The sequence below is a fragment of the Lottia gigantea genome, assembly GCF_000327385.1.
Source record: "Lottia gigantea unplaced genomic scaffold LOTGIsca_13, whole genome shotgun sequence".
NCBI classification, from domain to species: Eukaryota; Metazoa; Mollusca; class Gastropoda; family Lottiidae; genus Lottia; species Lottia gigantea.
In genome coordinates, this window is record NW_008707425.1 from 545831 (window position 1) to 617919 (window position 72089).

Consider the following 72089-nt stretch of genomic DNA (forward strand, 5'->3'; position numbering starts at 1 on the left):
AAGTGAAAGTAGATTTAAAATATCGTAAATATTGATACGCACAGATCGTTACCGATATCTAGTTCTGAATCTCCCATATCGGAATATATAGGTATATCGATTATTTCCGACAGCCCTAAAAAAAAAAAGGTTAAATTCGTATGTTGCACCTTTCTCCTAGAAACTTAAATAAAACATCTTATATATTAGCAGAAAATTGCACTGAAAAAATAGATGCATTTTTTTTAAAAATGTTTGTGTCTTGAGTGACACGCTGAGATTTCTAATGATTTTAAACTCTGAAACAAGCAGTTATTTTCTTGAGAGTTTTGTACTCAATCTTTCCATTTTGTCGTAGTAAATATTATTCTGTTGCCATCACAGTTTAGAATTGAATTGTGCTAGCTAATCAATGTTATAGCATACGAACAAAGAAAAATGTCCTAAATATATACTAGAAAAGCAACTTGAAGTGGAACTGCTTCCATCAGTCGACTCATAATTCTTTTTTATTCATTTTGTACAAGTGAAATTCTTGCTATTTTGCAATGTTTATGATAAAAATAATTTTATTGTAGCTATCATCGAGTAAAAGATGCACAAATCGAGTAAAAGATGCACGAATTAAAATTCAAACAGATTAAAAAAGGCACTAAGTTGAATCAACTGGTCAACGAAAATCTTGTTAATCTTCCTTTGCCAAATTATATGGAGTTAACTCTCACAAGAGGTCCCATATAGGAAAAGTTGCAACAGATTATGTAAAGATTGATCATGGGACGCCGAGAATCTGTCACTGTAAAGTGCTTTGGTACCCAGAGGGTCAACCGACGATCGGCCTTTACTATGTCCTGTCAGGCAATATTTTCCAGTATGGTTGCTGTTGAAGAACTTCTCGCTGGTCATTAACGATGCTCATTCAGGTTGGCTGGATTTCTACTGCCCACTTGGTATCATTGACAGCATGTTGGAGTAAGCGCTTTCAGTTATAGGTGCTTGATCTGTGACGGTAACCTTTCGGCTGATGGTAGTAACCATAAACGTCGCTATCGAGATAGATAGGTTAACGAAAAGACTACCATTCCCAATTAAAAACCAATCTTTCATAAGGCAATGGATAGATACGATACCAATGCATGATACAGAGTTAAACAAGGCCAAGGGCACGAAGCAATACATGAACCTATCGATATGTACACGTGCTTACTACATACGCATTAGCCGATTGTTGGTAGCCATGAACCCCTTCATTACTTGCGCATGAAAACGCGAGAAAGATAAGTTAACCCCCGTAATGTTTTAAAATAACCATGATAAAATATGCTTAATGATGATAATTTTCATAATTTTCAATAATGACATTAATTATAAGATATACCCGTTTGAACTCTTGACAGTTACATCAATATAATGTTAATTAATGATTGAAAATAGACAGTGGGAAATGATCCACTCGTTAATTGGTATATAATTAACCCAAATATAAAAGCTGTTGGTGTACTTTATCCTACCCTACATAATCATATATCGAGTTATTTCCTGGAATAAGGAAGCATGCATATTTTAACAGTATTTTTTAGGATATACTCTATTAGATTCCATTGTGCAAGAACACATTTGAGTTATACTGTGGCTCACATACGACATATTATTTCACTTTTAATTTTTAATTACAAACTTTAATTTTGACCTAGATGAAAATGATTTCAACCTAGGTGAAAATAATGTCCACTTAGATGATAATTCAACGAATCTTGTAAAAAATGTTTTTAATTAAAAATAAAAAGTGGAAAATGTCGTATGTGAGCCACCGTAGTACGTAGAGTTATGTTTTCGCGCGGTAAAATATTCCTGTTGTTGATTAAGTCAATTTGTTGGCTTACTTGGCTCCAACGGCAACACATACCTATATTGGAAATTTTATACCCATACTATCAGTCCCAACCCTTTAATTCCGCAGCTCGTGTTCACAGCTGAGATAAGCTCTTCTCAAATAATTACTATATACGCTTATGTGTGGAAGCAATTAAAGCTACAGTGTATTCCACATAGCTGCTGTAAATGTTCAAAATCTACGAATGCGATGCGATTTAGATTATGTAGATGCTTATTATATTGGCAACCACAGATTCAAACCTCATTATTGTTTATTGTGAAATCAAACGAACAAATGATTCATGTCTTTATATTAGCCTCGGGTTTCGTCATATGATTTTGACAGTATGTCCAGTGCAGTTGAACGTTGATCATACGCTTTAGGGTTCAATATGAGAATCTTTCAGAAAATCTGATATAGCAAATTAAGTGAGCTATTTCCAATAAGTAAGTTTCTTCCTGTAAAACTTCAGATAGACGAGATGATGTCTATGATATGAATAAGTCACGGTTGTGAGCAGAGCTTTAGATAGTTTAAATTTGTAATTTAAATTTTCATGGTTGCTGATGATTGAGGTTTTTTTTAAGTGTTAGTATGCTAGAAAATTTACCTGTGAATGAAAAATTGACGATTTTGTGGTCAGTTCACAATTCACAGCTTCGCCTTCATGGTGAAATGGGATAGCAAGGATTGACTTTTCACCTTTTTTCGTGCAGCTTCTCTAAATTAGCAGATATGATACCTTTTCATCTTATGTTTTATCTAACATTTTGTGCTATGCAATGTATGTGGAAGACAAGATAACTTCCAGGTTTCGCCTCATCTGAACTATTACATGCATCCCGATGCTAGCCACTCCGATAGACAATACTGAGAAAGATAAAATATAAAAATTAAACATGCCCTTAGAGCATGTACAATCAGTGAAAGCTAAATAGTGTTGTGTCATCAAGAATTATTGGGTGTTAATGTTAATGTTATTTCCCTGGTGAAAAAGGTGTCATCAAGAATTATTTGGTGTTAATGTTAATGTTATTTCCCTGGTGAAAAAGGAACTAATCCTAGTTTCATGTGTTTAAACACCTTTGACCCGCTAACCTAAAACAGTCTTTGTTAGTATTTCTTATAAATTGTTACCTATGCTGAATGTCGTCCCCCAATTTGTCATACGTCTATTTGTAATATAGGATATGAATGAGGTACTTATCATGATCGTTACATGTTATTAAGAACACCTGAGACAAGGAAAAAAATTTAAAGACCAAACATTTCGTTGAATATTTCATACAGTAATTGTTACTACTGCCAAATATTTTTTTATTTAAAATAATCAGGGGGCGTATATTACCTTGCCTGGCAAGCTATCTTTGACAATGTTCATTGTAAGAAACTTAAATTGATAAAAGATGTAATTAATAGTTTCATTCTACAATCTTTTGCTATCAACGAATAATGAATAATAGAAATACGAACTGCAGATGTATCACTGTGTTATCATTGTCTTTGCAACTGAAAGGGCACACTCTGAAAGACTATTTTGACGAACAAATATATCATGCCGACAATTCTACTTATCTACTTCAAATTTCCGAATCATAAAACTAGCATACCCCATAATTATAAACACCCACAGAAAAGATTTCGACAAAAGCATGCTGTGGCCAGTTGTATTTTAAGGATGCAGCTTCTACAGAAAGATGATACTTTGTATATAATTCATAGTTGTCTGGGAGATATATTGTGATTATGAAGAAATGATAAATTAATTATATTCGTGTGTGTTTAATGCTATTATTTCTGATATGGAATGGTATTTATGGAATATAATTTGTGCATTATTAGTAACATAATGACATGGTATAATTAAAATTGTGATATCTGGTATTAAAGATTCCAAAGAGAGTTTCCTATCCTCAGGCGTATGTATTACTGGAAATCTGAACTATAGAAATATTGTAACAGAACCTGAAACATGTTGTTATACTGAGTTTCACGCAGTGCGATCTTCATAGAACTGGATAACTGGAAATCTGGTGTAGAAGCTGCAAGTATCCAGTATACAAAATGGACTAGGAATCTTCTAAAACCCAATTACCTACACAAAATCGGACAGTCTTTTTTTATATAAACAATATTTATTAACATAATAGGATAGGAAAACAGGCTTTCGCCTATAGTACCCTCTGCTAAAGATTGGATAGTCTGAACTAAAAGAAGAAAGAAAGCTAGCTCAGTGACATTCCACTATTCCTGTACCCAAATATAACCTTTGCGACAGCAAATGGTAGCTGTTGTCTTAACCCATATTTAACCAACTTTTTTTTAATCAACAAAACACAATTATTTATGTTTATCTAGTATACTCAAGATATGAAATAGGTTTAGAAAGTTAATTGTTGAATAATTCTAAGAATAGGAGAGGATCTTTATTTCGTCCCACAAATCAGACTGTTGAAACTGAGTAATGTTTACGTTCAAATAACAATACTCATTATTCAAAATTTATTAATCAACTTTAATAATATTTAATTCCATTATAATATTACATCATTTTCATCAAAATTCATCAAAATATTTTAGTATTATCATTCATGTTTTCTGAAAGTCATGAATCAGTATGTTCAGTTCAGTTTCCTTGTCGATGCAAAGCTTAAAAATGTAAATGAATGGGAACGTTGCATTTTCCACACATCATCATGGTCTTTTTTCCACATTCTGCACATCTTCTCTGAGTACCACCAGAAGCGATGTAGTGGTTGCGGCCGTCTGTCCTCACATCAAGGGGAACCTTTTTGTCACATCGCCTAGCATGTGTTGAAGGTGGTCGACCAATATGGCGAGCTGCTGTTTATCTCCTTAAATATACATCAACGATTTCTCTCTTGAATTTCAATTGATCTATATTATGACATTTTCGGTACAGAAGCCAAGCATTTTGGGCCATGGTATCTAAAAGGAATGCAAATAGTGGCCACCACCACTTTTTAGTTCTCATGTCCATTCGGTCAACTCCACCCATGGTATTGTTGTAAACTTTGACAAGCGCGGGCTGATCAACAAGAATGTGAGCTTTTTCTTTAGCACAAAAACGCCTAGCTTTTTCTGTTGGAAAGACATGGTCGGTATTTGATGCCAAGGTTACAACATTATTATCGTTCCAGTTGACCAATAAAACACCATTTTTGTCGTCGTACCTGTAGTCAAAACTTCCCCTACGTTGTTTTCCAAGATCTTGGGTAGGTGTAATAGGACACTTTTGAAGACGATTAGATCGTATGGTACCAGTAGCACCTATTCCAGCATCAGCCAAATCAGACAATAACTTTACGGTTGTAAAGAAGTTATCAAATGTAACTTGGCAAGCCATTTGGCAAACAACTCAGGAGATTAGTGACTACGGAATAACCCAACCCATTTGTTTTGTCATAGCCTGCACTTGCGCCCTGGTAGGGATCTAATTGAATCATGTAACCATCAGTAGTGGATAGAACCCAAGATTTATAGCCAAAACGAATTGGTTTGTTTCGAATGCATTGCTTGGCTCCATGTCTGCCAAAATAAGATATCATGCTCTCATCTATTGACATGTGCTGCTTCAGGGGGTAATATTTGACACATCTTTCATTAACAAGATCAATGAGCGGTCTAACTTTGGCAAACTTATCGTTCTGTTTTAAATTATTATTATCGGCAAGATGTAGATATTTCATGATATTATTGAACCGGTTTCTGGACATTGCTTCTGATACAGCCTCATTTTGCACATCAGCTTTAAGCTCCCAGTACATATTGCGACGTGGTAATGGAGCATACCCAGAAATATACAAAATTGCAATAAACAGATGAATTTCATCGTATGATGTTTTGAAATGGTGATCGCTTTTCTCCTTAGCATACTTGTTTGTTTCATTTACAAGCAATTCAACAACTTGGTCATCTAAAAACCATTCAAAAATAGTTGTTGGAGAAACAGATGCTGATAGGAATTCAGGTGGAGCTTGGTCCCAGATTCGTTGAGTTGTCAAATTCTGTTGAATGTCCCTTTTTCTCCATTGTGATGGTGGTCCTTCATCGAGATTCTGAAATTAAATTATTGTAAGACTAGTAGGTTTAAAAATTATAAGCATAGCACCGGAAAGTGATATAATATGTTTGGTACGAGGGCAATAGTGTTTTCCCAAACCAGTAACTTTAGGTCGCATTGTGTGGGATTTTAATACTCATCGAGATCTGTTAGAAGAGTTGTGTGAACAGAGACTGTTGGAACACGACAACATGGTGCGTTTTCCGGAAAGACAATCAGGATATTTGCTTTGAATTCGTATTCAATGTGGACGTGGTATCATTTGGCCCATGACATAACTCTATTGACTACTTACCGGTACATGTACATGATTGGGCGTATCATCGTCAACTGCGCTTAATGAGACTTCTTCACCAGACATAAGCTGAACGACGACATCTGCTTGGGCGAGAAGTTGCTGTTTAGATAGATTGTTGATTCCAGCACCATTGTCCTCGTCACCACTATCCTCGTCTGAAAGTGACCTTCACCCGGAGGCTGCAAAAAGATATCGGCTGCCTGATATATATTAATTAAGGAAATGGCCTCATGGACGTTGAAAACCCTAAAATTTTAATATAATAATATTAAATACCATACAAAATGCCAACGAATCAAGCATGCGAGAACGCGTTGCCAATTGTGGCCGTTGTCCCACTACTGGGACGTTTCGTTATTTACCAGGGATTTTCGCAATTTTCATTGTAATTAATAGAACTATTGTTTAAAACACTCTCATATAACTTTTTTTTCGACATGTATGTGCAATTTACATAAAAAACAATTATAAATACAAAGAATACAAACCTTTTTCTACTTGATGTGTTTGTTGACATTTTCAAGGCAAGGTCAAATTCAAGGGAGATAACTCTGCGAAATATGAACTTTAGACTATAACACTTAGGTCACTCCAAAGAGATAGTGTGTCCACTAATGTTTTATTGTGATGATATTAAATTCTACATCTTATATTAGTTGCTTGATTACGATTATTGGGGTGTCCCATAAATGGGACAATGGCTTAAAATAATTCCAAGCCACATATTTAGAATTGTGCATTTGGGTGTCTATCTAAGCATGTTCCTACAATCTTTTATTAGTATTTTCATAATGCTTGTAATAATTATCTAGTTTTTAAATTCTTTTTGTTGACCGAAGTAGCTGGGTCTTAAATGATTGATGCCTCAGAAGCATGTACACACACAGCAGCAATTTTCAAATCTTATTCATTTCAATTATCCAACATCCAAATATATCTTCTCAGTGAAGTATTTATAGAAAGAAATCAAATCCGAATTTTTCAAAATTTCAAAAGTACAGATGATCCGAGACATTTTAATACAAAAAAAAAGTGTCATCAATATTTAAGGCTATATCTCAAAAGCTGTTCCTCAGAAAATGAGCATCAAATGTCGGATACGCTCAAAACCCATGAGCATACCAAGTTTCATCAATACTAATGATCATACCAAGTTTCATCAATACTAATGGGCATACCAAGTTTCATCAATACTAATGAGCATACCAAGTTCCATCCAAACACATGAGCATACTAAGTTTCTTCAAAAGACGTGAGCATACCATGTTTCATCAATACACGTGAGCGTACTAAGTTTCTAAAAAAAAACACGTGAGCATACCAAGTTTAAAAAAAAACACATGAGCATACCAAGTTTCTAAAAAAAACACGTGAGTATACCAAGTTTCTAAAAAAACACGTGAGCATACCAAGTTTCATCAATACACATGAGCATACTAAGTTTCATCAATACACATGTGTATACCAAGTTTCATCAAAACAGATGAGCATACTAGGTTTCTAAAAATAAAACACGTGAGCATACCAAGTTTCATCAATACACATGAGCATACTAAAATTCATCAATACACACGAGCAAACCAAGTTTCTTCAAATCACGTGAGCATACCAAGTTTCATCAATACACATGAGCATACCAAGATTCATCAATACACCAGCTGAGCAAACCAAGTTTCTTCAAAACACGCGAACATACCAAGTTTTATCAATGCACATGAATGAATATGCCAAGTTTCATCAAAACACATGAGCATAGTAAGTTTCACCAAAACACATGAGCCAACCAAGTTTCTAAAAAACCGTGACCATACCATGTTTCATCAATACACATGAACATACTAAGTTTCTTCAAAACACGTGAGCATACTAAGTTTCACCAATACACATGTGTATACCAAGTTTTGATCCAAAACGTATGCTTATTTACCTTTACCATACTTAAAACTCAGTAGCTACCGGGTAATTCTGAAGACAATTATCATACCTCTTTGACATGATGCTACAATGTCTACTGGAATAAAAATAAGGAACATTTATTGTCAGTTAATTCTTAAGCTAGATTGACAGCTTCTAGAATTATTTATTGAAGATACATCATTTTTCTTGACTAAATATTATTTTTCATCCAAGCTGAAAGTTTATTACCCAGTTGTGGCATGCAATTATTATCATGTATAACTATAGGATATAACAGTAGTATATCACGTATGTTCGCAATAAATAATGAAGTTGATAGTGGGCAGATTTTTGGCAATAAAACATGAAAACAAGTATGAGATTCTTCTACGTCAAATTATGGTAATTAAATGAATGGAGTTTTACGTTCTCCTCTTTAACACTTAATTGGGCTAATGAAGACGGACAACGCCGTGACGACGAACTGTCGAGAGATCTTCAAGTGCACAGTCTGTAGCACATGGGTTTTTGGTCCCACCCAAAAGATTAGAAGGTTTCATGTCAGCCCCTCTGACAGGGAATCCGGGTTGAAAAATCCGGAAAATGGTTGAAGGTTTAAGGTGTACAACTGATATAGCACTAATTTTCGAATGGAATCAATTCGACCTCCATCATCATTTTATGATTACAATGTTTGTCTAAGTCAAAATTGGTTATAAAAAAATTAGTTGGGTTGAGCCCTCTCAGTTGCATGTTCTTGATGACTGTCTTATGGTCAGTTTTGTCCATTGTCCAGTGTCCAATAATAACACTATAGTAGTTGTTCTTATGTCTATTATTCATTAAATGATCGTACTTGTTGGTGGCAGTTGTTTGAAACAATCCGATTGACATATTTTAAGAATTTTTCAGCCAACCCTCGTAGTTCACAGAATCAGAAATTCAAAAAGAGAAAAATCCATCACCCCCCGCCCCACCCCCTCCAAAAAAAACAAAATAATGGAGCACAATTTAAAATGATAGTAAATTCGAGTCACATTCAATAAATATATAACGCTATTATCCTGCTTATAAATCATATCAACACTTCAATTTTACTTATTATTCCAATTATTAATATTTAAAATAATTTTCAGGTTTGATCTGAGATATTCGATAGATCATGATCAGTCACATCAAAGCAATTAATTAATGAAAATTCTAATGTCTGTGTATGATTTCAATGAATCAATTCTTGTTCAATTAAAACTGATTAAAATCGATGTTCAGTCGATAAAGAACAATGGAATCAAAAGGCATGACAATATCAAATGCTAGAAATTCATGTTATTTTCTCCGATCGATCTTTTATTAACTTGAAACTGTCAAATGACACAAAAATGTCAGGGCATCCAGAAAAAAGTCAAGAACAAGTTTGGCTTGTCACCATAATTACAAGAATATAAGACCAAAAATAGTTATCACATCGTACGATAAGGTAATTTGAAATGGTAAAGTTTTTAAATTTGGTCATAAATATTTCATTTTTTTTACTAGTTCCTAGGTCTTCGGAGCATGAATAAATGCCGCAATTACGCATGCATGAGCTTTCCTTGATGCGCCAGTAACAGGACTGACCGATGGACCACAGAAGCATAAGTTTAAGTTGCGATGTTATATTCTGATTTCTGAAAATAGACACAATGTCAGGCTGCGGTGCATTCAGATTTTCAGATGGCGTGCTCGTTGTATATTTTACCAATACCAATAACTTCGTCGTAGTAACATCGAAAGTGGCTATAGTTCATGGAAGTTATCTTGCCCGGCAGATACTATTGAATTTAAGAATAAAAATGTTTACAAACTCAAATAAATACGATTTAAGGATCAAAGGATCGATAGTATTTAAAGATTGAAAGACAAGTAAGGTTTTAAATGCATTTATTAAATATCATAATCTTTCAGATTGACGTAATCTTTGAATTTCTCGGGAAGAGGTAATTTGGTCACAGCTTTCTTGATATTTCTAGAGTAAGCAAGTTGTTTTCTGATGACGTTTCGACACTGTCGCATCAGCCTATTTTGCTCTGAAAATGCACTGGAGGAACTAACTATTTCCACAAATTCAGTTTCTCCTGCTTGGGATAGGCAAGTTAGAGCCTCTGGATGTAACCTGGTTCCACAGGCCAAAAGGTATATCACAATCTCGGGAACTTTAGCGCTGTGGACTGGATTAGCGCCTGCTTCATTTAAAGCTGATACATCAGCGCCTGCATTAACTAAAATCTGTACAGTTTTACGGCACCCGATCTGTTCTAAAATAAATAAGGACTGTAATTCTGGTGTTGGTATACGACGCGTTCGTTTATAGTAATCCATAGAAGTACTGGACACAATTCTTATGTATTCCTTTCCCAAAGGGTTGCATGCGGCATGTAAAGGCGTGTTGCCATTCTTGTCTCTAATGTTCACTTGAGCATTACGATTGAGTAAATATTTCACGCTACTTGTATCGTTGAAGATAATACTTTGGAATAATGGTGTCCAACCATTGATATCGGGCATATTAATATCAGCTCCATTTTGGTAAAGCAATTCTGCCAAGCCGTAATGTTTGCTTTCGATAGCTCGATGTATAGCCGTTCTTCCAGTAATATCACCAATATGAATCAAGTGTTTGGGGTCACGAGCTAGTAATTCAGATGTTATGTCTTGAAAGCCATAATAAGAGGCGTAATGTAGTGCTGTCATATTTGACCCATCAAGACCATCAATTCGAGCATGAAATCGCAATAAATGTTTAACCAATGTCAAAGATCCAGTCATAACGGCAACATGGATTGGCCTCCGGCTTCTTGCTACTACTTCTGGATGCTCCACATCCGCTCCGGCATATAATAACATCACGGGTATTTCTGGGTTCAGAGATCGGCGTTCAATTGCATATATTAAGGGTGTTTTATGAATCAGGATGATACAGTTAACGTCAACCCCTTTATGGACGAGTTTTGCAACTTCAACGGCATTGTTCGACTCGATGGCACCAACAAGCTTGAACTGAAGTTCCTTCAAGTATCGTTTTCCTGAAACATTTGAATAAATTCTTCTGTAAATCGATATAAAAATATCGCAATATGAAATAGTATTAACATTCACAAAATTTCCCCTAAAATAGTATCACTTTTTCGTGCGTATAACTTCCAAAATGAAATTCAAATTTTGAGACCACCTATCCAAATTTCTAAATACTCCTTCCAAAGATTTTACATTTTGGAGAAACAAACCAAATCTTCCCAGAAATCCAAATCCAAAACCTAATAAACCTTCTGTGCATTGCGATAGGCCTATTTAAAGTAAGAAAATGACCATATGGAATATGTTCATGCAATTGTCAATAGGCAAATACATATTTATGTTGAAGACGCCTTACCAATAGCAAATATACTTGACTGCAATATTCATGTAGGGCCTAATGGTGAAATCAATAGGCTAATGTGAAAATTACCTTTTGGGTTTTGACTAAATTTGATGAAGGAAAATTTAGAAGCATCTGGAACTGGTGGTGGATTGGGTACTTCTGAAGGGTTACTATTATCACCATCGTTTGACATTATTACAGACGATTTTAACCGTTTGTTGAAATAATCCAATTCAATTCCATAATTGCTTAAAATACAAACGTAACATAACAAAACCCATAAGACTAAGAAAAGACCTGTAGGTCCCTTATAAATGCTTTTTGTCCTATCCAAACCACAATCTTTATATATCCAAGTAGCAATCCTTAAAAGGATAAAATCCTGAAAATTCAAATCATATACGTTTTCCTTCGGTAGGCTATATTAGTTCCTGTTTAATAAATAAATATGCTAATTCGGCAGCTTTACTGGATAACATAAGGCCGCCACACACAAATTATGCTTTCCTTAGTGAAAAGACGTCATTTCCTGGAACATGTTTGACGTCACATGGTGACGCAAAAATCATGTAAGGGCCAAGTATATGGCTTTGGAAAGGATTATTTATTCTGTATTCATAGTGTGTCCGATCACCATTACCTATGGTTTCCGTCACGCATCTATCGTACATAACAGTCATGAACCGTTTTCAAAGATACCTCACTGGGAAAAGATTTACGAAGAGAAAAGTTTGAATTGTTGTGTTAACAAATTTATGAGTTAGACGCATCTTCACAAATTCGCCAACCTGGGCTTAACATGCTTAATACCCTGCATCTCAATTTTTTGTGTGAAGCAAATGATGTTTATAATCCGACGATTCTTAGTTGGTTCTGTATATTAACCCAAAATCTTTACTATGCTTATTGTACAGAAGATAATTTTCAATGGAACTCAGTAATGAATTTGAAATACGAGGGCAGACGAAATAACGGTATGATGTTAAATTTTATATACACTGGTAGTGATGGGCCTCCGTACTCATTAAATGCGATGTTTTCATACATCGATCAAGGAAGAGACCCTCGAGTAGGCCTAATGCGAGTTTACATTAGAACAATCAACTGAACGCTGTTAAAGAGTCTAACTTTGATATTAATTACGCAACAGTAGACCTCGTGGTTTTGTAGGCCTATAAAAATGTGAAAGAATATCGAAATTATTCAACATACCCGTCCTTCACCGATACAGAAGTCCAGAATAGGTCATGTCTATTAATAGTAACATAAATAGTACGGAACACGCGAAGTGTCTGTACAAATCATCTATGTACTTCTCATACATAGTCATATTTCAAAGCGTTTAGTTCTGAGACAATGACAAAAATTTTGTAATCAAAAGGGGTTGTGGATTTATGTGATCTTGTGCTTTTAACACAGAAATGCAAAATTATAGTGCAAGTTTGTATGATGACACACAATATCTGATGTAAAATCAAGGGAAGTAACTCAGCACAGAAAACCTGACGTTATATGAAATTAATGAAGACAGGACACCTCCGGTAATTCATTTGCAATCTGTTTCCATGTTAAATCACGAAATTCAACCTTCTATAACTTTCTAAGAAATCTCGTTGAAAACTTTCCAATATGTCACATGAAAGCCTGGCTAATGTTTAGTTTCTGGACGAAAACTAAAGATGATGACCATGAAAATCATGAGCTAGCCAAACTGAAAGTAGACCACTACATTTTATCAACATCCGCTTGACTCACTGCATACAAAACGACAATTTTTAGAATTATCCTTCTGTAAGGATAACTCGCTGGGGGTTGGCTCAGAAAAAAATTATCTCTGAATCTTATAAACTTTATTACATCATCAACAAACACTCTGTAATAATAATATACACAATTAAAAACAAATATAATACAATTAAAACATAAAACACCGAATATTATTATCACAGTAAGCTAAATAATAATATACACATAATTAAATATAGAACCTTATGATAAATTAATAAGGATGATATATGCAGAGAAAATATATGTAAAAATGTAAACCCCAAAGGTGGGGGGTTTATCTAACAACTGCTATTCTCTTAACTTATATTATTTTCTACAACTGTAGAAATCCTGTAAATAAAGGATTATTATTATAAAAAGTAAAATGGTGTCTTAAATGGTGAAACAGAAATATTAAACATGGCTGCCAGATGCTATAAATAGCTAGAACATTACTACAACCACTCTTCTTTCCATCAAAAATATAGTTACCCAAATACTACAAATTACCCTAGATAATAACCCAAACACGCATACCTGAAGAAAAGTTGTTTTAAAGATGGTAGAATTTGGTAGAGAAATTGAGGCTCCAAACAGATATATATTATGTTCAAAAGATTGAAAAGAAACGACTCTGTTTGGTATCCAAGGTCCAAGTGAGACTACAGAGTTCTAAAGTGATGAAAACTTACCAGCAACTCACTGGACTGACTATACTAAAAACAGTTCAGCCATTGTCCAGTGAGACCAGTGTAAGTTAAAAGATTAGAAAGGGCAATAGTTAATGTTAGTAAGGCCAATATTTAGTAATTATGTGGTCTTTATAAATCAGCTATAAAACATCCATTACTTAAACCCTGTAAATGCAGACGGAAGAATATAAAACCGATTTCGGAAGAAAGACTTAAAGAAATTCGTGGTTAATTGTGGGGTTTATCATCAGCGGCGGATCTTTATTCATGCAAATGTCAAGCCTTTTCTTTATAAGCGTTAAAGAAGTGGCACTTCAGAAGAATGTGAACGTTCATATTAGTTTTATGATTACAATGCACAAGTCCAGTTTATGAGTAAGCATTTTTTTCTACAGCTCTGATAAGATCCTTACTGTTGCATTGTCATCTGCTGTCTTCAACGATCTTTTACCACCTCAAGATAAGAGTGGGAAACATACTCCTGCACTAGAAAAATGTGTGATGATATCCAAAAGCCTCATTACACATCTCCTTCCATCCTGCCATCAGCCATTACAGACGCGAACATGCCCTTCGTATTAATTATTTATCACCTATGAAATGGATGAATCCAGCAATTGCCTAATATGAGACCCATCGAAAGTTTGTCAACAATGAAGATTAGCTTTGCTAAGTTCGGAGACGAATGTCAACTCTGTATCCTCTTCAGTCAACACATTCATGATGATCCTACAGCAGTAGCACGATGTAGTGTGTGCCACGCTGTTCTTCTTATTTAGAGCCACAACTAGTCGAGATAAGTATCGCGAAGATGTCGATAAGGGGCATGATAATGGTAGCTTCTTCTCCAGTGACATGCAAAAGATTATCGTGTTACGAAGATTTTCTGGAGTAAAATCTTGTTGTTTCACCAAACGTCCTTCCTTTTAGGAGGGTAAACAGAAAACCGGTTGGCATTGTGCTCGAAACGCCGAAGATTTTAGGGCTATGCAAGAACCATTATATCGTGACTGTAAAAACTTTACATTTGATGCCAATAATTGCTGTGTCCAAAATAAGAACTGGACATTCTGCCCATACCTTTTCCGGTATAATTAAGTCACAAGTTTTACGATTTCACCGAATTTGTATAAGATCTTCTAATTTCAACCAAGTCTGTACGATTGTCTTCTCAAAACTGAAAGAGCGTGTGTACTCTAAACGATTTTTACGAAACATAAAATATTCCACTTTAGCAGAAATAGCAGCTAAAAACAGGCTTTATGCCGAAGGCGAAGTACCTCCAGGTTTAAGGAGTGCTCCATGTTTGTCCAGTAAATGCAAACCATGTCCCTTTATATCAGAAACGCATTATTTTGTAAGCAACTCTACGAATAAAAGGTACCCGATCCAGGAACATCTAACATGTGAACATTCGAATGTAATAGATTTAATTTCATATAAGAAATGCCCCAAACAATAGTAGGAGAAACTAAGAATAATTTACGAACTCGCTTTAATGCGACAATAAGCCTGTTTCTAATCATTTCAACCTCGACGACCATTTAATAGACGATCTCACCCTAATCCGAAATGAGCGTATAGAAATTGACTTGTCCGAAGATGAAACTACCAAATTCAGGGAGGCCCATTTGATTGAGACATTGAATACAGCAAGACCTATAGGACTAAATATTCACCAGAATGAAGGCATAGCACCCTTTTTGTTCCGTTCAATACAACCAGCAATCGAGCAAGCTAGTTCATGCCCACTATAAGAGCCTTCAAGAGAAATCCCCCCATGTCTATAAGCAGAAAATGATAGTTGCATATTCAAAAAATAAGAACATGATAATATTGTTCATAGTAAAATAAAAACAGATACTATACTTCTCGCCCAGATCAAAATCAGAACAGAAGAAAACCCAATATCAAGACCCTCAATCCAATTTCTAAATAAGGTGTCTGCTCCACCCTAGGCTTGTACATTTGAGAGAATCAAACCCTCCTTTCCCCGAAATCTAAACCAATTTTGTCAACTATATGCGAATGTAGAGGGGTTCTTCTATGATCTTCTGGAAGAATTCTTCGGGTAAACTTTTTTCAAAAAAGGGTATCCTCAAAAATTCTTAGAGGTAGCAGATAGGGGGATAACAGTTTGCAAAAAGTGGATGATCGGCATACAACACAGATAAAAGTGCTTATTTTGTTTGTAAAGCATTTCATTAAACAATTCGTAAATTAAGCATATTATTGCAGTGATTCTTAAAACTATTCAGAACGTATTTACACAATATCAAATATATTGAATTTATAAAGTTATTTGTAACCTTGTTATATCAAAATATCAATATCAAATATCAAATATCAAAAACATATAATTTGCAAAGTAATTAAATGCCTTACGGTAGTATTTTGGATTTTTAAATATTTGTTCTTAATTTAAATATGACTCATGGGCTAGAAACCATATGAAATCAAAAGAGAAATTATTGCGTGAAAATTTATGGGTTTTTTTTTTACATGATTTACAAGAGGCCTTATTATAAACTAATTCCAAACTATTAGGTTGGCTTAACTTGCCATGAGTAAACTGAATATTAGTAATAAAGAGACTTACTCTTGAGAATGTTAAATCAATAAGAAAAAAAAACTTAATTAAATTCATGAAAATACCAAGTGAAGTTAATTTATGTAACAGTATTTTAACATTATCATATGATATTTAGCATTAAATGAGACGAAGTTGTAGAATTCCTTTTACTTCAGTGCTCAAGTCGACATTTACAATTTTAATATCATTTTTACCAATGAACATTACATTGTTCAACATCGTTTATCAGAAAATTGCCCCTCTATCTCAACCTCGAACAAACGGTGGATTTTAATCTCGGTCGGCGAGTGAAAGTACGAAGATATTGAATAATTCACTCATAATTCTAGTCGAACCAGCTTTAAAATGATTATACATAATCCAGGAAAGATCAAAAATGTAAAATATATTTGTTTCTTACTTTCTTTCGTTCAACCACAGGTTTATACCTTACCATCTGAGTTATCTACTGAATCTTCGCATGGTGGGATTCGTTCAATCGTGTGGTTCTCTTGGAAGCAAATACAAATTGTTTGTTGCAACAACCCTCTCAATAATGTTTAACATTTAAAATTGTTTTGTTTTGTTCATGCAAATGATACGAATTTCGTTCCCAGATAAGACTAAAAACTTTAACGAACCAGCTGTTCACTAACCACAACAAAACAAAAATATCACCATCAATAAACAATACCATTGCTGTGTATAATACACAACTCTGGTATCCAAAATAAGAACGTGTAAAATTGTGGTTATGTCGTCGATACTTCTTTTTATCTGTCTTTCTATTTCTGTATCAGCATCTTTTTCTGAAACAAGATACATTTTATCAGGTTTCTTTCTCCTGGGCACCATTTCAAAAACTGTATTTCAATAACCAATGAAATAAAACTAAATAGTCTTTTTGTAACTTCTTCCCCGGGACAGCAAATACATTCCTTCTTCGTCAATACGTCGAATTTCACAGAAAAGCATGATCAGGAATTTCCTTCAAATGTTTCCTTGATGTGTTTGAGGTCATGACGTATCACTTTTCATAAAATTCCAAATGATAATGAATTAGTTCCATTTTAAACAGAACATGACTGTTCATTTATTAAAGGAAAGAGATCTTTAATTGTCCAATGTGAATAATGTTTGGTTTTGTATACTTTTTTACCATCTGAACCCTTATCACGTTACAATCAATTTTTTCTAACCGAGCATGTGTCTTCCACCATTTGCTTTAGTCGGCTGTTTAAATACCAATGCCCTACTGTAAGGACGCCATACCAATTTTGTAATAATATTATTTCCTTTCGCAGGCTATGAATGATTACAAACAGACAACGCTCAGTACTTTAACTAAATGATTGTTTGCCTGATTATTTCGTTCTGGTGTCTTTTTTCTCTAATTGTGCTAATGTCTGGGGATGGTCCAATTACACTTGCTACTGATGAGGAAGGTTCCGCTATACAGTTGAAGACAGTTTTGATGAGGATGATGCAGGTGTTAAAGATGATATCAGTACGGGTAATGAATATAGGTTTGACACTGTCTAACTTACTCACTGACTTTTTTTCTGTGTACTTCCTCACATCCGCTGTTTCTCTTTTTCCTTTTTTTGTGATAACTTCCCCATTATTATTGTCCTGCTTTACTCTCCGCTTTCTCTGTCTCTGCATTACTGTAAGACTTTTGGTCCTGGGAATGAACTTTAAGGGAGAGACAAATCACTCTAATGCTAGCCTCGGATACCCTTATTCAGTGGTTAAGTCTGTAAAAAGTGATTCCGCCTATACATTTAAAAAACGTATACGCCAGTAAAGGTAAAGTAAATTCATATTTGTCACATGTTTCCTAATATCAGCCTTCTACCATTCTAACAAATAAGAGGTTATTACAGTTTTAACCTTCGAGTTATTATTAATATACAATAAATGTAAATTTGGGTTCGCTAACGGCCGGAAATTAAATGTTCAATATTTTTGTGTAAAAGAATTGTTAAATCGCACCAACCCTCAGTGAGGTATATAATTTCCAACATGAGATTTAGGCCGAAGTAAAAAAAAAAGAAACTTTTGTTCATATAAGTAAGGGGTAATGATGAGAACTCGTGGAAAGAATCAAAATACAGAAGTTGCTGAAACTAATATATACGTTGAAAGAACAAAGTATTGTTCATCCGTTACGGACATCTGTTTGTTACAATTTTTGGGGGAAAATAATTTTAAAAAAAAGATAAATGTGTTATAAAAGGTTGAAGCGATCAAGAAAATGTTGTTAATTGTAATGAGAATTTGTTAATTACTGTCTTTACTGACCAATCGACATATAACAGTTCTAAGTAATAAATGGGGTGTTAACAGTTTTCAAATTAATACCTCTTTATGGCTCTGTTATAAGAAATTGGTATACCAAGAAGTACTAATGTTAAAAGGTCATTTCATTTTAGCCTCGACCATCTTTAGAATTCGGATTGAACAATATCTAACTGCTGCTGTATATATTAACAAAAATACTGCATCAATGTATAAAAAACTCACCATCACTTAAAGTGTACAATTGGTTCGATGCACATAATTATGATGATCCATTGTGCTGCGTAGCGTCTTGGCGATACTATATCAGTATAAATAAACCAAGTACTGACGATCCGAACCGCAAAACGAAATCCGTAGCAAGTTATTGACAAAATATTGGTAGCAGCTAATGAACTTTCCACATGAGGAAGTATATCAATCATGAATGAGTCAGTAAGTAACGGGTTCTGTAGCAAACTCGGTAAGAGTATTGAAAACCTTAAAGGACATCATTTACGCCGAACAAATGGTGGTTGTAAATTCTTATCTCGGTCGGCGTGTGAAAATCTGGTGACCTTGAATAAGACATCCTTCCTATTCCAGTCGATCCGGGAAATTTGTTTGATCCTTGCAGGGACAGGTTAGCCCTTTCGAGGGTTGATGTGGGTCTTAAATATGTGTAAATATGGTCTTCAGGAGTACTAGAAATGTCCAAAAATAAGAACTTAAATAATAATATTGTTCATAGTAAACTAAAAACAATTAGTACAGATACTATACTTATATAGTTATTTTTTCTAATTTAGAATCAGAACAGAAGAAAACCCAATATCAAGACCCTCATCCTAATTTCTAAATAAAGTGTCTGCTCCACCCTAGGCCTTACATTTAAGACATTTAAGAGAATCAAACCTTCCCTTCCCCGAAATCGAACTTACTATTTCTATATATGTCCCTATAACTTGTAGCAAAGGATCCTCTTGAATTTTCATTTTTATCCTTGTAAAATATTATTGGTTTTTTTCTTTTTTTTTAAACCAGCTATCACGTAAGTATTTTACCTTAGACACCATTCTCAAGGCTAGACGAGTGAAATACTGTGACATAAAATTACCGAATATAACATTCATTAATCAAGGTATCAACACTAACCAATATTTGGACTTTATCAATATTTAATTCACACCCCAAATGATGGATAATTTTGACCCAGACTCCATCAATTATTGGGGTCAGAAATAAGACACTAATATCCTGAAAATGTTGGCACTAACCATTGATTTGATTAAACGAACTGTATCCTGTTTCTAGGAAGGGAATGAAATCTTTAAACCGGCTTGATTTTAAAATTTTCATTAAGAGTTGTACGGTTTATACACATCTGATAGAAACAAGACAGCAAATGAGATAACACTATCTTAACGACATGTGGGTTTAAAATTTATATTGAATAAATTAAATAAATGGAGTTTTACGTCCTACTTTTTCGGCAGCTGATTGGGTGAATGAAGACGAAAACGCCATGCAGCGTGCAATGAGGGAAATTTTTCCAGGACAGAGGCATTTGCCAACTGTTGAGCAATCTTCAAAGTGTCCAGCCTGTAGCACATGATGCCTCGGTTTATTGTCCCATCCGAACGTTTTCCTTCCTAGACGCCTTTTCCATGTCAGATTGACAAGGGGATTCCGATCTATGCTGGAACTGTAGCCTGGATCTTAAATTCAGCTTACATGCGTTTAACTCACTGAGCCACTTGGAGTCTCTAGGTGGTGTAAACATAACCTTTATTAACGAGAAATCGATAGGATTCATTAATTGGACAGATTCCTTCTCGCTTGCAACTTTCTCATGAAGTAAAAGGACGATTTTCTGCTCCAAGTAATTTGATGAAGAATAATGATACGAAGTTATCAGGATAGTCGTTTAACCCATGTACCATCATTGAGACAAGTAGCTCACTGCAATTAATGGATGGGATTTAATCATGATCTGAATTAATGTCCAGCCAAGTTAAATTTACACTACATGAAAAACACTCCAACTATTTGTAATGTGAAACATATTTTACATGGTTTGAGACTTCGGCTATTAAGCATAGCAGTTGTTTACATGAATCAAAAATGAACGAAGGATGATGGCTCACTCAATAATAGAATAAATGTAACTTCACATTTCATATATTTAAGATGTTTCAATTCAGTGAGTTTGCTTACTCAAAAGACTCCTCTCAGAAGAACACGAAGGTAAAGTCCCCATTTACATAGCAAGGCGTCCTGCTAAGGATGGTGATTCTGAAACAATTAAAAGGCGGTATAAGATGAGCTCAAATCAATTTAGTATATATATCATGTCATATAAAGTTATTATGGCAACTTGCTTTAAACTTTACTAAAACATAAATGTAAGTCGTAAAGCAACTGCTACAGATGGGCATAGTCATCACTCATGACGACGTCCCTAAGCAAAACATCTTCATTGCGTTTGAAAAATAGTAAAAACACGTCAAATTTGGTTTGTAGGCACTATAGAGGCTACAGTTTTTATCCGATCTTGATGAAACTTGGTATGCATGTATATATTGATGAGATTTCAGCTTAGTGACAAACGGATGACGGATTAAGGAGTAATTTGATGTTTGTCGGAATTGGTAATAATTGGATGAACGAATTCAGATTTATTGTCATTGTGTGTATGTCGATGAATGTTCATGTTTGAATTAGATGAAAATTTGATAAACTGTTTAAGGTTTTGCCTTGAGTGATAAATATTTTAAAGACCATTTGAAAATTTATCATTAAGCCACTAAAAGACTGTTATCATTTCTGACGGCTGATAGTGGGCGAATATTACCTTTCCTGGCAAGCTATCTTTCGTGTCGCAATTGATCGATGTGATGTTTGCCAGAAATATGTCAAGTCGGACTTTTATCTATCTATCTATCTATCAAAATTTGTCTACTTTGTCTTCGAATTGATTTGTTCATTATTTAAAGACATAGTTGAAATTCTATTAATTGACTTTTTCAATTTATTCATGTAGTTTTCAGTTTAAAACTGTTAACCAGTTTTGTCTGAGACATATAATGTTATTAGTTGAATTGATAAAGATTACCAATAAAATAACATTCTATAGCCGCTGTGTATTAAAAATTCATTAACATCAAGAAAATGAGACACCACATAGTATATTTTACCAATAGGACTTTTTAATATATATTGATGATTCTATTGAAAATCTATACAGTCGACTCCGTTGAGAATCTTAACCTACTCAAAAAAATGCTACTTTACATTAAGATTCAATATTGCATGGCGTTTACTTTTAAAAGGGCTGTATGTGAAATTTTTATTATGAAAAACACTGTAAATTTTTACATGTAAATATTTCTAAAATAACCTATTTACTACAATGAATACCAGGGGTTTAAAGTACCCTTTTCAGGATAAATGATCAATTGCATTACCTCCTTCCCTATAATACCCTGACTGAAGCTCTCACTTCCCCTACCCCCAAAAGAAAATCACCCAAGTTTGAAAACCCCAGATGTATACACTTGATCAAACTGAATTCTTCGCAATGATATACGCAGAATGCTTACAGTGCTTCTGCGATGATCATAGGCATCAAAGCCTTCTCACTGAATCGCGACAGCTTTGCAAGGGCGGGAAAAGTTTGCATTGAAATATGTGGAGATGGATTCACGATGTTGTGACGCCTAGAGTGCACGCAAAAGCATGTACGAGGAGTAAAGTAGTCTATAAGCCGATGAAACAGGTCCAGGGAGATGGGGATGCTGCAACAGCCAGAAAGAAAATGAGCCCCTCAAACACAACTTGAGTTAATATACCCCTCTCCCTCCTATATACCTACACACACGTCGCTAAAACATCAGGGGATATTTTCCTACTTTAGACCTCGTCTCTGTAATGATAGCTGATGATCGCCAAATAGTTAAGAACATTCTGCGAACCTTCGTCAAACGTCGTCTATGCAATGTTGAATATTTTCGATACATCGGCAACAGTCGCCGACCAATCTTGACCATGGTCAGCAGATCCTACGCAGATTATCGGCGAACATCACAGAACTGTCGCCTAATATTAATATTTGCAAAATCATCTCGGTTACAATTTTTTCACTTTTTCTACAATTTTGTCGCTATCTATCACAAAGCATCGCAAAACTTGTCCACATTTCACAATCGCAGATTCCTAAATTCCCAATGGGACTCAGGCTTAACGGAGCGAAACCTTTGCCATATGAAAGAATGCGAAACATTAAAATTATCAAGATATTAATATTATTTATATTCATCAAAGACATATATTTATGACAAGGTAAATGCCTTGTCAAGTGTCTTTTTTTTATCCGTTATCCGTGCGTTATAATAAGTAATGGTTTTCTCCAAATTCCACAAGTTCTTCCAATTACAATACTTGACTCTGTCTTCCTGCAACAGTTTCAAGGAACTGATATTAATAATAAAGATATATATTAAAATTGCTTCTTAATGATAAAAAGAAAAGGAATCAGTAGACATATAATTTCTTGACTTGATCCTCTTGTAAGACGGCAATCATGCCTAATGGAAAATAAATAAGAATCATATGGATATACCGGATACAGCCTGTAAGCTATGTTTTATGTAATAACTATATGTAATTATTGCTCAAACGGCGTGTAATAGACTAAATGGATAAGAAGGAAACCAACAAAATTTATGACATGTAAATGATAGCCTATACAAATGACAGTTAAAAAATGAATTTATGGAAGACGCCGGACATCGTGTGATCTGTTGTGGAACGTGTTGAGAATGCTGTGGAATTGAGAAGGTCGTTAGACAATCGTGGTAAAATCTCTTAAACGCAAAATGCAGTACAGAAATGAAAAGGCCTTTCAACAATAACAACATTGGCAACGTCGACTTCATATCGTCCTTACCACGTCCATCGAGTTTCTGACACGAACATTTACGCTTATTGGAGTTTTTATGTCGCTCTGATAGACTTTATGTATATCTGACTCCAATTGGGTTTCTACTCCATTTATACCAGGATTGCACCTCGATCCTATGATAATAATGATTAAGTGACGGGTAGTTGGCCAAACATTACCTTTCCTATCAATTTAAGGCTGTAAAAGTGCCCTGAGTCTTATTACCTTCTAAGTGCAGTAAACAGGAAACCTACTAAACTCTATGAAAGCCACAATAATACATCCTGATTAACATATTATTACTATATTGTTATATTGGTAAATTTAATGCCAAGATATTTGTGAAGGGAAAATAGAACCTTAATAGCTCTACGATGTGTCTTGTGGTCCATTAACATAGAATGTGGTTTTGCACTCTACACCGGATTTCTATTGAAAAGAATGCCTTTTAAAAGATTTGGTCTCGTGAACAATAATAATAAGAATTGCTTATAACCTGTTGAAATCTTTGTTTATTTCCCTAAGAACTGTACAAATCCTAAATGATTTTTCAAGATCCTTACTGAAAGCTTCAAGGACTGTCCTTAACCACAGGAAACTTTTTGAAGTGTTAATAATGTAATAAGCTTTTGTTTTGTTATTAAAAATCTCATTGTAAGTTCTCCAGATCTTGTTCATCAGCAAATATATATTTAGACGGAGAGGATAGAGTTTAAGTATGCTGAAAATAAGCGTCTTAAAATCACGCATCAATTCGTTTCATACCTACGACATGATTTTTTTTCCTTCAGCTTTAGCGGGATTCCGCTATTATGTTAATATAATTCAGATGTTTTTTCACGCTCCACTACTTCGATAACATCTAAAATGCACGTCAAATTCCTCAAAATAAGACATATTATTGATAGATAAATAATAATAGGCAAGGAATTCGAAAACATGATCGGGTTCGTTCAGTGTATTTAAGTTTGCGAAATATTTACATAAAACCATAATCTTAAAGCTTAATTGTGATTCGCTGAATGAGTATGCCTGATATTTAAAGACATCCTTCGCACAGTCGCAATTTGCTCAAATCAAGATCAAGTGTCATGCCATGCCTGTGAATATCGAAATCGTCCCTGTTTGCCAAATTCTTACTGGATTTGCCAGTTTTAATATTGGGGGAGAAAACTATGTGTGTAATTGTCGTTAAATCTGAACTTTTGAACTACCTTCCTTATTGCCTTTGTTGTAGCAACTCTGGATACTCCCATAGAATTAGCAGAATACAGATAAATACTTCAAAATAAATCGGCGCATACTCATAGATACCGAAATACCTTGACATTTGGAAATCGAAAATAGAATTACAGGCTAATTTAACTGCTCTGGCAAATTCTGCCCGTTCATTTTTTGGGACAACAGGGACTCGAGCACAGAACCTCAAAATTGCACGGCTATAGCTAAAAACCATTTGGTAAGCGAGACATAGTTCAAATATTAACCAAACCAGGTGCAGAACAGTAGGGCGTGAAACTTCAGTTTATATCAATTATTCTGTAATGTTGTTTATAATATTAATCAGTATTCAGTACAATGTAATATATATAAACACATTTGTGATCATTTAATGTGATTAACGACACTATAATCTCAATAATAAATGTCAGCATGTCGTCAGCTGTGTGCAACACGTTAACTCGTTATGCTTTTTTCCGGTTTTGATTTCCAAATTTAAAGGGATTGTACAGATGTTTTCTAATATGTATGTACATCAGGGACACTGATAGCATCAATTTGTACCATTCCAATTTTCATATAGACGTATGTTGGACTTTTTTTGAATACTATCGCAAAGATCCTTATATATCAAATAGCAGCTTAGCAGATAGTGAGTCATGAAATGATTACTTTTAGTAGAATTTCAAGAATAACAGACGTCTACATGAAAATAGAACTGGTGCATATCGATATCAGTGTTCCCGATACACATATTTTTTTAGAAAACATCTAACATGTGAACATTCGAATGTAATATATTTAATTTCATGCAAGAAATGCCCCAAACAATATGTAGGAGAAACTAAGAATAATTTACGAACTTGCTTTAATGCTCATAGGTCAGACATCAAATTAAAGAAAGACAAGCCTGTTTTTAATCATTTCAACCTCGACGACCATTCAATAGACGATCTCGCCCTAATCCCAACTGAGCGTATAGAAATTGACTTGCCCGAAGATGAAACTACAAAATTCCGTCAATCTAGGGAGGCCCATTGGATTGAGACATTGAATACAGCAAGACCTATAGGACTAAATATTCATCATAATATAGGCATAGCACCCTTTGTTGTCCCGTTTAATACAACCAGCAATCGAGCAAGCAAGATAGTTCATGCCCACTATAAGAGCCTTCAAGAGAAATTCCCCCACATAAGCAGAAAATGATAGTTGCATATTCAAAAAATAAGAACTTAAATGATAATATTGTTCATAGTAAACTAAAAACAATCAGTACATAACAGAAACCATACTTCTCGCCCATCGGGCGAGTTATTTTTTCTAATTTCAGATCAGAATAAGAACAGAAGAAAACCCAATATCAAGACCCTTAATCCTAATTTCTAAATAGTGTCTGCTCCACCCTAGGCCTGTACATTTGGGAGAATCAAACCCTCCCTTCCCCGAAACTTAATATCAATTGTATTAATATTGATGCCTGTAGTCTGACCTTTACTAAAAGGCGCTAACATCACTAAAAATGATTAAAACTGAAAAAGGCAAAGACTTTGACCTGTAATTATGATCGACTTTTCTACCAAGTAATTGAAACAGCATAAGTTAGAACTATATAAGCAATATACAGACCTCAAAAACAATACGACTATAACTTGTATGTGGTCAAATGAACAAATATTATATATTGGTCAACTATGACTAGCTCATTGTACAAAGCCTTTGAATATAATATGCATGTGATATAACATTGAGGTAGCGCTGGTGCGACACCTTTATTAAGACTGAATATGAATTGAGACTAGATCATCATTTCTCAATATTTTCATTCAAATGTGTACATTTTATGTTGTTTCATTCGCCTTGATAATCAAAAAGCTGAAAGCACAGACATTACTTACTTTCGATTTGTCTGCAGATGATATCACAAATATATATTAAATCACATAAGAATAGATAAATCGAGACAAGTCGTGACACTAATAATTTTAAATTGATATTGCAGGCTGGTGGGGTATTAAATATTGTCAATAGCGCGATGGTGCTTACCAGATAATCCTAGATTTCGCTGACTATACAAAACCACCTCCTGGCGAGATAATGGTAAGACAACAAAAGAAAAATTGTGTATATGAACGTTATTTTTTGAGAAAAAAAGATAAGCTGTCAAGGCTTACTACGATTATTTTCAAAACATGTCACTGCAACCATGGCAGTCAGAATGAGCAAATCGCCCGCTCGACAAGATCAAGATCTACTTGCAAAAAGTTGAACATCATTCTTTCACTGATGGCAACGGTAGTGATTTCAGATGGCAATGGTACATCGTATCACGAATACAGGTTTTAACATGATCTTATTAACTCATAGGAAGTATGATGGATAGGGGGTGTGGTTTGGACACGATGGCAATGCTATGGAGTTGGCAAAATCCAAAGGTTATCAAATTCTCCGAAATGCGTCAGATGGTCGCAGTCCGTTGCTATACTATTCTGCCTATCACTAAGGCGACCTGAGCCCACTGCTAAAAATCAGGTCATCTGGTGACCAACAGAGAAGAAACTCTTAAACTAAATTACAAGATACCATATGTAGATTAAATCTATATCACATTGAAAAGGAAGTGAAGGATAAAAATGTTCATGATGGATTGAACAGGGTAATTTAAATCGATGTCAGTATGACATGAAAATGGCGTGGAAACGTCGGAAGAACTGTTGATAAATATATAGGTAGTATGATCTTTCCAAATAGGGTTTTACATTTATCTAACCTTTTTCATATATTATATTGTAATGACCTTATCGAAAGTTTCAAAAGTTCAATAGAATATTCATATTGGCATTTTTTTTTCGTCTTGATGGTATGGTATTATAATTCGAAAACGATACACGTCGCTCTTTCGTGACAACTGTATAATATTCAAATATACCATTTATTTATTTTGTTCTTTTGACTTGTGATACCGATAGGCAGATGAAAAGGTCCCGACCACCTCAAAATTAACTTGAACTCACTTATTTTGATAAGCAAGAAGTATTAAAAGCTATTTTTAATCTGCCAAACTTTTAAACTTAACGGAACTTATGAAGACGTCGATATTCATGTGGGAAATATTGCAATGTTAGCGCCATTTGGAATCTTTCGAAAGGGAACAGTACGTTACACACAGATACTCGGAATTGTACTTTGAAATGAATATCACCCTACAATGATATTTAATGTACTACTTAATTCCTCATATAGGGCCTGTTAGGAAACCGTCTGGTAATCTTCAAACGGAGTGGGAAAAAGGCTAATAATGAGTGAATAGAGTAATATACTACACAATTCCATCCGGCATTGCAATTGCCAACTTGTTATTCATCTTACACAAAAAGCAAGAAGTCAATAAATGTTCATTTGAGCGGAATATTGCAATCAAAATCAATTGGTCCATTAAGTAATTTTAATATGTCTCTGAGACTTTGTGACAACAGAACAATAAAACTATTATTGATCAAACAGTTTTTAAACAAGGGAATTGTGTGTGACTTCCTAAAATACTATCGTGTTCATAATTAGTAAATTACTTAACAGTGCTTTGAAAGTGAAATCTATTGTGTCATTGCATGCCAGGGTTCGTTATAGATAATGCTAAATGAATGATCATGAAACTTTTTGATGTGAGAGGCAATTAGACATGAATCGAAATGAATGGAGTTTTACGTCCTACTTTTTTTTACAGCATATGACGAAATAAATACGGGCAACGCCATCTATCGTGCAATGAGGGAATCTTTGCCAGGACAGCGGCATCAGCCTGATCTTGTTCGATTTCCATCTGTCGAGGGAACTTTAACGTGCACAGCCCGTGGTACACGGGGCCTCGGTATATTGTCCCATCCGAACGACTAGACGTTTTTTCCATGTAAACTCCCCTTATCTGCATCACTGACAAGCGGAAACCAGGTTAAAAAAGAGCTTAGACTTCATCATTTCAAAATAAAATATACCCTTGTTGATTCTTATCCATTTACCAGTTCGCTTGGTACAATGATATGCCTTAAAAAGCCACTTGATCCGGAAACCACTACTTACCATCCTTATTCTATTCGAAACACCTGATGGTACTTCTCTATAAAAGAGTCCACTACTATGCATCTGTTAGTCTCGATTTAGTCATACTTTGGGCGATATTTTAATGAACAACATTATCTTGCTTGTACGGATCTTGTTTTCAATATATTTTCTGTAGCCATCATAAATTAATGGAACCCATTTTTTAGTAAACATTTTTAAGATCTGTTGGGAAGGATTTAAGCCGCCCAAGTAGCAATAATAAAGTAATCATCGGTATTTAAAGACGTGTTGGTTTATCACGATGAACGATCTGATCAAAATGACAACTATCGCAATACAATGTTATATTGTAAATCTTATAGAGGTATACCATATGTTCCAGCCAAAATAATCGATACTCTTATCATTTTTCTGAAATAGTTTTTTTTTTTCAAAATTCGAATATTTTACTGCTGTGAAATGTTTATTTTCCTGTCTACGAGTTAAATAGAAAAAAGTATTGAATTATAATAGAAGTCGTACGTTTAAATTGAATGTGTGATAAAAAAAAAAGAATAATAGTGTTCGTTAAAAGTAAGTTCGTGTCAAATGCAACTGGAAATTATATCACTCATAAAATAAAGATCTATCACAATTTTGATGTTTAACGCCTGAAAAAATGCTATTCAGATAGTGCGAACGTGATTTTAAAATTTTACGTAAAACATAAACTGAATGGTCACAGATTCTCAACAACAAAATCTAATTTTTGCTTGCTTGGTCGTTGAGCAGGTTGACTCGTTTCTGCCAGATGACCCCAGTTAGAAGCAGTTGTTGCTATCCTAATTGTCACCAGTAGTCCAAGTGATTTCATTTCAGTTTCTCTTTGCTTATCGCAAAGTCAATCCGAACACCCCTTGATGTCCATGAATTCGAAATTCTAATAACTTGATGTGATATAGGAGTTCGAACAAATTCCGAAATTCTTACAACTTGATGTGATATGGTGGTACTGGACGAATTCTGAATTTTTTCTAACTTGATGTATTATGGTAGTACTGTACAAATTCGGGAATTCTTATAACTTGGTGTGATATAGGAGTTTCGAACGAATTCCGCCCAAGTTGATATGAAAGTTGATATGGAAATTTAATGCACTCACTGTAAATAATCGATATTCAACATAAAACATTATATATGTAACTATGTCATATAAAAAACAATTCACTCATCAGGCTATGAAGTGATCAGTATCTGGCCATATGGAGTCCTTTTTAACAATTTTGGTTTCAAAACATAGAAAAATATATTTACTAAGTAGGCCAAATTTTAATATCAAAATCATTGATAATTAAGCATGAAAAGATTTCTAAAGTGGCTGTTGACTACAATGTATATACTTGATAATCCTGAATATATTTCAAAAGGTTCTTAAGAACGGTACGTATTTAATGAATGAAGCAGTTTGATCATTTTTGAAGTTTGGTCTGAAAATGCTTCGGTCTTTTTCGTTGAAACCTTCATAAAAAGAAGGAGAGATTTTTCTCTACAATATGGTTTCTATTTTGCTAAAATACATTACTTTTCCAACAACCAAAAACCTAGCGACGTTAAAAGTTTATTTGCCTTATCGGCGAGATACTTTAAAGGGGCAGATGCACAATTTTGTTTTTCAAAAACGGTAACTTTTTAGCTAAGCCAATCACAGCTCACCGTCGAAGTTTGAGCCTTTAAATCCTTCTGTGTCCAGAATTACCTGCGTTTGAAAGTTTAAAAGAGGAGTCGCCTTTTCTTGAAGGTCTGTCATATATAGAAAAGAGATCTATAGAAATAGAAAAAGTATTTCTTAGTTTGAGATATTTTTAAAGGAATTATGGGATTTTCGACATTTCCAGCACTTCTGAAGACTATTTACGTAATTATATTCAAATCAACACCCCAAAATGACGATTATGTTCTTTAAGGAACACATTTCTGTAGATTTGGAAGTTTTCGTAAGTCGTAAAATATCATAAAAAAAGTCCCAACTTAATTAAAAAAAATCAGTCTGTCCCTTTAAGTTTAGTGTGAATTGATAAAAAGTATTCAGATGTGCTACATAATTATTCATTGTGTTCATTATTTTTTCGAGTGAATGTTTTATTCACGGAGATTCCATTCAACACGAAAAGCTATTATCAAGAACAAGACTGTATCATGTGAAAATCATTCTCGCGAAGAAAAGGTATGGTTTATCATATTCTTATCCGTGTAGCAGTTCAACGATTATGATTGACTCGGCTACAGTATTCCAATAATTACCACGTCTGAATGAAACATTGTGACTGTGGTATAAGGTGTAGTACCAGCGCTCGAACATTGAACACGTATGGAATGAAGCTAATATTGGCGTGAATATTACGTTTTCTGCATACTTAGGAATATATCAAACTTAATTTTCAACTACATATTTGGAGGAAGAAGCGAGGCGAGAAGGTGATTAAAAACTTTGAAGAAGAACACTTATATAAACTTTTGTGTGTTATGGAGAGCCAACATATAACAGATATTCAAATTATAATGGTAACGAATAAGTAGTTAGAATTCGTGCTAAAGTTCGATGAGAACTAATTCATATTGGATTACCCCTATGTTGTAGAAATATTGTATTTTAGATGACTCTAACTGTGCGTAGGTTATCAAAATCCTTAATAATAGACGTATCAATTTGATCAAAAATATTCGTGGTCAAGTTTTTGTTAGTGTACAACATTTCGTACGATAAACAGAATTTAACTATAAGCCAGGGTTTAATAGAAACTAGAAAACAATTCAACTGAGTGGCATTTTGGAAGGAAAATCTTTACTATGATTTGAGACGTAACTCAAGTGATTATTATACTGCGTTTTGATCATTAGAGAATAAGAGGCGTTACAAAGGTTGACGTTTAAAGTTGTAAAATCACCAACAGCACTAGGAACGTGCATAGAGACTGAAAAATAAAAATCGATTAGGCAAGTTGGAAAGTGGCCTAATAGATAAGGACAAATCAACTGGGGACAAATCGACTGGATGAATTAGAGACGTCAATGGTATAGGACAAATAAACTGGTTGGATTAGAGACAAATCAACTTGCTGTGATAGAAACAAGTATGACAGATCAGCTGACTGCATTAAAGACGTGTAATGGTGTAGGACAAATCAATTGATTGAATAGTGTAGGGCAAATGAACTGATGGACTTACTGTATAAGAAACAAGTAGGACAGATCAGCTGACTGGATTAGAGAGGTTTAATAGTGTGGGACAAATCAGCTGGGTGAATTAAAGACGTGCAATAGCGTAGGACAAATGAATGGGCTGGATAATAGACGAGTGGGGACAAAGTAGCTTATATGATTAAAGACGTGTAACAGTGTGGTACAAATCAACTGGGTGACTAAGCAACTAGTAATACTGGTGGTGGACAAATCAACGGACTGTATTAGAGATGCATAGTAGTTTTGATGGACAAATCAACTTGCTGGATTAGAGACGTGTATCAGTGTCTTATAGGACAGTTTTATTATTAAACACTAACCTTGTTTCCGATCGATCTGATTTAACTATAATAAAACCTTACAGCTATGTGATAATTATTATGAGAACTATCCCAGATGCTTTCTTAAAACATCATTTAAAGTACTCGCAAAAGTAGTTGAGAAACTAAGATGGCAGTTGGTGATATGAATTGTACAGACTGTGTTTCAAATACCTTTGAGGACTGTGAAAACTTGTCGGATATTTTGGAATTATTACGTTTTCAAGCGGACAATGAAACTTTGATTAAACGATTAAATGATTGCAACTATTTGGAATATCCCAAACCGCTACATTTAGCAATAAGTATACCATATGCTGCAGTCTTTCTTCTGTCTGTCCTGGGCAATTTTCTCGTCATTTTGACTTTGGTGCGGCACAAGAAAATGAGAACGATCACTAATGTGTATTTGTTAAATTTGGCTGTCAGCGATCTATTATTAGCAGTTTTCTGCATGCCTTTTACATTAATACCATTATTATTACAAGATTTTATATTTGGTGATGTTATCTGTGTTCTCATCAGATATTTACAAAGTAAGTACAATTATGTTTACCTTTTAAAGCTCTTAATACATCAAATGCATTGCAGAAGACATGCACGAAGTTAGGTACCCACAAAAATAACTGATTTCGCAGTTGTTTGTGGTTTGCAAAAGTGTTTAATCCTATGCTCGAAGAAAAAATAAACCAAGTACCAAGATCAGAACCGCAAACCAAAACAACACACTGGCAAAATAAATTTTCAAATGAGGTAGTATATCAGTGAAAAATCTGTAGACATTCGTGCTGCATAAAATCAGCTTATAAAAGTGCACCTACGTTTCTAACAGTTTACCAATCAATGGATGGTTTTCCAGTGTAGGTGACCGTTCTTAGATGTTATTTGTGTCTTAACATTTAAGTAGTAGGCCTAACAATCCTACATTAGATAGTATCGTTATTATCAGACGTAAAATACTCATACGTAAGATAATTCTTAAAATTACTTTTATACGTAAATTGCAGTCTTATCCTCTAATCTTCAAAAATTACAAATATTCAATGATACTTCTTGTTTAGACACGTTGAAATGGTCAATAATACAAGTTTGAAATAAATCCGTGTTTTAAGCCTTAAATATAGCATCATTATTATGAAACTAAAATGAAAAACTATAACTCGGAAGAATAGGTATTTTGATGACTATCAGCTTCAATTCACTGACCTAAATAAAATACGAGGTAAGCTAAAGTGTCTTACTATTGAATGAATAGGTCTGTTTTCTGTTATACTTTTCCTGAGAGAAGAATATATATAAAAATATTGATTTAGTTTTAAAATTAAAGTCCCTAAGACAGCATTTTCAGGACCTTGAATATATGCAAATAAGTCTTCAGAAGTATCAGAAATGTACGAAAATCGAATAATTCTTTCAATACCTCAAACAAATTTTTTTTTTCTCTCTGAAAATTTAGGTATCCTAAAGTTGTACACTGAGGTGCAATGACGAGAAGTGGGGCTGGAAAATTGGGTGTAATATTATCCAGTCCTTAAAACTATTATTTCATATGATTCCCTATCGAGAATCGTTTAGCTGTTGTTGCTAAGATTATGTTTTACTATGTCTTGTCTTATGGTCAAAGCGTGCACCTATACAAATTAAAAATATTTTAACCTTAAAAAATGTTTTTTTATTTCTGATAATTTGATCGATACTTTTTAAATGTTGCATGTATTTGTTTTGTTTTTTAAATTACCAATGTTTTCTAGATAGAAATTTGTGGACTATCGTCCTTTGTTGACGACTGCATTAAGATACTTCTCCATCGTGTCCATTCTGTATTCACAGAATTGATCTTGTGGTATATGTTTAACAATATAACAAGTTTGTCTACAACTCGTTTGGAGTGTGAAATGTCTCAGATGACAAATTTCTTATTTACCAAGTTACAGATTACAGCAAATTGTTACAAATGAGTCCAACCGTTCTGGAATCATTTATTATACAAACAGTATTCCTGGGATTGATTGAGTAAAACTGATGTCTCGCTATATTTCAATTTAACTCAAGTCTCAATAATGTTAAGACCACATCAGTCATTACTCAAGGGAATTGTCGCAACTAAGCATGAAACACATGTATAAAAACCATCAATTTCATATATTGCTTTAATTTAAATGGTCTCTTTACCAAAGAAAGCAAGAGATATAGGAAGTAAAATTCTCATTTCATTTCTCTAAGAAGACTGAAATAGCCAAATGATATGAGCTTCTATAAGTTCTTGCTAAGGTCGTGAAATAGGACTTTCCAATGCGATTGCACCCTGTCAACGATGAAGAACTGGCGTGGAAAAACATCTACCCGTTCGAATAGGTCAGGTGTTGATATAGTCATCTGTCTTAAAGAAGCATGACATATGACGTTGTCTGAGAATTAACATATTTCATTGATCAGTATATATATTATTTCTCGATCAGAGTATTTTTGGTATGTACTAGTGAATATCTGACAACAACAAACGAAGAAAGTTCTGATTTTTTTTACGATTTTTTTTTCAGGAATAGACAATAGAGCACAGGGAAAATAATTGACTTAAGCCACCCTGACATTTGAGCGATTTTTATCCCTGGAATACCGCCCAATTTGTCGTGCTTAGACGTCCCATTTTTGTTACTTTCAGCAGAGCTGTCTGTTCATAAAGAGCTGGTTTCTTGACGAATTTTGTCGAAACTGTGTGTGTTTGTAATCATCCAAGAATAAACCTTATCAAAATTCGAAAAATATTTAAAATAGTTTTTGTCCTTGTTCTTGAAAATGCGTCAATTTTTTTAGCTCATAAACACTCTTAGAAGGTACAATTCTTTACGGATTTTGACGAAACTTGCTGAAATTGTTTATTATTACCCAAGGATGAACCCCATTGAAAATAAAAATAATCGAAAAATATTCAATATGAGTTATAGCCCTTGAGCGCGTTCAATTTTTACGCTCGGAAACAAATTTCTTGGCTGATTTAGACAAAATATGGTGAAATTGTTTATTATCACCTTTTATGAACCTTGATCAAACTAAAAAAAAAAAGAAAAAGTCTGCAAATAAAGCTTTTGTATGAAAGTGTTTCTCTTGGAATATTTCATTTACTGATAGCTCTTGTCAATCTTCCGGACGACTTGGCTGACATTGTGGGCATACATGTATTACGAGGGTCATCGCTATATTCCTTTCATATAACAGTTTTTACGAGTTTTTCAAATCGGCAGTATAGATGTTTCCACCATTTTGAGGAATCCGTGTCACATCCAAAGACAAAGGCAAGATGATTTTAGAAAGTTATTTTATATAGGGTTGCAGCTGACTACTGGGCCCGATTTAACCTTTCAATTATAGCGATTTGTATCAAGAACAGCTGAGATTATTACCAACTAAGAATAAGCTTTGAACATGTATATTATTAGGATAAAGGTATGGAAAACAGGGATTACCAACTGTTATGAGATTTATCATCCATTAGCACATAAGTAACAATCCTATTATTTTTGTAATGCGTCATCACAAATAACGGTAAATTAAAGCTCAGATTCAGATCCACTATCACATGAGACATACAATAATGACCAAAGTTTATCAGCCCTGAATTCCGGTAATGGTGATCTCCGAAATTTCCCATACGACCATACACTAGGGGAGTTTGTGACTTGAGGCTCACAAGAAGCAGAATAGTTAGATGGGTCCTTGTATGGCGGGGTTTAGTCACATGAAACGTGCTTCTCAAATATGACACAAATGTGGCACACGAATCGTGTTGTAGTCGAATGAAAGGCGATTAACCAATCGTAACTATTAAGTATGCACTCTAATACTACCCTTACGATGACTCTGCCTCCACGATGCCGTCTGAGAACAAGTGCCTGAATAATTTAAAAAAAAAAGTGATATGCGCTTGGGGTTCAGAGCACATATAGAAAGTTATCGCTACCACGTTGAGCCATATCTTAAGATCAATAGCATGGAGCATCATATGGCTATGTCTACTTATAGCCCCATCACAATAGTTTGGGGTCAACTAGAGAAAACCACAGAGTTCTGTCCTTGGTCTTCTCCTGATTTTAATATATAAACGACATTTTCAAAAATATAAAATCAACTGCGACTCTCCCGAATAACGACTTAGAGATAATTATCAACTGGGCAAAGACCTTCAACCCACTGAAAACTGAAACACTGGCACTTTGTACTTAGAAAACCCCACTTTCGCGATCTCTTACTTTAGATAATATATCTATTAAGGAAGTAATCTCTCACAAACACCTAGGTTTTTACGAAAACTGGTAAATCTTTTGAATCATAATATTGGTGTAGGCATCTCTTCAAGTGGTCTAGTTGAATCCTCGACTACCCTTAATTCGTTCAGAGCCTTCAGCAAGGAGGGAGTCGAAAAACTAATTAGATCTTCAAAACTGACAAGTTGTGAATTAGATCCTGTTCCCACCAAATTTATTAATGAAATCTTAGATGACCTTCTCCCTGTTATTACTGATATAATAAATAGAAGTCCTCAATCTGGAGTCGTACCAAAAGCATTCAAGCACGCAGTCGTGAAACCACTCCTTAAAAAGCCGGGACAGTCCTAAGCAGTTTCCGACCCGTGTCAAATCTACCATTCTTATTTGAAGATACTAGAGAAAGCCGTTAAAGCATGTATTATAGATCATCTCGACGAGAACAGTCTCATGGACAAATTTCAATCGGCCTATCTACCATCACATAGCACTGAAACGACACTTTGTGGTGTATGAGTGGTGTATGATCTGCGGTGCTCAGTAGGCAGGGGTAATTTGTCTCTTTTAGTACTCCTAGACCTCTCCTCGGCATTCGACACTATAGACCATGATAAACTTCTTCACACTCTTCAAAATCAATTTGGGCTACAAGAATCAGTATTAGGATGGCTATCTTCCTACCTTACAGATAGGTTCCAATCAAGATGTCCGCTCAGAAAATGTTACTCTGTCTTGTGGAGTTCCGCAGGGTTCAGTTTTGGGTCCAGTTCTGTTTGTATTATATATAAAACAGCTGGGTCAGCAGATCAATAAGCATGGCATTTCCAGACACTCGTATGCCGATGACACACAACTTTACACTAGTTACCTTCCTGATCCTGTTGATTTTACTAATATGCAACTATGCTTTGAGGACATTAAATCATGGATGACACACAATATGCTGAAACTTAATGATTCTAAAACAGAGTGTATGCTCATTGGACCTTCATCGCGTATCAAAAAGCTACAAGCAGATCATTTACAAATAGGCAATAACATCTTGCCATTCCAAGAGTGTCAAAAATATGGGTGTGATACTTGATTGCACATTAATCATGGAGAAGCACGTGAACGACGTCTGTAAGAAATCTTATTTTCACCTCAGAAACATTGGAAGCATCATACAGTTAATTACTGAGTCTGCGGCAGCAACACTTGTTTGTTCCTTGGTGTTAACTCGTATCGACTACTGTGATAGTCTCCTTTCCGAAACATCTTCCTCCAATATAACAAGACTGCAATCAATCCAAAATAACGCCGCCCGCATAGTAACAAAATCGCCAAAATAAGCCCATATTACACCAATTCTGAAAAAGCTCCATTGGTTGCCAGTATCGAAGCGGATCGATTACAAATTCGCCTCTTTGACTTACCAATGTACCTCAAACATGGCTCCAGAATACCTGACTGATCTTATTGCAAAGAAAGTCCCTGAACGAAAAAAATCTACCATTTTACAGATTTGACCATCTCAAACGAGAAATTTACATTGCCTCTTATACGGAACGGAATCATTAATGTCTAATTTTCCATCGTATTAGCAGCTGAGTAAGAAGGTGTGACGGAGCCATATATATGAAATGATAATTTCAGACAACGTGAACATCTATTGATAAATCAATCTGCAAAATAAGAGAAATATAAACAAACATTAATTGGACTATCGTTTGATGTTCCCGTAGTTGATACGAAATTGGATCGGGATTTGGAATAACGCATGAAAACGGTAATTCATTATAATATTTTTTACGAGTAGTAGTAAAAATCATATTGCCAACCAAAATTTCAAGGATGGTTGATTCCATATTCGTTACAGTTTTGTATTAATGCCTCTGTGACATTTAACACTTTCTCTTACAGAAAAACGTTATACAAATTCCTAAAGCAACACGGGTTAATATGCATTCTTTTCAAGCAAAAGTTGTTTTCTATTAAATAATTACACCGTATTTGTTAGTTTCAGCAACTTCTTTATTTTGGTTCTTGGTACATTATATATTTATGTTATCTCCTCCGCCTCTGCTTTCGTTTTTATACGCCCACATGAATATGTGGTACTTAGTATATATTGATGGGATTTTGGTAAAGTTTGATGTTGGTAATAATTGGAAGAACGATTTCAGGGTTACTGCCCTTGATTTAGTAAAAACCCAACAAATTTGACTTGTAGTCATGAAATAGGGTGCTGTTTTTATCTGATCTCAATGAAACTTGGTATGCATGTATATATGGACAAGATCTCAGTCAAGTTGAAGTTGGTAACAATCGGGTGAACGCAATGCAATTTGGTTGTAGGCCTGATAGAGCCTACATTTTTTACAGTAAAGCTTGAAATTAGTAACAATCAGATGATTGACTTCACATATTAAACCACTACAGACTTTATCATTACTGATGCCAGTGGGCGTATGTTACCTTGCCTGGCAAGATGTTTTTTAAGGATAACCTGTCTCAACCTATCTGTTATCACGATGACCAAATTTTACAAGTAGGAAAAAAAAGCTTAATTAAAAACTTGATGTCATTATTTGTTCTTGCACAGAATTTGATCTAGTTGAATCGCAAGATCTTAACCAGTTCAAATATTGGAAGAATGTTGTGTAGGATAATCTACTTAAAGATTTATGTAAGCTTGTTTTAGTAAGATTTGATAAACCCAAAATCGATATGTTCGGATCATGTCAGCAGATAGGTCTCGAGAGATGAGCTCATTTATCTTACACATGTAAAGTGTACAAAATGGGGTCTACCAAGGTCATAGATAACAAAGTGTCACTGAGCCTTTATGTTTAGCTTCGCTTTCATGGATCAGCAGCTGGGACATATAAGTTGAGGTACGGAACTTTTCGGATAAAAAACATTTGGTGAAATGTTGCTTAAATTAATAGAGTTTTATCCAATCAGAAATTGGCTAGATATCACATGATGTACTGAAGTCATGTGATGTAGTCAAAGAAGGCAGTCATCAGCAGGAAATGGTAACAATTTGCAATAATGATTTCGAATTTTTTTTCCAATTTTCCAATGATGCCATTATGCTGCACGACGTGTTATAGAAATTGTTGTCTATATGTAAACAACTTTACTAGAAATTAAATTAGACTGAACCGTATTCAAATAAAAGTAAAAAGCAACATAACTCTGGTAGTATATATGGACACAGCTTTATGGAACAACAATCACTGGTTAAAGTTTTATGCAACGTTTCGAGGTGTTTCCCCCGTCGTCCTCAGGCACATAATGAGAAGAAGTGATGGGCAAACTATATATACATTAATGCTTATTATTAAGAACACACAAGAGATAAATGGTTTATTGATACATTACATTAAATTTTGACAGGTACAATAAGAGGTACATAATTCTTAAAATAACATACAGGCTGATTAATTCAAATAATAGAAATAAAGTAAATGAATTAAAAAAGATTAATTGAAGATTAAATAAACAACTATTGCTGGTATTGAAGTCTTTTATTAATAGAAATTACATTGTTCATATAACTAACTATGCTTAAAGTTGGAAATTGTTTGAATATGAATAATTACAAGTTGATAAGTTTATCATATGCATGCGATAAACGAACACCTTCATCTCTGTTAAGGTCAGGCTGATATCTTCTGATGTGGATAGCTTCATGAAGTCTCCTGGTTTTATCTATGTGCTTATTGATTGTCAGTATGTTGGTGTTGTCAAAGTTGACTTTATGTCCTGTTTTCCTTCCCATAGCAAGATGTTCAGCCACAGCAGATGTTCCTTCATTGCCGGGCTTGTCTTGATGGTCTTTGAGTCGAACATCAAGGGGTCTCTTTGTTTCCCCTATATAAGAGCTTCCACAGGAGCACTCAACTTGGTAGACACATCCCTTAGGTTTTTGGTTGTTGGAAGGATTCAATTTACCACTGGCTCTGAGCAAATCTTTAAGCGTTGAGTTGCCAGAGAACACTGTTTCAATGCCGACTGACTTTTTCAGGATCTTCTTGATTTGGTATGATGCCTTTCCGATGAATGGGATAGCTAAGCGGGTTGATGGTCTGTTGGGATAAGGCTGTTGGTTGGTTGGTTTTGCCATTAATACGGATCGAAAAGCTTGATGTACAAAGGCTGGAGGGTAGTTGTTGTGCAAGCAGAATATTTCTTGATGTGTTGTAATTCTTGTTGAAAGTATTCTGGATCACAAATCCTTTTTGCTCTTCTGACCAGCGCTGTGATGGCCGCCCTTTTGACATGTTGAGGGGTGTTGGAATGGTAGTTCACATACTGATCTGTATGTGTAGGTTTCCTATACACGCATGTCTTCAACTGACCGCCTAACCGCTTAATTCTCACATCCAGAAAGGGTATAGAGTCATCTTCTTCTGCTTCCATGGTGAAATTGATCCTCCTATGCTGAGCATTAAGATGCTGAAGTAGAGCTGATGGGTCATCTTCAGCTCTAAGCATGACAAAGGTGTCATCAACTTTCCGGAACCAGCAGATTGGTGAGATCGGAGAGGTTTCCATGGTCTTTTCCTCAAAGGCTGTCATATAGATTTCAGTAAGCAAGAGAAGACCAACAACCTTCTTGGCCAAAAAATCAAAAGCTCACAACAAACCAAATTTGACAACTTAAGAAGACAGAAAAATCATTCAGAGAATTTATTAAAACCAGACCACAACCAAAAAAATGAATTCCTAACCAAAACTGTTATCAACCTAAGCCAGAAAAATCTTACAGACGAACAGATAAACCTCCTCTCCCGAGGTCTTAAGTTTTCACCCGTTACAAAACTCAAAAACCATGATGACTTCATCGTCAACATAGAACGTGGCTTACACCAATGCGAAAACTTACAGAAGACTCCGCAAAAACCCAACGAGCATATACAAAGACAGGTTGGACAAGAAGTTAAACGAACTTGAATCCAGTAACCAAATTACCAATCAACTTAAATTTAAACTGAGATCAAGCCGCCACCCACGTTCACCATATGCCAGAGCAACAATTGAAATCCACAAAAAACCCCATCAAGGCTCGGCTACTCATATGCTCTCGGGATTATGTCTTCTATAACATCGCCCAACATCTTAGCAGAATCTTGGCACCTTTGAGGAAAACAGCTAACTCATTCATTAAAGACTCAGAAGAATTTGTCACCAAACTGAAAGAAATGCAGATCACAGGGAAGATGTACTCATATGATGTTGTCGACTTATTCACCAATGTCCCATGTTAAGATGTGTTGAGTATCATAAGAGATAAGATATCTAAATTAGAGACCCCACTAGATACTACACTTACTACAGACAGCATCGTCGATCTCATTCAGATGTGTATGTCCTCTACCTACTTCACATGGGGAGATGAGATCTATGAACAAATCCACGGTCTACCTATGGGAAGCCCCTTGTCACCATTGATTACTGAAATCTATATGACAGCCTTTGAGGAAAAGACCATGGAAACCTCTCCGATCTCACCAATCTGCTGGTTCCGGAAAGTTGATGACACCTTTGTCATGCTTAGAGCTGAAGATGACCCATCAGCTCTACTTCAGCATCTTAATGCTCAGCATAGGAGGATCAATTTCACCATGGAAGCAGAAGAAGATGACTCTATACCCTTTCTGGATGTGAGAATTATTCGGTTAGGCGGTCAGTTGAAGACATGCGTGTATAGGAAACCTACACATACAGATCAGTATGTGAACTACCATTCCAACACCCCTCAACATGTCAAAAGGGCAGCCATCACAGCGCTGGTCAGAAGAGCAAAAAGGATTTGTGACCCAAAATACTTTCAACAAGAATTACAACACATCAAGAAAATATTCTGCTTGCACAACAACTACCCTCCAGCCTTTGTACATCAAGCTTTTCGATCCGTATTAATGGCAAAACCAACCAACCAACAGCCTAATCCCAACAGACCATCAACCCGCTTAGCTATCCCATTCATCGGAAAGGCATCATACCAAATCAAGAAGATCCTGAAAAAGTCAGTCGGCATTGGAATAGTGTTCTCTGGCAACTCAACGCTTAAAGATTTGCTCAGAGCCAGTGGTAAATTGAATCCCTCCAACAACCAAAAACCTAAGGGATGTGTCTACCAAGTTGAGTGCTCCTGTGGAAGCTCTTATATAGGGGAAACAAACCCTGAGTTCGACTCAAAGACCATCAATACAAGCCCGGCAATGAAGGAACATCTGCTGTGGCTGAACATCTTGCTATGGGAAGGAAAACAGGACATAAAGTCAACTTTGACAACACCAACATACTGACAATCAATAAGCACATAGATAAAACCAGGAGACTTCATGAAGCTATCTACATCAGAAGATATCAGCCTGACCTTAACAGAGATGAAGGTGTTCGTTTAGCGCATGCATATGATAAACTTATCAACTTGTAATTATTCATATTCAAACAATTTCCAACTTTAAGCATAGTTAGTTATATGAACAATGTAATTTCTATTAATAAAAGACTTCAATACCAGCAATAGTTGTTTATTTAATCTTCAATTAATCTTTTTTAATTCATTTACTTTACTTCAATTATTTTACTTAATCAGCCTGTATGTTATTTTAAGAATTATATACCTCTTATTGTACCTGTTAAAATTTAATGTAATGTATCAATAAACCATTTTCTCTTGTGTGTTCTTAATAATAAGCATTAATGTATATATAGTTTGCCCATCACTTCTTCTCATTATGTGCCTGAGGACGACGGGGGAAACACGTCGAAACGTTGCATAAAACTTTAACCAGTGATTGTTGTTCCATAAAGCTGTGTCTATATATCGTACTCACAATTGCTAAATGCCATTCAAAGACTTAACTCTATTTTCAGAGGCAAATTACATAGTTCTGGTTTCAGATGTATTAAATCATTTGAATATAAATTGTTGCTTTATTTATATTAATACTACTTAAGAGAATAAGAAATAACAAATCCATACCAATTATAATCTGGTATCATTTCAAAATTTAAAACTTAATAGTCTCAAAGGAATACTACCTCTAAGAAATTTTATATTCTGAAATTTGGCCAATAAAATTCATTTTCTTCAGTCATCTTACCTAGTGTCATAACTATACGATTCGACTATGCTGCTATCGATTTTTAAATATTCAACAGCACGTTCAAAAAATATTTGTGGATTACAATATATAAATATATAAAACTGTATATTCACACTCCCAAACTAACTAGCTGTTCTGATCGCGTTTAACTAGATCCACACTCTGATTGATACTAGTTTTGTCGTCCAAGACTTCATTTTGGATGAACAACGTTAACAAACAGAAAGAGAGTCAGATAGGTCGACTTTGCAACTTAAAAAATTTGAGAGCAACCGGATAACCTACGACCAAAAAAATGTGGTTGTCTGGATTTATCATCTAATCGATCATATTTTCCATATGGGCGTTCTGCTAGTTCCTTTTGCGACATACGCTTTGAATGGCCAGTCGATCTCCTCCTACCTTAAAATCACATGTATTTAAAATTGACAAGGTATGCAATGAAGATACAGTAAAAGAAATGCTGTGAAATAGCGTGTACACTAATTCAAGTGGCAGAAAACAACTATTAATAGTGATTAATTATATATTTATTGTTGTCAGGATTGTGAACGACTTCATAAATAGAGCATCGATTATCTTAATACAGATTACAGTAGTTAAAAAAACTTCGAATGAAAATACGAAAATACTGCAATCATATAGAGATTCTAGAGCAAAATTTTTGAGTTTCAGCGTCCGATGAAAATTGACTAAACCAGCGTCTAAGAGGCCCAAGAGATCAAAACACATGCTTCAATCAACATTTAAAGGTTTTATTTTTACTCGTGGATATAAAACTGGAACAGTCCATAATTCTTCAGCCGTACAGATTGATTAAATCCCTGTGGTTCTGGAAAGGTTGTGTTGTATAAAGATCCATCGGCATTTAGAAAATTAAATAAAGCTATCTGTGCAGGATATTGGACAAAGTGAAAAATAAAGACGTAATATATCATTTTATTCCCAGATAAAATCTAGTCACAAAGAGGACTCAAGTTATAACTATAGGTAGAAAAAGTTAAAGCAAATTCTGAAGAGAAATAGATAATTCTTTGGAGTCAGTATGCTGTAACAGCAAGGATAGATGAAAGATGATTATTTTGACAGATTCAGCCAAACTTTCAGTCCGCACTCTCTAAACAGTCGGCTTGTAATTTGATAACAAATTTTAAAAAAAAGATGTTGCTCAAGAAAGCTATGTAATACTGAAATGAAATGTACAAAAAAACAATTTTCTATCAAATTTACTTCTCGTCTAGATAATATAAAGGTATTGCCTTCAGTATTTCATTAGTGACCAGCTTCAATAATAATAAAAACAGAAATCGGGAAATGAGAGGCACTCAAAGCATCACAGACTTATAAATGATGATTTAGTGGAAAAAATCAGACACTTGAGTCAGTAATAATACTTCCTAGATACCTACTTGTTATTACTAATGAAGTTGTTATTTTGTCATTATCCAGTACTAGATTATTGGTGATAAAAATTTAATGGCGGTCAATCAAACTGGTTATCATTATAAAGTCAGAACTTTAGAATAATTAAGGCATGAAGCTACATTTTTAGTTCAACCGGGTAGATGTCCACATAGACTGACAAGTTGACTCTTAATAATACTACGTATTGTAGAGACAGACCACCACGTAGATAAATATCATGCAATTTTGTATTACTTGATTTACACCTTTGAAAACAGTAAATTTTGCATTATGACATTATTACTTGTGTACAAATTAGATAAATGTCCATCAGGAGTGTCTTTTTACTCAAACTACGTCGCCATATTTATCAAATTTGAGCCAATGAAATTCATGCCTTTTGATTGGCTGAAATTTAAAAAGGCAATAAGTCTGATAAGATGGCGACCATCTTCTAAATTGCTCCACGCTTAAATATTTTAAATTTGAGACAATAATTAGTGGTTTATTCTGTCGAAAAAAAGGATGGTATGGAGCTGACCTCATAACAAACAAGAAAATTGTCAGTTTTTCGAAAAAAAAAACTCAAGAAGAATATTTCAATTTAACCAAATTTGTTGCGCTATTTCAAGATATATTTATATATGGTCTTCTGACTCTCTGCCGACAGTATCGGTCTATTGTCCACACTATGACTTTTCAATGAATAAAGCCTATCACGACAACATAAAGTTGATGACGCATTTTAACATCTGACCTCTTGCAATTTAAAAATTAGGCATTGTATACATATCATTTATGTTTTTGTGAAACAGAAACAAGTAGACAAAAGGCACCAGAAACACGAAAATAGAACATATTCGATTCAAAACATGAACAAAAAACTAACTCGTTTGGTTTAAATGAAAGTTTAAGGTGCATAAATGTCTTTGATCGATTCGAACAGCGATTTGACAATCGCCAGCATTCGTAGGCGTGAACAGTGAGTTGGTTGCATAAAACTATAACCAGTGAGCGCTGTTCCTTAAAGCTGTGTCTATATATATGATTACTGTGTCCCCTAGCTTTGCAATAACAAAATGAGTTATGACTGTTCAGTGTCGTACGTGACAATCATACGATTTATACCGCAAATGAGATCACCTGTTAATATCTCTCGATTCCAAAGAAAGTTATTTTAATAAATGAAGTAGAAGTTAGGTTATTAAGGAGTTAAAATCGATTTATCATTATGAGTACAAAACAATTGTTTTGAATTGTTTCCATAAATGTCTTGTGCAAGACACTTAACGAGCTACTTAATGTCTATTATTTATGATTTACATGAATAATTTCCCTAGGTTGGTACTTAATTAACTTTCTTTATCAAATTTAAGGCAAGCAGCGATATTTAAATACCAGCCTGTTTTCAATAATTTGATATGAAAAACTACCCAAATATTGATACAAAAACTACCCAAATATTGATACAAAAACTACCCAAATATTGATACAAAAAATACCCAAATATTGATACAAAAACTACCCAAATATTGATACAAAAAATACCCAAATATTGATACAAAAACTACCCAAATATTGATACAAAAAATACCCAAATATACAAAACTGACAAAGAAACGTAGCATATTTGGATCAATTGAGCATGATCAAAATTGTTATTTTTTTCTTCATAAATATGAATTTTAGACCTTTAAAAAGCTAGTTATGATATTCAACTGATAATATCGGTTGCATACGATTTAACAATTGCGAACATTGGGAAATGTGAGATGCCCGTGGGAGCAAGTTCTATGTGATTCACAGAAAAATCGAAATTCACGTGCAATAGTTGCCAGGGTTCTGTATAAAAACCACCTGATGTGACATTGAAAAAAAATTTAGTTGCTTTTGTGGAACAGCTATCGTGGAACCTCCCAACATCGTGAACAAACCATTAGACGATTAAATGCCAGACAATTTACACTAGTCGTTGCGAATGTTTATAATGGTAGAGTAAGAACCAAGACTCCACGTTTATTAGAACACCACCAACAGGACCAATGGCCGTCCACAGGCAGCCGAGTCACAACACCAAGACATGATCCCTTCATTCTACGACACCATCTGCATGACAGATTAACAGTGTCACAGATAGCACCGGCCACTATCAGCGACCAGTCAGTGCTGACACTGTTCGAAATCGGCTGGCTTCCAAGAGACTTCCAGTGCTCAATCTTCATCATTGTCAGCAATGACTTGCGTGGGCCACCCAAGGACAACATTGGCGGCACCAACAGTGAAGGAGCCATGTGTTCTCAGATGAGAGTCGGCACTGCATTTCCACTGCAGATGGCAGAGTACGATTGTGGCTAAGAAGAAGTGAATGATTTACAGAACAGTTTGTTGTTGGGAGGACCAAGTCTGTGATGCAGACGGCAGTTTTTTAAGAGTGCGAGTGCCGATTTAATACACTAGTTTTTCAAGCTATTACATGTCTTAGCATGTTTAAATCTAATCATTTTATATCTATATAATTCACTTTGGTGCTTTGCAAGCTTCATTATTAGATGTTAAATAAAGGATGTAACATTATATGCAAGACTTCTAATCTGAAACAAATAGACTTGCCGATCGCATCAAATAATTTCAATACATTGCAAATAGAAAAGCTTAAAATAACTTTATGTTCTTATCAACATGGAATGGACAGTTAATGATTTCTGCGTTGGTTTAATGCACGATATCTTGTATTAATCACACTAAAAGCCGAGTTTACAAATAAAAATCAATTTAATATAGCCTACTGCAACAAGTTTTAAATCAAAATATGACCGATATGCAAAATCTCTACTGTGGGGCAAAGAAATATTGTTTGTATGGCAGTAGATAATACGAAAACGTTAGTTTAAAAAAAAAAATGAAGATGTAAAGTATTTTTAAAGCAGTCAAATTTGAAAAAGGGACCATTTTGTCGCGAAACTCGCAAATTTCAACTTGATCGTACCTATTAGGTTTTACCAAGTTAAAAACTAAATGAACTGCATAATGTTCAATAATCAATAGCCTATTAAAAACCTTGTGGTTTTTGACATCTGCATCCATTTCAAGTCTTATTTCAAGTTTTCAAAAAAGGAGGGAAAGCAAGTTCTGTGCTTCGAATATTTGCGTTGAACTACTAATTTGATCTTCATATAAGAATATATAAATTCAAAAGAAGTATTGCGAGATCATCTACTGAAAGATGTTCACGTTAATATACGTCCAAATAGACAACCGCAACATGTAGGCGTATGAAAACGTCGGTTAAAAAAAGAAATTGCTTGGTAAACGTACCTCAATGTCAGTCCCAACTGAACCACTCCACGTTAATCTTATCAGTTCTATTTACATAACATATTTGATATAGCTTGCAGAGATATCGGCAAGTAGGAAATTGAATTACTGCGTCCTGGATTATATAATACTTGCAATGATTAAAAATGTCACAAGTGGAAAAGTGAGTTCTAAATGTCTGATGAAAAGAAGGCTTTGTCGCATACCAATTCGCCTACAGATGGTAAACAGTGCCAAAATGTGTCGCGAATGAAAAAAGCGATAAATTTTATCCGTCTGATATGACACGATAGTATCAATATCTAGTACCAGTATTTAGATGAATAGTATACTGTTAGTAAAAGTACCCAATTGAGTAATACTCTGTTTATAACAGAAACTTGTTAAGTAATACTGAATACATTGTAAATACAAGTATCTAAAGATTGTTAACAAAATCTAGATGAGTAATACATTCTTATTACAAGTATCTAGTTGAGAAAAAGATTGTTAACAAAATCTAGATGAGTAATACATTGTTATTACAAGTATCTAGTTGAGAAAAAGATTGTTAACAAAATCTAGATGAGTAATACATTGTTGTTACTAGTGTCTAGTTCAGTAAAAGATTATAAACAAAATCTAGATGAGTAATACATTGTGTTTACAAGTATCTAGTTAAGTAAATGATTGTTATTAACAAAATCTAGTTGAGTAATACCTTGTTATTACAAGTATCTAGATGAGCAAAAGATTGTCATTAACAAAATCTAAATGAGTAATACAATGTTATAACAAGTATCTAGATGAGTAAAAAATTGTCATTAACAAAATCTAGAAGAGTAATACATTGTGTTTTCAAGTTGAGTAATAATTGTTAATGGCAGAGCGTAGTTCAGTATCAGTAATACTAATACATAATTATAGAATCAGTAACTAGTTAAATAATAATGAAAAACTGTATATTGAAATATGAATTGTTAGTGCCATTACTTAGTTGACTAAACCATATTTACCTAGTTGAGATATAAATTGTTAATGACAGTATCTAGTTGAGTAATACATTGTTAACAGCAGTACCTAATTGGAATTGTAAGTAAAAGTACCTAAAGTTGAGAAATAGATTGTTAGTGGCATAATCTAGTTTAATACTACATTGTTAGTAGCAAAATATAGTTGAGTGATTTATTGTTAGTAACAACCTTGTTGAGCCATGCATTGTTAATAACAGAACCTTGTTGAGTAACACATTGTTAGTAGCAGCCCGTAAGAGTTGAGTTATAGATTATGAGTGCAGTGTTAAGTTGGCCAACTTAGTTGAGTAAAACATTGTTAGTAGCAGTCTGTAAGTGAGTAAAATATTGTTAGTAACAAAATCTAGTCCAGTTATAGATTATGAGTTCAGTGTTAAGTCGGCCAACCTAGTTTAGTAATATATTGTCATATCTATTTCCGAACTCATTGAATGTTGCATTGTTGGAGAAATATATTGTTAGAAGAAGCTACAGCCCTCCAGCTATGAATTGAATTATTTCCTCAGGATTTGAAAAATAACTGATATATTACTTCTGACTTGAAGCTGGTATTCTAATTAATAACAACCCAACTCAAAAATCGTAAGTACATTTGAGTCGATGAAAGCAATTTATAATATCGAAAATCATTGCATACTACTACTATATATACTACTGCAGAAATATTTAAAAAGATGGGGACATAGGGATATCAATTCAATTAGTCGTCTCGAAAACTGTCTTATTTTTCATCTTGCCTTGAAGCCTTTTTTCATTTTGTTGTGAAGTATTAAATGTGTTAACACCTTTTTAAGCAGATTATCATAGAAAATTGAATTTTGGTTAAAGCCTTTACGTTGTTGATTTTTGTTTTTCGACCAGATTAACATAAAGAGCAAGAAATTTCTTGTTCTTTAAGAAGAAATAAATTTCGTTCCTACAGATTCACCTCAATGCATTCAGCAACCGTGCGCCCAGCACGATGGAGGGTAGGCTTAACCTACGGAGTTATACGAACCAGACAAAACAATTCTGACAAAACAATACTCCTTGGCTGTATTCTGTATGTCTGACCCTAAACCCAGTTTAGGCCAAATTTGTCGAGCTATCAGCAATCCAGCAGAGTTGGTAAATTAAACACGTAAGCTAATTCAATCGAAGAACAATTCAACACAGGTACCATTCCTTATACAATTTCATTTCACCATATTTGAGTTCTATTTACTGACAATAATTGACTGGGGTTAGAAAAGTAAGTTTATCTCCTAATGTAGTTTATATTGACATAATTCATAAAGATATTTAACAAGAGCTGTGTGTACAATATTGGAGGCGCCATCTTTATGTTAGATAAAATGATGATCTGGTAAACGTATTGACCAACCAAATTAGAACAGGGAAGTCGATATCGAAAAGAAATTAGTTTCATATCCTAACCGGAAAACTTTCAATATCTGAAGCAATCCGTACATTGAGGTATTCTGTAATAAAACTGAGGATTAAAATCGCCTCAAGTCTAGCTTTAGTTGAGTCTGTCTTTGATGAGCTGATCAAATGAATGCTGAAAAAGAAAAGGATATAAAAGACAAAATTGTTAGAGATATAAAAGTATGCTTCTACTCTAAATTATGTTATTTTCAAAGCTAAACGGGTATAATTTGTTTTTGACTTAAGGTCATCTTTTTACACTTAAAATGCCCTTAAAGTACTGAAACGTCTTTGAAGTTTTCTTCAATATTTTGCTCATCGATGAATAAATTGGCTATATGAACACGATTATTAAAAGCCATGAAAGGAATATGAGGGTAATAACGTGCTGAAAGATATTTCTTCAGTGTGGTTAAACAGAATTTGTGTCTAGTGTTGGGCTCTAGTCGACTGACGATTCAAAGCATTTCATCGGATCTAACGCAAAAGACATGAAAGAAACGCTCATGTACAACTGTTAGAAATTGCTAATGACTGGATGGTCGCAGAATCAGACTACATCAAAGTTTTACTTGAAAGTAGAATATGAACAACTGGTGACAACTGCGATTATCTTAGACGTCGACGTAATCTGAAGCAGATTTTCCAAGATGCCCTCAGTTATAAATTTCGCCAGTAGAAGTAGCAGGATCGACTTGATCGTTCATTTAATCCTATTTACTTAGATGAAGGTTATATCTCTCACATCCACAAACGTTTTTGGCTGAGGTTTAAATGCCTTGGAACTATTGGGAAAGTTTGATTAACTAAATTGGGTCAAATCATTTGCTCCAAGCAACTTTGAATATTAATATATTCAATGATATTGGATAATATCATACGATATTGACCAGTCCATTTGAAAGTCAGCTAAATGCCGCGAGGTACGTTTTGAATATTTCCGGCTTAGATTATTATATAGAAATCACTTCCTATCACAGCCATCTTCAGTTATCTAGAATTAATCATGATCGCTTCATTTGATCGCAATTAACTTCCTTTTTCATTTCGGGGTCAATGATGGACGTTTATGTATTTTGTACCGTATCGACGTACTACCAATGAGTATTCTCTACCTTGAACTTATAATATAGGTATTGATAACATTGAATAGATACTTTACACAGCTTGATATCATTAGGAACTTTTCTTGTATCATGCGTGTCTGCATTTACAAACGTCGAGGAAACAAGAAAAAAAAGTTCGTTGTAGCTTGACATTGTGAAGATGCATTTTGACAGGACATTCCAATTCATGCCCATTCATCAATGGGTGGTTCTAGAGCATAAATGAAGTATTGGTCATATTTTTAGGTTTCGAATAGGTTATGACGGGAGTTTGTCCAAGTATGAATTTACATGTAGTTAAATCAAACTTCAAATTCGTACTATGTCCTGATTTTTTATTATGTTGAAGAATATATACGGAAAAGAACATCTAGGGTTAGAACTGTCCAGAAATTTTATGCTAGATTACAAAATGCCTAATTACCACCAAAAAGCGTTCAAAACTACCCTAAGATAGAAAACCCGTGAGTTAAGTATTACATAAGGTACAGAACAGACAAGGAGCCAAACGGACGGAACATAGCAGTTTAACCAAATAATTAGCATTACCAGATACTACCATGTTAAACACCATTAAGATTAAGTACTTTCAATGATGCCTCTTTCTCAGATGCTTCGGAAAAGGGATTATTCCTCACCTCTTTAGTTACAATCTAGCTAATACTTAGAAATTTAATAACAAATTTATGGACTTCCCCGAGAGCTTCAGGTAAAATTAATGGAACAGAATCGAAGACATATTTACACGACAATTTATTGTACTTTATATAACTAACCAATCTAGGATATCTGTTTCAACTCAATCAAACAGATCATGATTTGTTCAATATTTTTATTGTTTGTTGAACGAGACTTGCATCCATCTCGAATAATGATTAATAATTTGATTAAGCCGGGATATTAGAAACTAGAGTGATAAATGATATTGATAATAATAGTCGCGACTAATTTCATTATTCAAATAACATCAAATATTTGCTGCAGTAGCATTGACGTCACGAGATCAGGAGTTATTGCTGCTAAGATCAAGTCGCCTCTGAATAGCGTGATGAGATTCTTTTACGTCTTGTTGTACGGTATTGAATAATTTCTTTTGGAAAAACCTGCATCTTCCTCATTGATTGGATTTTGGAATTGCATTGCGTTTTTTGACTATCTAATTTCATTAATTTAAGAATAAGAATGATATAATTTTTGCACATTTGCATAATTGACTGCAATAACCTGATTCTAACAACACAGACGTGGGACGCTGACAACATTGATCAATTTAAACAAGGTTGGATTGGCTTTGATAGTTCTTTGGTGTTATTCATGAAGACATTACACGCGCCAACCTTCCGGAACTAGGGGTGTAAAAAAAGGGAAGGCTGACTTCAGAAGAGAACAATTGTCGGGATTGATAAAGGGTTTGAGAAGGTTTTCTATCCAGAATAGAATTGATTTGGTGCATTCTGACACATTTTGGAGAAAAAACTTATCTTGAAATTTTCTTTGAAATGGAGTTGGGTACAATACGACACAGGCGTCGTCACCTTCCTGCAAATCACATAGCAACCCTAATTTCATAGGTCATATATCGAAAGATCAACACACACTCACTATTAGTTGCCAGTGTACTTCAAGTAAATGTTTGGCTAATGATCCATGTTTATAATTTCTACACGCCTAAATGTCTTCATTTAAGTTAATCACCTACTTTGACAGTTGGTTAAAACACGTCTTAATGAGCCGGAAATTCAATTTCTCTCAAGTAGAGTAATCTCCCCTTAATTTATCCAGATTGGCAGCACTCTTAACCGCGACAAAAATAACTACTTCAAAGAAACAACATTTTGACTAGAGGCATACTTATTATAACCACAAAAATCGGGTACATGGTTTCGCGTGATCAAAGAACTTGTTATTAAATATTGATTATAATATACGCTTGTAGTGAGCATTGTACAAAGGCTTGCACATGTTGCATTATAACTCTTAAGGGGGAGCTTCCTGCAATCACATGACGGGAAATTGTTTTGTCAGGTTGCATTTGTACCCAGGGCACCATCAAGTCTATGTGGAAAGGGGTACATGCTGACAATATCGTATTCATTCTACAGCATCTAACGTGTGAAATATCTATACAGCTTGACATCCTTAATATTGTGAACTTTTCATATTTTTCAGGTGTTTCAGTAACAGTGAGTTGCTATACTCTGGTAGCTATTAGTTTAGAAAGATATTACGCCATTTGTCAACCACTACAATCTAGACGATGGCAGACACTCTACCATTCTTATAGAGTTCTGGCTTTTATCTGGATTCTAGGACTTTCCATAACGATACCAATAGCCGTATTTACCAAGCGACTACAAGTTAGCACTGGTGCCTATGCCTGCCGTGAAATATGGAGTGACTTTCTTACAGAAAAACTGTATACCGGTTTCCTTGACATTTTATTATTGTTGATGCCGTTGTGCATTATGGGTTATTCGTATGGCCAAATTGGAAGTCAGCTGTGGAAGGATGTTACCCAGTACGAGACATTTCATGCTTCATTCGGTAAGTGTGTAATAATTCAGAAATAATAATCCATTTTAGAAATGTTGAAATACCGTCTAAATAAGACATTTGAAATACACTCCGTGGTACTTTCTGGTTTCTATGAAGATGTTGTCTGATCGTGCAGCAAACTAATCAGAAGGTGTTATACAACAGTAAACACAAATATGCGGTCTATCTATAATTTTCTGGTGAAACGACCCTTCTGATAATAGTTCAATCCATAGACAGGTGTAATTATTTGTCTTAATGGTGTGCACAGAAAATAAACTTCCACCCATATGCGATGATTACATTATCTATCGTGTTGGGGTAATAGGACCGGGTGTTCTGAAAGGAAGATGCTTCGGAATATAGGACTCTAAGAGCACAGTAAACAAGCTTTGCCACTTGTATCAACATATAACGTTGCTGTAATGATGTAAGTTTTCTTTAGAAGCCACTGATGAGTTCACAGATTCAAATCAGGGGTTAAAACATCGTATCACGAAGACGAGTTTTGACATATGACGAATGGGAAGTCGTTTGGATACGATGGGGATTACACTAAATTTTATCTTGAGGAAGTTTTTGATTCGTTTATGGCCCAAAACGTTATTACTTTCAACATCCGAAATAGTCTGATTGCCTACAACACGATAAATGAGACATCACCAGGCTTCACAAATTCACATAATGAAGGTTATTCAAGTTGAAATGATTTTGATACATATAGTACTTTCATAATATAGCAAATGATTGGTGAAGATAACAATAAACGTAGTTTACCATCCCACTAGAATGACCTAATCAATCAAGTCATGATAGATGTCAAAATGTCAAAAACGATTTTTTAATCAAAGGTATAGAAATCAATCTAGGGACGGAAATCTTAATCTATGTAACTAAATTTCTGACTAACTAACCCAGTTTTCATACTTCATTTCCACCTTGAAGAAAGAAACTCATTGATTTCATGATTCGATAGATCTCTTCTCCTGGTTTTCTGATCTTGTTTTGGATAATAGACAGCACTATCATATCTATATATAAAAATCACCATGGACCTTATCACACAAGATTAGGACTATAATATTGGGAGATTAAATGAATATTATAGCCGTTGCAATATTTGATTTAGCGCCTTGTAGACGTCAATTTCAGCTGTCCTCAGTCGTTTTCAGAAATAAAACCATACGTTTGGTTCTCCTACAAAAACAATGCACCAAGTAAGAGACTAGACTTTAGATTAAAATCCTTTAAGGACTGGAAGAGTTTCATTTTACCTTTAGATGATGGAAAGAAGAATTGCTTAAGAATTGCATGCCACAGATACATATTTACTATGTTTCATCGTATAATAATTTCATATACGGCGGCTGTGGGTTCAATTCTCGATCTGCGTGTGATAGTCCGATGCCATCTTCACTCACAATTCCAGTCGACCCAGCTGTAAATGGGTATGGATAGATCAATGCCAAGAGGTTTGGCCAAGGACCAACTCGTAGAAATGATCTTTAACTGTGAACATAAGTTGTTATCCTTGGAAAATAAATTGTGTCTTTCTTATACTGTAGTTTTGTAAATTTCGTGGAAGATGCGATTTGATTCTCGCAAAGGGTTAATACCAGTAAAATGGACTGCTGAACATTTTGAAGCTTACTGTAAACCTTTCCAAAAATATGTTTCCAGCTACAAACATTATTGCAACTCATATACTACTTTACATATCTCTCCCTTTTGAACGTTGGAGTAGATTATGATAATTTCATTGTTGATTTATCACGAGATTGAATAACTGTATATTTATCTTTCAGAAAATGAGAATATAAATCAAGTTAAAACAGAGAAATCGGGGGTGAATGGATCCCAGACGCCTGATGATGGTACTGGTTGTTGTGATATAATGAATCCCCTGTTATTGAATGGTACTCCTCAAAACTTGCGTCAAGTCAATTACCAGCGCGTTCTTCTCAGTAAAAAGCGCGTCATAAAAATGTTGTGTGTTGTTGTTTTGGAATATTTTATTTGTTGGACACCATTGTTTATTATCAATACTTGGACAGTTATGGACTATATGAGTATACGTAGCAGTCTGAATTTGCTGACGAAAGCACTCGTACTCTTACTGGCTTACATTTCGTCATGTGTTCATCCAATAACTTACTGTTTCATGAACCGAAGTTTTCGTCAAAGTTTTGCTACTGCATTTAAATGCTGCCCTGGACCCTTATCGAGGAGTGGAAAATCCATGGCATTAGTTAGTGAAACCTCTCAGGTTCGACATCAGAAGAGGATTGATGCTACCTCCACTGCTCAAACATCGCTTCGTGTTGTATTTCAAAAGAAACCTCGCATTTAGTTGTTCTAGTGCATTTTACGTAACTCTTAAAGGGACAAGTGCCCCATTTTAGAGGGTTGATTTGAGTCCTGAAAATATGTACGTAGTCTTCATAAGTACTAGAAATGTACGAAATCGCACAATTCCTTCAAAAATATCACAGACTAGGTATTTTACTCACTATTTCTATATATCTATATATCACGAGTCGTCATTTTGACATTTAAACGTGGACAATTCTAGAAACACGTGGCTTTGAAGGCTCAAATTTCGACGGTGAGCTGTGAACACTATTACTGATAGGCTTAGCTAAAAAAAATTCCCGTTTATGAGACTAAAGTATGATTGGTCAAAAAGAATGACGCATCTGTCCCTTTAAATGTTGTGATAAAAGGAGTGAAAAAAAGTGGAAACACGTTTTCATCTAAATTGTATACAATATTTTCAAAGCAAGACAGGTTAAATTCCGCTCTGCTTCAATATGACATCCTTTTCAGTGAGTCACATAGCTAAATTGATAATTTTTCTTATAACTGTTTCAAGACAAAAAAAAATACTGCTACAATCTCTATTTAAATATCCTGAAAGTCATTGAAATAGATAAAATTATCGCGTTTTAGCACACATTTATTCCATTAATCCAGTCATTATTTTTTTTTAAAAAAAAGGTTAATCCGATATGGACTCAAACCTTGTGTTGTCGAAGCTTTTATTGTGGAATACAATTTTAACGCATTATTGTAAGCTAACAATTAGTGGGCAGCAAATGTGATAATATTTCAACAACTGAGCCCCACACTCTTACATCTTACTGAGTAAGCCACCTAGTTGATTATTATCTCTTTTAGATCTGAGCGATAACCTTTCTCTGCTCTCACTGCAACAAAGGCTATTACTGAATCGAATAAAAGCAATAATGACCACGAAATTCTGAGGTACACATAATGGACCAGATCCAGTTTGTAAATATTGTCATACCTTTTCATGAAGTGTAATAAATTGTAAGCCTGTGAGTTCATACCGAAATGTCCTTTTTCAAACCCTGTGGAGATTCAATTTACTCATTGCATGCAGCATTTAATAGCCCCTTCATACCGGACTGCGACCATTTGCGATCTTTCAGTGACATGAAATGTACTAGTCGCGGTCAAACGTGAAGAAGACGGGAGAAAAAATCCCTAATAAATTACAAACTTAAATCGAACTCTAACCGCGAAGTATGCGACCCTATTGCGTTTTACCACGCGCGTAATGCGCTTTTATACCGCCCAAGGCGATGTTACAACGCTTGTCTGACGACCTTCTAGGTCTATAGTGCTTTCAACACGTTGCTGAACATTTGCGTTTGTTTTGAACATATCCAAAATATACCCCGTGTCTCGCCGAAGAGTGACGACAATTGCATGCATCATATTTTTGGCATGTTAAACACGCTTATACCACTCTTATGGCGACCTTAACACGCCCTGTTCCATTTTCATCGCAGTAGCAGCGCATTAAAAACGCCTTTCTGGTGTGACGGGGTCTTAAGCAATCGACAATGAAAGTATATATTTTTTTCAATTACAGGGACGAACAATTTGTCAAGCCTGTTCTAGGTGGGAGGCAACAAACACGAAAGGAAAAATTACGTCGTGCACTAATGTCTCAAGACACATTACATGGTCAAAATCGACCGCTGTCTACGTTTATGGTTGTAAACTGTTTTGAATGCGTCAAAATCCTTACATTCAACATGAAAATTCCATTAACACCACTGACTGAAGTCTCGACGAGTGGAAAATGCATTGATTATATCGATAATAAAAAATGGATTTATATGTGCTTTAACTATATTTCAAATGTAAAATCTGTCATATATTTGTCAATGCTTTCATTATTATTCATTATATTATTATTAAAATATTTCTTGTCAATATGACTTATAACCCTGCTTGTCCCTGAGCGAAATTACTTCAGAAGAATAATAGTTCTACCTTAAACCTGTGAATATAAAATGTCTCATGAGTAAGAAATGAATTGGAATTCTGCGTCCAACTTTTCTGTGCCTGATCAAACTAATGAATACTGTGGTGTGACAATAGAAATTTTGCTGGAACCTTTGGCCGTCTCTTTTTTCATTATTATTATTTACAACTGACACATGGAGCATCATTTTATGTCCCATGGAATGTCGTTCACTCCGATCAAGATAGGATAACGCCATATAACATACAACGCACATAACACAATACTTACTCAACATCGAAATCACCAGAACTTAAATAGAGCAGTCAGGTAAGATCCTCAAGGATGACCAAAACGACCAAACTCTAAGTTCAAAGTCAAAGTCCTAAATTATCTGATCACAAGATCAATGCCAATGCTAATGGGGAGTTGAGTAAGTTTTTGCTTGAATCGATATTCAATTACCAGCATGTGCCTTAAAGTTTGCATTGTTTTATCTTGTGACACAAATGCACAATTGATGGCAAAACGTAATTTATTACACCCGTTACCGTGTTAAGTTTTACTGTTTATGGTCGGATTTATGTGATACTTACCTTCCCTTGCGTGTCAATTAATTTCTCCAGTGAACAATTTTTGTTACCGGCTTTGACAAGATGTATTGACTTGAATATTTATTTACGTATTGAGATGATGGGAACAATGTCCAAACTGAGTAGAAAATTGTAATCCGCTCAAATTATATTGAGATCGATGGGTATTTGGATTTTTTCTTATTAAATTGACATAATTGAAAAACGCCTCTATTGTAGCAATTCAGAAAAATAAGATTACGAAAACATTTACATATTTCACAAATCTCAACAAAGAGGTCAGAATAATAATTTGATTTTCCAAGGTACACTCTAACACGACGTTGTGTAATTTTCAGGTGCTTTTTTAAATGTAAGACGGGTTAGGGGGTGGCAGGGCGAGCAAAACGCTAGATACACTACAGAGAGTGACTGCTTGATCTCTGAAGTTGTAATTTTGCTCACTGAATTCAGCTCCAGATTAACAACATTTCAAGGATGACTTCTACCAACTGTTTCTTAACATAACCCCTGCAAGTGCAATGATTATTCCCCGAGTTATCCAAAAACATTTACTGAATCTACTGAGCATGGCAGGGTTGTGTCAATGACAACTCGCATCAAATGGTGCAATGATTGGTGGCGGAAGAGCAGTGTATGGGAGAGAACTCTTGAGAATAATTATTATTTCTGGACGGACTCTTGTAAATCCTTTGCCATCTGTTTCCATGTTAAATCTCGAAATTCAACCTTATATAACTTTTCCAGAAATCTTGTTGGAAACTTTCTAATATGTCACATGAAAGCCTGGCCAATACTTAGTTTCTGGACAAAAATTCAATATATCATGACCATGAAAATGTTGAACTACCAAACTGGAAGTAGACCACTACATCTTATCAACATCCGCAAGACTGTCACTATTTTAAGTATTGTCCTTCCGCAAGAAAATATTTTTCTCATCTCACAACAGATGAAAGAAATGCAATTCCATACGTCAAATTCCAAATCTAGATCAAAAATTAGTCAAGAATTGGCATGCAAAACCCCCAAAAGGGAGGGGGAAAGAGAATTTCTCAAAATAGAACTACATTAGCATAAAATGCTTTACTGTAGTTGGGTCTTCTACAAATTCAGTGAATATTCCACCACGAACATGGTCATAAAAAGGTGTAAGAAGATACAGAGGGGAAGAGAACACCAATTTTTGAAAGAATTCATATCGGAACCAACTTCTCAATTACAGATTTTGGATGGGGTAACTAAATCTAGTATCATTATGGAATGTCCTATGTCAAGATGCGTCCAGTTCCTAGATACATTTTCATTATATCAAGAGCGGTCACCAATCTGCGTAAAATTGTACGATAAATCTAATTTATGTAAGATATTGTTAATTTGAATAAACACACAATTTAATAAAATTCTGACATAAACTGTCACCTCTACCGCGTTCATCGTCCAACAAATTTTGATGCGTTTTTACTGAGTCAAGGGCAATAACTCGAATTCCGTTGATCAAAATATCGTCAAATTCACCTCACTTGACTAAGATTTCATTGTACATGTAATGGATGATCACACTTAATTTCTGTAAAGTCAAAATTTTAATTTCTCTATAGTATTCACAAACAAATTACTTCCTAAGTCATGGGTAATAACTAAAAAACCGTTCATCGAAAGATCGTCAATTTTTAACTTTTCCAAGATCTCATCATTATAAATGATCACATCAAATTTAATTAAAATCAGATAAAAACTGGGGTCTCAAATGTGTTCATAAACCAATTGTGGACGGGCGATGACAACATACGACCACATTATAATGTGGGTGTATAAAAACTGACACATTATACCTACATTTTATCGAAAGCGTTTAAAAATTGACGGCACTTTTTACATTCGTGGACAGAAAAGTGACCTAGCAAGATTAAGATTTCGAGGATTCCACCGTGTTGAAAAAAGATTTGAAACTGATGGGAAGCAGAAGAACATCATTGTATGTTATTAGAGACAAAGTTATTGATCACAAAAATTAGATGGAATATCAGTTACGGTGTTGAGAATTGTGCAAAGTCTAAACACAGCACCAAGCAAAGATACCAAGCATACAAAATTATAGATCATTTTCACATGACCGAGGAAATGCTATTTAAACACTCAATACTAAATGTATGCTCTAATTCTACAGATTTAATTTATAATCTACAATATCTATTTGGTGTATAACAGGCGGCTAATGAAAAAAAATAGAAATATTAGCTGGAAAAAGAGAATATAAAAGCAAGCAAAAACGCCAGGTAATAGAGCTGTGCCAACTCCTTTCTTTCCATAATAAACCACTTGAGAGATCGTCTTCTGCCATCAATCGATAAAGTAAAATCGATTTCTTGTATCCTGTATACATCTGAATCCAATATATATTACCTAAAACAATTATAATTGCCGAAACTTGTCATAAACAAATCATTTTTATTAAAGCTTTATCGTGGCAGAGGTTATAAATAAATCCAGTAACAGTATTTGACTTGCGCTCTTAAGGATTTCAAATCCAGCTAATACAGTGTTGAGATGTAGCTGTAGCAAAAAATCTATATTCATTCAAACAAAAAGATGTACACTAGTAAGAGCTTAGATTTCATGTAAATGTTACCCACCTAATTTCACAGATTGTCTGTTTGTATGACTCGGATGTCTGTATTGATTACGTCATCTAGAGTCGAGACTGATTGTAACGATTTCATGATTGCGTCTGCCCTTTTCAGACGCGACGAAACCTTGGCTGATAAAAGAACTCGTCTTCCGTTTGTAGTTGAATTTGGACGCATTACTGCCGTTGATCCATCAAGGTTGATAGTTGGAATAGTTATAGGTGGGCGATCCGTAAGACGAGCATAAGCCTTCTCGTGCTTTCTGGCCCATTTATTTCCATACTGTAAGCTTCCTACGCTGTTTATGGGGTTTAGCTGACCGCTTCTACTGGAATAGGACCAGTTTGGGTGGATCTGAGGTGAAGGCTTCGAGAGAGGGGCGATCTGTTTTTCAAAAGATAAATCTCTTGAAGATGTGGGTTTTTCAAGACACATGTACCTTCTTCTTTGCATCCAGTCATCGGATTCATTAAGTGTTGTTGATGATCTCCGTAATGGAGTAACACATGGACTAAAAGATATTCCACTTTTTGGAGTCCTCACATTAATATGAACAAAGTCATTAAGCACACTTTCTTTCTCACGTAAAAAATTATTTAACATTTGTCTCCTTTGAAAATCGATTTTAAGTTCTTCTCGTTTTAAGTCAACATCAAATCGTACGAGGCTTGTAGTCGCCTCCACCAACTTTTTCTTGACACATATTTTTCGAATGTCTTCAGTATTCATTGTTTTATAGTCATCCACAAAAGTCAAAGCAAAATTAGATACAACATGAAGTAATATGTTTCATTTCAAGTCGCAGCTAGCAATCGAAATACGTAAAATAATCTGTACACAAAAGACTTGCTTTTGGAAACTGTTATATTAATCCCGATAACCTAAGTAATGCCACTTAATATTTAATTACCGTACTTACAAAATATGCATCCAAACACGTAAAATAAAATAAATATATTTAGACAGCTTTCAAATAAAAATATTATGAGTCCAAGTAATAAGCCAAATGACTGAAGTAACTCAAACTTATTATTTAAAAAAATATATCGCTCTATTAAACTAGAATAGTAATAGATATACCTATACGATTAAGGGGTCAGGTATCAAATTTTTGTAAGCAAATTATTGTTTCAAGTTAACATTTTGTTGAGCTTAGATTAAGATAGCATATAGGGCTTATCAACGCCGGGTATAATTTGAAGAATTTTTCAAGAACAGCAGCACCAGACCAAGACCTAGAATGGGTCAATTCCACCACACAATAGGCCTGGGTCTCATATTACCCAGGCCTGTAGCTAAGGAAAATTTCTGACAACCCGAACCGACCAATTCCATTACTGGGACTATAAACACCCTTTGCCCCTCAGAATGTATTGCTTGCCCCTCCAACAATCGAGTCTGGCTACGGGTGTAGTATGACCTGAATCTAATATAGACTAACATTAGCCTACACAGAGAAAGTCGGAATGAACACAACATAAGTTGGATTTTTCTTCAAAATTCAATGAGTTTATTGCCAATTTAGTAGCCTACAGTACAGGGAAAAGTTCAATAGCAACTCCAAACGGAATTACGAAAAATTCTATATCTAATTTTAATGTTGTGAAATAAGAAAATTTCAAATAAGATGCCCCACAAGTCTAAAAATAAAATTGGCCTTTAAACTAAGAATTATTCAATCATAAAAAACCTACGTGATTTGGCCTTGTGCATTCATTATGGACGTGACTTGACAGCAGACATGGCTATCTCAGTCGACAAGAGTTAGCCAATCAAATGCTAGTATTGAAAAGGTCAAAATAGGTCAATTTATATCGTGATCATCAGTAACTGTTATGTTGATAAAGAATATGTAAAACAGTCGCCTTAAAGACATAAGAAGTGCGCATTTTTTAAAAAAAGGGAATCTAGTAATCGAGTGTTTAAGTAAGTATTTACGATCTATCAATAACTAATAAGAAATGTATCATTATGTATGATATTTTTCCCAAGACATTTCGTACACTCTCAGTCTCATCAGTTTTAATTTTAGTAACGTAAAATGAAAGTAGAATATAATCGGCAAGTCTGACAAGTAACTTACTCCAGTCGACATGTATATAGAATTCTTAAATTAAAACCCTTTTCTTTATCAGTTACCTCATAGTCTGCTAATTTGGCATCTGTCTTTCGAAAAAGGCATCATGCAAAGTTTTCATTATCAAAACTGAAATATGCCATTTACATCTATGTATCTACTTGATCAACCTGAATTTGTTATAAAATGAGTAATTAAAAAACAGAGTGTAACCTACAGTTTAAACTAATCTTGAGTTGGACCTTATAATATAAAATTTAATAATTTTAGTTTAAAGTATTCAGCTTTTTACTAAAAAAATTTCACTATCAATATCAAAAATGTTGTATAACCTGAAAAAAATTTCTAAAGCATGCTATTTATATCTATGTATTTACTTGATCAAACTGAATTTGTTTTAAAACAGCTAATTTAAAACAGAGAATACTAATTGTTTATTAAGCAGTGTTTGTCTTTATATGGCTCAATATTATTCATTGAAACCATAAGAATATGTAGGAGACATATTTCTCTACAATTAGGCGTTTATTTTACTCAAATCCGTACAGTAGTTTTCCAGAAAGCAAAACAAACTAAAAAACCTTACACAATGTCTTTAAATAGTTATGGTGTTTTAAATGGTTTTCGAGTTATTGCCCTTGACTTAGGAAAAACACATCAAAATTGCTTGTGAGCACAACAGAGACTACAGTTATTATATGATTTTAATGAAATTTGGTGTGATCATTTATATTAATGAGGTCTGGGATAAGTTCAAAGTTGACGATCTTTCGATGAACAGTTTTTGAGTTTTATATCAGAATTTTATGAAATTTTGTGTGTTTGTTTAAATCTGTCTCTGACAAATTAGATTTTTGGTATGGTTGGCGACTGCCTTCGATATCATGAAAATATATCAGGGAAGTAGGTGTATCATGCTGGGCAACCACTTAATGTCAGTTTTTTTCTTGCTTTTTGCCTTTGACTAAGTTCTAGAAATGGATTATATTATTATAATCTTATTTATGTGTGTTTCAGGTAGAATAATTCCAGATTAGAAGATGGATTTGGTTTTAAACATCTGCGACCAGTATTTCTTCACACCATATATATATCCTACTGAGTTTAAACCTGATGATCCATACCGCCAGATTATCTCTCTGCTGGTTATAGCTAATATTGGTGGTTATTTATTATATTTAATAGTTGCTTCATTTAGTTATTTTTTTATATATGATAGAAGATTGACTAAACATCCTCAATTTTTAAAGGTAAGATCCCATGCTTTATTAACTTTTTATAGTTCTAGAGAGGTTTTTTCTAAATGAGTAATAATAATAATAATAATAATAACTTTATTAGAAGTCCATTTGCAAAAGGCAATCTTCCCTGGGATCATTCTACATACAACTAGAATAACATATTTACAAAATAATAAGATAATAAAATGGAAAATAGAAATAAAGGATGAAAATTAAGGGTCACATTAAGGTGATTCAAATATATGTAAAAAAGAAATGTAATCTTCAGAACATTAAAGATAATAGGATATTTATAAAATAATTCTAGTCACTCTTATTATCATAGTTCCCTTTTCAGTCCTGTTTTAAAACATTCTACACTCTTGGATTGTTTAAGTACTTGAGTAAATTTACTAGGGCTGCAATTCTATACACTATATACACTATACCAATCCAACAATACGATTTATTGCGATTCATTTAGTAGAGAAGGAAAGAGAAAAAATAGTAGAAATTGGTAAAAATAACTAACAAGTTTGTCACTATTAAGCACTTGAGAACATTTAGAAGTAAGGTGAAATCTCAATTTTTAAAGTCAGAAATAAATTTGTGCAAATTTTGATGTGAAAATCATACTTGGAAAATGAAAACATGATACAATTTCATATACACAGAAGGATTCTGAGTCATTCATTATTAGAGGGGACTAAGAATTAATCGTGCTGATACATCACAATTATTTTTACCCAATTCAATGCATCGATAAGAGGGGAAAGAATCAGAAACAATCTTTTGTACAAAATTTACAGAATATATGTTATCTTGGCTGGCAAGCTGATATATTTTTTTTACTGGTGTTTTTCTAAAGAATGATAACAAAATGTTTTTGATTATTATTGGTTCCTTGGTTTAATTTACAAACATTCTTCACCTCCAACCACAGCTACACTGAATTATGTTTTCTGTTATTTCAGAATCAAATAGCACTAGAAATAGAATGTGCCTGTAAATCTATTCCAATGATGAGTATACCTACAGTTTTCATGTTTTTTATGGAAATTAGAGGTTACAGTAAACTATATGATAATGTACATGATTGGAAACATGGTGAGAATCTCTATATTCTATGATATAGAAATATTAAAACAGAAACTGTAACATATTTTTAAGCAAAATTAAATGAGACTAACTGAAAACGCAAAATATCCACATCAGTTGATTGTAAAGCAAAAGCCTACGCTAATAAAACTAAACCCTGTATCAGGTGTTTAGCTAAAAAGAGGCATTTCTTTAATTCAATAATTTGAACTTGTCTTGAAGTACAGACACAAAAACAAATTTCAACTTGACGAACTTCAGTAGGGAGGTATGCTGAAAAAGGTCAATTGTCTGAAGATCGCAGAGCTTGAAACTCTGTAAAAACATGTTTCAGAGTCTGTTTTAATATTTGTAGGTGCTATAAGTATGATATTTAAAAATGATAATCAGACTAGGATTTTGATAAAACAAAATGTTGAAGTCATTATAGCTTTTATTCAGAACATTCAGGGGGGGGCAATATGCCAGGCATTACCCATATTCATTAGTTTCCATCATGAGCAGAAATTGATGATATATGTGATTCTTTTACAGGATGGTTTGGTATAGTCTGGAGTATTGCTACCTTTATATTATTTACTGATATGGCTATATACTGGATACATAGATGGCTACATCTGAAACAAGTCTACAAATATCTACACAAATTACATCATAAATGGAAAGTCACGACTCCATTTGCTAGTCACGCTTTTCATCCGTTGGATGGATTCATTCAAAGTTTACCGTACCATTTGTATCCGTTTTTCTTTCCTCTACACAAAATAACCTATTTGGTGTTGTTTGTATTTGTGAATATTTGGACAGTGTCGATACATGATGGAGATTATCGTGTTCCAACATTGTTAAAAGCTGTGATAAATGGTTCAGCTCATCACACGGACCATCATCTCTTTTATTCCTATAATTATGGACAGTTTTTTACTCTGTGGGATAAGGTTGGAGGATCTTATCGTAACCCCAGTGCCTTTGAAGGATGTGGACCATTAGATGAGGTCATGAAGAGGTCAGGAAAACAAAATGGATTTTCTGAAACAAATGGCCATAGCAATAAGATGTCTGGAGAACCGAATGGATTTTCTACAGCAAATGGTCATAAGAAGTCAAATTAAACTATATCTGTGAAATATTGGTGGTATATTGGTTAGTGTTGTTGCTTATAGTCCCATCAAAGTGCTTTATTCCAGAGTTATCTTCTATGTCAATACCACTAATTAATAACTTAAAAGAGCCAAAAATGTGAATAACCAAATAAGCAACTTTAACCACAAACTTGTGAATCCTTCGAGATCTCTTTGGCACTGGTGTACTTTCTAGTCGCCCCTCTTTCAATTAAGCTACCTGAAACTTTGCAGAAAGATATTCTCTGAAAATTTCAGAAAATTACAAAGTATATCAGTTTTTGCACTAATAATTTATTAAACAGTGTCAACTCTTTTCCTGGGAGAGTCAAAAAAGGACAGATTTATTAATCTATATTTCTATATATTTTATATCAAAAACATCAATTAAAATTAGACCCAACTATCGTTTTCATTTTTTTATTTGTTTCTATTTTTAGTACAGTCACTTCAGTTTAGGGTCAAGGGATCAAAGTCTTGAACATTCGTCAAATTAACCTTTTGTCCTAAGCTGGTGACATTAGCTTTAACCAATCAAATTTAACTGAGTTAATTCAGAACATCCAATGAAAGATGTGTTTTCTATTTTCACTTGCAGTGGACTTGATAAACTGGACTATTACTCCTGAAAATACACCTTTGATCGCATCAGAAAACACCAACACTGGAGAAGGAGTAAATTTGATTGGTTAAAAAAGGTTAGGTCAAAAGGTTAATTTAACAAATAGTCATGACTCCAGTTGTAAGACCATACTTTGAAGTGACTATAAAAACAAAACTAATAAAAAAAGAAAAAAAAAGTTGGGGCTAATTTTAATAAGACTGCGAAAATATTATCTTTACTTACTGATGCTGGTCTTCAACTTTTTTTGAGTATTTTTGAACCAACATTGGTTGTTTAGGCATGGTTTGCCACTTTTAAATTTATTATTTGTAAGATAACGTAAATTTATTATAATAATTTCAATCACACATAATTATGCTTGTTATATTCTGAGTAAGTATTATATTAGTTCTGTGTTTTATGTAAAACAGTGTAATAACAAAACTACTAAGAGTTAAATAGTCATTGAGTTACTTTTTAATTTATTGCTTCTGAGATAATAATCCAACAAAAAAAAGGTGATAAAATACATGCAGTTCTAAACAAGGTTATTTTACATTCAAATTAAATATATGAAGTGATTTCCAAGTTTTATTTAAGTAAGCCCATATTCTCAATGGTCCGTGTTGGTACTTCGTCTTAAAGTAATAGAACGTCTTAGAATGAACATAAAATTTAAGTTCTCAAGAATGGTCAATATGAGTATATATTCATCAGTGAACTTACCTGGTGTCATAAAGTTACAACAGTATTCCTGTAAAATCTGGAAAATTCATAAAACTAAGTAATTATTGAAAAACGCTTAATCTTAATATTAATTGCATATTTATGGATAATTACTAAGTTTTTTGGATTTATAGGATTATATAAGGATCCTGTTATGTTATTTATGACACCAGGTATATCTACTGATGAATATACATGCTCTTACAGGCCAAGTTAAAAATTCTTAAATCTTATGTTCATTTTAAGATGTAGTATTCCTCTAAATCTTGACAACAATTGCCACCTTTGTTGTATTACAGAGGTTTGTAAATGCAGTGATTTGAATAGATTGTACGCTAGTAAATACAGTCAATCAGAGCGCCCTTGACAGAAGTTTTAAAAATAATAAGCCATAATGTTTGCTGTTTTTCTTTCAAGGGCTCTTATTTGCCGGGTGTATTAAGTATAAGAAAGAATTCATAAGAAAGACTATTGTAGAGCAGTTGCTACAAAGGCTTAAAGCAGTAATTTGTTTACTACTACTAAGGCCTACTGGTTTTTTTCCTCAAAAATGATCCAAGAATTGCTGAGATGTTTTTCAGGGATGAAAAATTTTATTTTATTATAGAAAATTATATTTGTTATTTGTTGTAGAATCCAAAATAAATTTTTAATAGAAATGTTGTCTTTTGATGAAATTATTGATTTAAGAAGTGAGCAAAAACTTATGTATTATAAATGATGTACACAAGATGTTCTATTGAACACATTTAAAGGTTTACCTACATGTTACTACTACTGAATCTGCCTCATAATAAAATATGCTGCTCGTAATAGGTTTTGTTGGCAAATTTCTCTTTTGACTTCATTTCTGGTTTGTATAATTATTTCATATGAACACAGACTTTAGTGAGATTAAGATAATAAGAATATTAGGGATAAAGAAACTATTTTATGGACTACTTTACTTATTCTTAATATGATGGCCAATTTCCTTAGAAATTTCTTAGAATGAACATAAAAGTTTATACTTGGCCAACGAGAGCATATATTCATCAGTAGATATACCTGGTGTCATAAATAACATAACAGTTTCCTTATATAATCCAATAAATTCAAAATCTTATTTTTTCCAAAGCAATGGAATTCATTATGAAATTAACTTTTGAAAAAAGGCTTAATATTAAGTGTTTTTCAATAATTAATGATTTTTATCAATTTTCCGGATTTTACAGGGATTCTGTTGTAACTTTATGACACCAGGTAAGTTTACTGAAGAATATATACTCATATTGACCATTCTCGAGAACTTAAATTTTATGTTCATTTTAAGACATAGTATCACTTTAATGTTTACAGGAAAATAACTTGGTCCTTGACCAAACCTATTGGCATTGATTGCTAGCAAGTCATTGACCAAAGTAAAATACCCTTGAAATTGGTTCTCAAAATAATAAACGACAAAAATTTGAAGCCTGTACAAAAATTCTTTTTATTTTACATTACAAAAACTACATTGGTATAATCAGTATATCTCTAAATTCAACTACTTATCACACGATTTTTAACAAACAAACAAACAAGGTATTTTGATCTGATATTTTTCAGGTGGTATCAAATAATACAAACATTAACAGAGCATCAATATCATAAACAAACTTTAACAAACAGAATAGTCAAACAGTAATAAAAAGGAAGTTTAGTAAATCTTCTAAAAGCAAACTGACAAATTTTGAGATTTACTTTCAATATAATTTGTTAAAAAAGTAACAATTATTAGTTATTTTGAGATTTGCTTTGAACATCATTTGTTAAAAGGTATCAAATTTGGGTTTAATTTGGATATGTGTTTAGAATTAATTTTTCACTGCAACTAAAGTAATAATCAATTAATTAAACACATTTATAATTAGAAGATTTAATTGAATGAAGAGTAGCAAGTGGTCTTTACAAAGTAAGTATCTAAATGATAATAATCTGTTGGTGTAGTTCACATTTGAGAAAATTTCAAAAGTCAGTAATATAAACTAATATGAGATCTAAGAACTAAATAATACCTAATAATAACTAAAATACTGATAATCTTACACTATTACTACATTTATTCAAAAATATCCAAACAGGTAAAGACTACTCGTATTTAGAGAACTAGGCACTTCAAACATTATCACTGGAATAAATACATTTATTTATAATGCTCAGATATTTGGCAAATTATTAACATAAATTCTTCAAACAAAACACATTGATTTTCAATAGATCTACTAGATCTAATTTCTTTATGTTGAACATTATATTCATTATTAAGAATATTCAAAAAAAAAATTTTTCTTTAAGCATCAATATTCAGGCAAAGGCTCTACCTGAAATTTTCTTTTTTTGTCATGAATTGTTATTAAATACCATAATGTGACAATAGATCTCAAAGATTTAGTCTTATTGGTTTGTGGTGTGTGTAAACTTTACGGAAACCAAAGGAAATACAAAAGTTCATGCTTAAATCAACCAATCTGATGCTTGGCTTCCTTTAAAAGAGAAAAACACTAACATACACTGGTAATAATAATGTTCATTTACTGGGATATGAATTGAAAAGTAAGATACAGTTATAAATCATAACATCATATTATGATCATTAACAATACAATAAGAAAACAACAAATAAGAAAGAAAACCAAAATAAATATAAAATCTACCCTCTATATCACTGAATAAAATTTCCAAACTTTTATCAAAAATGAAAAAAATAAACATAAAAAAGATAAATAAATAAATTACTGCTGTGATTTCTGAATGAGTTTCTTGATAACCACTGAATGAACCACTGAATTAACCACTGAATGAACCACTGAATTAACCACTGAGTGAACCACTGAGTAAACCTATTTTAATCATCAAGAGAATCATAAAGAAATACCAGATGACTTGAGCAGCTCATGATTGTGATACAATAATTAAATAAAAAAAAACATTCAGCTTGATTAATTAACAATTACAAAACTATAGATGGTA

At 34.0% G+C, this 72089-nt stretch overlaps 4 protein-coding genes across 4 annotated transcripts; 2 read left to right on the top strand and 2 right to left on the bottom strand.

The window, feature by feature from the left end:
- Positions 1-10533: 10533 nt before the first annotated feature.
- Positions 10534-11163, bottom strand: LOTGIDRAFT_96116 (hypothetical protein; the record flags this gene model as incomplete). Its single annotated transcript, XM_009048877.1, has 1 exon — positions 10534-11163. A coding segment is annotated over one exon (630 nt), but the record flags the coding sequence as incomplete, so codon positions are not given.
- A 21584-nt stretch (positions 11164-32747) lies between these two features.
- On the top strand, positions 32748-57103 carry LOTGIDRAFT_111574 (hypothetical protein; the record flags this gene model as incomplete). The annotated part of the gene is made up of 4 exons (XM_009048878.1): positions 32748-33138; positions 54388-54728; positions 56400-56493; positions 56580-57103. 4 exons carry the CDS (start codon positions 32748-32750, stop codon positions 57101-57103), a joined length of 1350 nt encoding a protein of 449 aa, XP_009047126.1.
- Positions 57104-62264: 5161 nt separating this feature from the next.
- LOTGIDRAFT_157103 (hypothetical protein) lies at positions 62265-62981 on the bottom strand (the record flags this gene model as incomplete). The annotated part of the gene is made up of 1 exon (XM_009048879.1): positions 62265-62981. One exon carries the CDS (start codon positions 62979-62981, stop codon positions 62265-62267), a length of 717 nt encoding a protein of 238 aa, XP_009047127.1.
- Positions 62982-65369: 2388 nt separating this feature from the next.
- LOTGIDRAFT_206094 (hypothetical protein) lies at positions 65370-67869 on the top strand (the record flags this gene model as incomplete). Its single annotated transcript, XM_009048880.1, has 3 exons — positions 65370-65579; positions 66524-66656; positions 67182-67869. The coding sequence occupies 3 exons, from the start codon at positions 65370-65372 to the stop codon at positions 67757-67759; spliced, it is 921 nt and encodes a 306-aa protein (XP_009047128.1). The 3' UTR covers positions 67760-67869.
- Between the last annotated feature and the right edge of the window lie 4220 nt (positions 67870-72089).